The 72,089-nt window shown below is 38.6% G+C and overlaps 2 long non-coding RNA genes across 3 annotated transcripts; one reads left to right on the top strand and one right to left on the bottom strand.

The window, feature by feature from the left end:
* Positions 1-34,143: 34,143 nt before the first annotated feature.
* On the bottom strand, positions 34,144-36,249 carry LOC123328947. The gene is made up of 2 exons (XR_006543974.2): positions 36,106-36,249; positions 34,144-34,608 (listed from the first exon to the last, which is right to left on the bottom strand). It is a non-coding gene; the product is annotated as an uncharacterized LOC123328947 (long non-coding RNA).
* Positions 36,250-54,220: 17,971 nt separating this feature from the next.
* LOC123328895 lies at positions 54,221-55,847 on the top strand. Of its 2 annotated transcripts, XR_006543896.2 has the most exons (3): positions 54,254-54,405; positions 54,972-55,166; positions 55,413-55,847. It is a non-coding gene; the product is annotated as an uncharacterized LOC123328895 (long non-coding RNA). The 2 variants fall into 2 exon arrangements; XR_006543895.2 differs by having other exon boundaries at positions 54,221-54,405; positions 54,972-55,847.
* The last annotated feature ends 16,242 nt before the right edge of the window (positions 55,848-72,089 follow it).

Raw genomic sequence — 72,089 nt, 5'->3', positions numbered from 1 at the left:
GTTTAGTTAGTATATCTGTGAGAAACTAGCTTCATTAAATGTTTGTTGAAAGTTTAGTCATTGTGATTATTTTTAAAGTAGTTTTTGTGAATTGATCAATACCAAAATTCATGGGGAAAAATTAAGTTTTAAATCAATATAATTGCTAACTAGAAAATTCTGTGTATTTTTTATTCTGTATTGTGGATATTCTAACTGGGTCCACTGATTCTAAAGATAGTTATGAGTGAAGAAGAAGAATCCAAAGATAAATATGAATAATCAAGTATTATGACTATCCGTTAACTGAGATCAAAAGATTATAGCAAGATTGTGCTTCTGATACTACAGAACTTGAAACTAGGAGGAATTCTCCTCAGTGTTACATGACTTTTAACCTCTTTCTAATCCAATGTATATTGGTACTTTATTTCCTCATTCTTAATGATTACATTTTCCTTGCAGGTATTATTTTCAATTTCAGAAATCAGTGGTTTCTATTTTATCTCCTAGCAAAGAGGCTTGGGTTTGAATCCCATCAAGTTGGTAAAATCATATCCTGGGATTTTCTGAGGAAAATGTCATTCTGAAAGTTTGTGAATTTACTTTGGAGCCACCTGCTGAGTTCTCAGTGGACTATTTGATAATTCAGAAACCATTTCTCCTATTTTAAGAAGATTAGGAAGAGGAGAGAAAACTTTATTCTAAGGTCTTTTTCTCAATCTTCTTCTATAACAAATAGATCTAAAACAAATCCTAGGGGTAAATATGTGAAAGAAATTCTAGAATTTAAGGCAGTATACTAAAGACGTAAGTCTAGCACAGTTTCTTTTTCGAGTTTATCCTATAGGCTCTGAGATTAAGAAAAAAAATTAAATAAATAAAGGTATGCATCCTATTTTTGTAAGGAACATGATACCCTCAGTGGGCACATTTTGACAAATTTGTTAAAATACGTGTATTTATCCAAGATCCAGGGGCTTGTGCCTTCCCCCAACCTGAGCTCATTTCACCAATTGCAGTTGTGTTTTATTATCACAGCAATTCTCAAGATACACTAAACTGAGCTACTTGGAAAGATCAGGATGGGATGAAAATCAGTGTCTTTATGAGGCAAAAGGACAGCTCAATTATTGGCAAGGAACTCACATGTGCTTTTCATATTATGGTTTCCCTCATTCCTCATGTATCACTCCAAAAATTTTATAAGAATATTACTTATGTTATCCAAACACATCCTCTAGCCCAGATATAAATTTTCACAGGATGACTGTATATTCAGAAGTTCTTCCATTGATCCCTGAGCATGTCTCCATATGCTGAGCAGACCTGCTCCTTTACTTGGGAGAATAAATGTATCCACTGCTGGAAACTTCTGGTTCCCGATTCCATGTGTATTTGGTTTGTCTCTCTCCCCCACTGTGCGTACAGATTATTCTGCTGCTAATGCCCAACCTGCTGTCCGAGAAGTTGAAATAAGACATGATACATGAGACTGAAGAGAAGACATATCTGTGAAGGAGAGCTTCCAGGACAACTTAGAAAATAAACTCGAACTAAATCCCGCAATAATCTTGGAATCCCATGCTGTGAATGTCTGCTGAAACTATTGTGTGTTTGCTGAGTCTCCATAAATTTACTGCAAATACAGAATGTACTGGAAGCTGAGAAGCAACATGATTTTGAATTCCCCCCTTAACCTATTTCATTGTTGTTACCGTTTCAATTGTCTTATTTCACTTTTAATGTTTTCAACAGCCAACTGACACCAAATTCCTCAGGTTTACAAATTTGTTCTAGTTTCCATGCTATATGGAGATTTGGGGATTAGAGTTGAAAACTAAATAAGAAAAAAAGCATTAAAAAACTATCAAATGTATATTAACTGAATTGACTTCAAAAAGTACTTACCACGCAGACAGTTGTGAATTAAATATAATGACACAAACAAAAATTAATAAACAATTTCCTGATTTCAAGGGGCTCAGAATTCACCTGAATCAAAATGAACACAAAACATAACTGGAGTAAACAGAATATAATCCATCTTCAGCTAAGCATCAATTCTCCGAGTAAACACCTAGGTCATATACAAACATTAGCCAGTGCCTTGTTGGATCATTGTTACATTGTTGCTTTCCTCGCTTCAGTGGCCTCTTCATGCTCAAATATGATGCTCCAGAAACATCTTTGGTACGTAGCCGTAAGACATGCTGTTTCATTTATAAAATCTCACTTCAGCCAGATGTTCAACATAGGTTATTAGGAACATCCATCATATTTTTTAAAAATTCCTTGCAATGTGCTAGACAAGACATCTGTGTATTCAAAAATAATCCAAGCATGAAGGAGGACAGTCAACTTTGCTTTAACGTTCATATCTATTCAGGGTCAAAGTATGCCAACATTTGAAGAAGTTAAAAATGAGTATTTTAATAGACATGATACTTTCCATTTGCCACATCTTACAATGCTAAAATCATGCAATTAAGTGTCCATTATCTGAAGACTTTAAAAAGTATCATTTGTTAGTAATATACACACTAAGAATGTTTAAGCTTCATCTTCTTGTGAACTGGTCCTCCCCTTGACCCACGTCAACTCACCCTGTCACAATTATACTTACTGTGCAAAACTCATGGATGACCCTTCTCTGAGGAAGAGACATCTACAAGGGTTTTCTAAAGCATCCTCCCAGCTAGACTCAAACTCCATTACCTAAACTCAAACTCCCTCCTGTTTCAGGGAGACGATGACACCAGGCCAGCCTTACTCATAAAAACATGGAGCTTCTGTGGCAGATTCATTTTGATATTTGGCAAAACTAATACAATTATGTAAAGTTTAAAAATAAAATAAAAATTAAAAAAAAAAAAAAACATGGAGCTTATAGGCTGTACTGAAGGTAGAGGCAGATACTCAGCTCCTGCTAATTATTGCTGTGTAGAATTGTAGAGTGTGTTTTACCAGGTATTTGCAATTTCAAGAGATTGCAAACTTTTTCTGTTGTTATGTCACATGATTATTTGCCGGGGTGGGGGGGGAGGGGAATCAAACATTTGATGAGCCAGTTTATCTCTGGAGAAGGAAATGGGAACCCACTCTTGCCTGCAGAATTCCATGGACAGAGGTGCCTGTTGGACTAGAGTACATGGAGTGGCAAAGAGTCGGACATGACTGAGTGACTAACACTTTCATCTACCAGCTTAATCTCGAGGTCTAACTATCTCAGAGATACATCCCCCACCCTCTGTGTCTGATAGGAAAGGATGCCCAGTTGAAGCTTGCAAAGACTTCTCATTTTCCCTTGAGATCAAATCCAGCCCTGGGTCTATGACTTTCTGATAACAAAGTTATCTTCCATCCCCAGCAGTTAAGCCAAACTTCCCAATACCAGATGACTACCTCATTTTTTGTTGTTGTTTCACTTTTGCTTTCCTTATTCTTTCTATTTTTCCTATAATAACCCCTCTTCCTTTGACCTCTCTATTCAGCTGACTCTTTGCTTTTAATGTCAGCCAAGAGCTTGTCCAATACAAAATTTCTCTGGCCCATCTTACTCTCTCTTTCTGTCTCCTTCCTTGAAACCTGTTGATCTTTCTACTGTGCCATATCCACTGGCATCATTTGCAAGAATGATGGAGTAAGTAAGTTCAAGTGGAACTTGGGTAGTACATGGTGTTGTCAAACCTGTTCACTTTGCACTGGTCCAGACACAAGAACAGGCTTGTCTAATACAACAAGTTAATAAGTTAATGGTAGAGAAATGACCCCAATTCTGCTTATATTTTGTTCCATTTATTGTCTTATCGATGATATTCAAAACTCCTCCAAGACAAAACCATGCACTATCTTTCTTTTAAACCCATGTTATGACAATATGAAATGCAAATTGCTATGAAAAACTTTTAAAAACCTAAAGAGCTGAAGAATTCTCAGAACTTTGTCCCAAACGGAAACACAGACATTCGGAGACAGAATGAAGCTGTGTTCTACAGAGGAGTCAAAAAGCAACAATCTACTTGGTCATGGTGTATGTTCTTTTTAATGTGTTGTTGGATTCTGATTGCTACAATTTTGTTAAGGATTTTTGCATCTATGTTCATCAGTGATATTGGCCTGTAGTTTTCTTTTTTTGTGGGATCTTTGTCAGGTTTTGGTATTAGGGTGATGGTGGCCTCATAGAAAGAGTTTGGAAGTTTACCATCCTCTGCAATTTTCTGGAAGAGTTTGAGCAGGATAGGTGTTAGCTCTTCTCTAAATTTTTGGTAGAATTCAGCTGTGAAACCGTCTGGACCTGGGCTTTTGTTTGCTGGAAGATTTTTGATTACAGTTTCAATTTCTGTGTTTGTGATGGGTCTGTTAAGATTTTCTATTTCTTCCTGATCGAGTTTTGGAAAGTTGTACTTTTCTAAGAATTTGTCCATTTCTTCCACGTTGTCCATTTTATTGGCATATAATTGTTGATAGTACTCTCTTATGATCCTTTGTATTTCTGTGTTGTCTGTTGTGATCTCTCCATTTTCATTTCTAATTTTATTGATTTGATTTTTCTCCCTTTGTTTCTTGATGAGTCTGGCTAATGGTTTGTCAATTTTATTTATCCTTTCAAAGAAACAGCTTTTGGTTTTGTTGATTTTTGCTTTGATCTCTTTTGTTTCTTTTGCATTTATTTCTGCTCTAAGTTTTAAGATTTCTTTCCTTCTACTAACCCTAGGGTTCTTCATTTCTTCCTTTTCTAGTTGCTTTAGGTGTAGAGTTAGGTTATTTATTTGACTTTTTTCTTGTTTCGTGAGGTGTGCCTGTATTGCTATGAACTTTCCCCTTAGGACTGCTTTTACCGTGTCCCACAGGTTTTGGGTTGTTGTGTTTTCATTTTCATTTGTTTCTATGCAAATTTTGATTTCTTTTTTGATTTCTTCTGTGATTTGTTGGTTATTCAGCAGCGTGTTGTTCAGCCTCCATATTTTGGAATTTTTAATAGTTTTTCTCTTGTAATTGAGATCTAATCTTACTGCGTTGTGGTCAGAAAAGATGCTTGGAATGATTTCTATTTTTTTGAATTTACCAAGGCTAGCTTTATGGCCCAGGATGTGATCTATCCTGGAGAAGGTTCCATGTGTGCTTGAGAAAAAGGTGAAATTCATTGTTTTGGGATGAAATGTCCTATAGATATCAATTAGGTCTAACTGGTCTATTGTATCGTTTAAAGTTTGTGTTTCCTTGTTAATTTTCTGTTTAGTTGATCTATCCATAGGTGTGAGTGGGGTATTAAAGTCTCCCACTATTATTGTGTTATTGTTAATTTCTCCTTTCATACTTGTTAGCATTTGTCTTACATACTGCGGTGCTCCCGTGTTGGGTGCATATATATTTATAATTGTTATATCTTCTTCTTGGATTGATCCTTTGATCATTATGTAGTGACCTTCTTTGTCTCTTTTCACAGTCTTTGTTTTAAAGTCTATTTTATCTGATATGAGTATTGCTACTCCTGCTTTCTTTTGGTCCCTATTTGCATGGAAAATCTTTTTCCAGCCCTTCACTTTCAGTCTGTATGTGTCCTCTGTTTTGAGGTGGGTCTCTTGTAGACAACATATATCCCAGGGATGCAAGGATTCTTCAATATCCACAAATCAATCAATGTAATACACCACATTAACAAATTGAAAAATAAAAACCATATGATTATCTCAATAGATACAGAGAAAGCCTTTGACAAAATTCAACATCCATTTATGATCAAAACTCTCCAGAAAGCAGGAATAGAAGGAACATACCTCAACATAATCAAAGCTATATATGACAAACCCACAGCAAACATTATCCTCAATGATGAAAAATTGAAAGCATCTCCTCTAAAGTCAGGAACAAGACAAGGGTGCCCACTTTCACCATTACTATTCAACATAGTTTTGGAAGTTTTGGCCACAGCAATCAGAGCAGAAAAAGAAATAAAAGGAATCCAAATTGGAAAAGAAGAAGTAAAGCTCTCACTGTTTGCAGATGACATGATCCTCTACATAGAAAACCCTAAAGACTCCACCAGAAAATTACTAGAACTAATCAATGACTATAGTAAAGTTGCAGGATATAAAATCAACACACAGAAATCACTTGCATTCCTATACACTAATAATGAGAAAACAGAAAGAGAAATTAAGGAAACAATTCCATTCACCATTGCAACGGAAAGAATAAAATACTTAGGGATATATCTACCTAAAGAAACTGAAGACCTATATATAGAAAACTATAAAACACTGGTGAAAGAAATCAAAGAGGACACTAACAGATGGAGAAATATACCATGTTCATGGATTGGAAGAATCAATATAGTGAAAATGAGTCTACTACCCAAAGCAATCTATAGATTCAATGCAATCCCTATCAAGCTACCAACAGCATTCTTCACAGAGCTAGAACAAATAATTTCACAATTTGTATGGAAATACAAAAAACCTCAAATAGCCAAAGCGATCTTGAGAAAGAAGAATGGAACTGGAGGAATCAACCTACCTGACTTCAGGCTCTACTACAAAGCCACAGTTATCAAGACAGTATGGTACTGGCACAAAGACAGAAATATAGATCAATGGAACAAAATAGAAAGCCCAGAGATAAATCCACGCACATATGGACACCTTATCTTTGACAAAGGAGGCAAGAATATACAATGGATTAAAGACAATCTCTTTAACAAGTGGTGCTGGGAAATCTGGTCAACCACTTGTAAAAGAATGAAACTAGAACACTTTCTAACACCACACACAAAAATAAACTCAAAATGGATTAAAAATCTAAATGTAAGACCAGAAACTATAAAGCTCCTAGAGGAGAACATAGGCAAAACACTCTCTGACATACATCACAGCAGGATCCTCTATGACCCACCTCCCAGAATATTGGAAATAAAAGCAAAAATAAACAAATGGGACCTAATTAACCTTAAAAGCTTCTGCACATCAAAGGAAACTATTAGCAAGGTGAAAAGACAGCCTTCAGAATGGGAGAAGATAATAGCAAATGAAGCAACTGACAAACAACTAATCTTGAGAATATACAAGCAACTCCTACAGCTCAACTCCAGAAAAATAAATGACCCAATCAGAAAATGGGCCAAAGAACTAAATAGACATTTCTCCAAAGAAGACAAAACAGATGGCTAACAAACACATGAAAAGATGCTCAACATCACTCATGATCAGAGAAATGCAAATCAAAACCACTATGAGGTACCATTTCACACCAGTCAGAATGGCTGCGATCCAAAAGTCTACAAGCAATAAATGCTGGAGAGGGTGTGGAGAAAAGGGAACCCTCTTGCACTGTTGGTGGGAATGCAAACTAGTACAGCCACTATGGAGAACAGTGTGGAGATTCCTTAAAAAACTGGAAATAGAACTGCCTTATGATCCAGCAATCCCACTGCTGGGCATACACACTGAGGAAACCAGAAGGGAAAGAGACACGTGTACCCCAGTGTTCACCGCAGCACTGTTTATAATAGCCAGGATGGAAGCAACCTAGATGTCCATCAGCAGATGAATGGATAAGAAAGCTGTGGTACATATACACAATGGAGTATTACTCAGCCATTAAAAAGAATACATTTGAATCAGTTCTAATGAGGTGGATGAAACTGGAGCCTATTATACAGAGTGAAGTAAGCCAGAAAGAAAAACACCAATACAGTATACTAACGCATATATATGGAATTTAGAAAGATGGTAACAATAACCCTGTGTACGAGATAGCAAAAGAGACACTGATGTATAGAACAGTCTTATGGACTCTGTGAGAGAGGGAGAGGGTGGGAAGATTTGGGAGAATGGCATTGAAACATGTAAAACATCATGTATGAAACGAGTTGCCAGTCCAGGTTCGATGCAGGATACTGGATTCTTGGGGCTGGTGCACTGGGATGACCCAGAGGGATGGAATGGGGAGGGAGGAGGGAGGAGGGTTCAGGATGGGGAACACATGTATACCTGTGGTGGATTCATTTTGATATTTGGCAAAACTAATACAATTATGTAAAGTTTAAAAATAAAATAAAAATAAAAAAAAAAAAGGCAACAATCTGAGACAAAGTCACTGTTGGCTTGGCTCCTGTTTGGTGGGTCAGCTGGGTCCACCATGTCTCTGCATCTGCCCCCAGCACCCCACCCAGGACACAGCTGAGCCTGAAGGCTGAGCTGAAGGCTTTCCTTTGATGAAGCCCATAAAGATTGATCGTGTGGTTAAGAGAATAAGTGATGATGACGGCAATGTAACCTGAGGACCATGATGACCATGATTACGAGGGTGACTAAGGTTGGACTGAGTTATTTCCTATCACTTTATGCAGCTACAGAGGATATTTCATCTGGAACACTAACTCCTTCTGTGGTTAAATGTGGATGTGTTCATGCAAATCACAACTGTTTACTAAGTGTTCTAGTAACTTTTGTGATACATTTTGAGTATCATAAGTTTATACGCATCACATTCAGTTAGCATGCATTTGCACAAAGGGAACTGCGATGATACAATTTATTGAACTTGTGGGTTTGCTTAACCCTCCAGTTCCCTGAGCCTTTCAGATGTTGTTCCTCAGTACCACTGTGGAATTCTCATGAAGCCTGTTTTAAATATTCTCTCTCCAAGTGTCATCTAAATGCCATAATGCCTGTCTGGGTTTTATGAAACAGGATTTTCCTTCTTTATGATTTCTGGGGAACAATACAATAGAGAAAAAATGGATATAGACTTTAGGACTAGTCAGGCCTAAGTCTGAGTCTGAAGTCCACAGTTTTCCAGTCCCTACAAATTACAGTCTACCAACGTGAGTCTGAGTGAACTCCGGGAGTTGGTGATGGACAGGGAGGCCTGGCGTGCTGCGACTCATGGGGTCGCAAAGAGTTGGACACGACTGAGCGACTGAACTTAACTGAACCATGTTACAAAAAGTTGCTTCCTCAGTACACACACTGTATGAGAACGCCAGTACTAAGAGAATAACCAAAGACACGCTGGTCAGTTGCTGTCTGCTTCCAATGTTACAGCTGCACTGCCCTGCCTATAATGTGCAAATAGGCTCGATTTCTCTTTCAGAATCAAATCAGGGGAATCACAGCTAGAGTGACTTAGATTAGATAAGGGAAAGGAGTCCCTGGATGCTCACACCCATTGTTCCAAAGACTGAAGTAGGGGCTTTCACGCTCTTGAAGGGAATTAGTGAGAAAGAGACAACTAGCTTAAGGGGTCGCATTCTCTGGGGTGATTTTCACAAAATTCTGTGTCTTAGTATTTCTACATCTATGATAAGACCCAGCTATGTTTTAAGAGAGTCCTGTCATTAAATGATGACACATAACATAGTTAGAAAAAGCACAAGACTTGGGAGTAACATAGGCACACTACTAGATATGAAATAGATAGCCAATAAGGACCTACTGTATAGCACAGGGAACTATTCTCAATATTTTGTGATAACCTATAAGGGAAAAGAATCTGAAAAAGAATATATATATATATATATATATATATATATATATACACACACACACACACACACACACATACAACAGAATCACTCTGAGGTACACCCAAAGCTAACACAGCATTGTAAATCAATTATACTTCAAAAAATAAAAAGCGCAGGCTGAAATGGAAAGAAAAATATAGAAGCACAGTCTTTTGAACTTGAAGTGAGCCCTAAGAGCAACTTGTTTCCACTCAGAAAAAAAAAAAATGAAAAGAAGGACTCAGATTCTGCATCTGTGGCTCACATATCTTTCTTTCTTGCTCCCATTCTCGCAACAGGATTTCAAGTTTGAGCATCATATTGTGCTCAGCTTGTAAGGACATCCGAGAAAATGGAACTGCACAAGAAGCCTCCTGCTCCTTTTGTCCATCAGACAAGGGCCACATGTTGGAGCTAATAGGCTATTCTGTTCTTATCTTCCAGAACTCCTACGTCTCAGAAAATCAGCATGCAGCAGAAAAACAGCCTGGATGCTGGCCTCATCTCAAGAGCTGAGCCAGGCTTTCATTCCTGCCCTAGAATTTCCTGACCAGGGAGTCAAAATTCCACACTTAAGCCATGCTGTCACTTAGATGGGTTCCATTGTGATGGTCTATCTACAAACCAACATTTTCTGAATAGGTCCTTGTTCCATTTGGCCATTTCCTAAGGCAGTCTTATCAGTGCTCTGATGTATAGTAACCTGATAAGTCTTTATTTAGAACCCATATTTCACTCCTTAACCTTTGAGGCGGGCTTCAGGGAGGCTGCAAGCAGCCAAGGCTTTCCCACTCGAGCAATGATGAGGCGTTCACCACTATTTGACACGAATTAATCAGGTACCGTTTTGGCAGAGACTTAGGTCTCAAGCTTTACTAAAGTCTCTCAACAGTGACGTCAGACCGTGGAGCACTATCCCCTTATCCCTAAGAAGGTTTGAACTCCTGCGAATGTAGGTGTATATGTAAATTTATTCCTCACATACACACAAAATCAGCATCTAATACAATTATATTGGTTTAAATCAATATATCTTTTCTATTTTTTAAAAAAATTGAAATGCAGTTGATTTACAATGTTGTGTTAAATTAATATATCTTAAGAAGAAATTCTTATACCAGGACATAAAAGAAGTGAAATCTCCAAAAGTCAACCTTAACAAAAAAAAAAAAAAAAAAAAAAAACTCTTTATAATGACTTTTCCTCATACCTAAACTAATTGCATCTTAAGTGTCTATAAATGATTGATGTTCAGAAGTGCTACGGCCAACATTTTTTGCTGTTGTTTGGCAGAATAAGATCCATGTCAGAAATATATAGAGACACAGACACCTTATTATGTGAAAGTCATGGGATAAAGTAAAAAGATGTCAGGTGAACAATGAAAATAGTTTTCTGATCCAAAATTCAGTCTGAATCTGGTACCCTGATGAAGCCTACAGAAGGAAGCCTATCAGAGCTTTTCCAGGATGTTCTTAGATTACATTCTGAGACAACTCACTGTAAACACATTTTGAGAGGTGCTCATTTTCATTCCAGAGAAGGCAATGGCACCCCACTCCAGTACTCTTGCCTAGAAATTCCCATGGATGGAGGAGCCTGGTAGGCTGCTGTCCATGGGGTCGCTAAGAGTCGGACACGACTGAGCGACTTCACTTTCACTTTTCACTTTCATGCATTGGAGAAGGAAATGGCAACCCACTCCAGTGTCCTTGCCTGGAGAATCCCAGGGACGGGGGAGCCTGGTGGGCTTCCGTCTATGGGGTTGCACAGAGTCGGACACGACTGAAGCGACTTAGCAGCAGTAGCAGCATTTTCATTCATTTGAGTTTTGTAATGGGCAGCATTCTGCTTAGAAGAAATAGCCTTTGAACTTAGCCTTGAAGGATAAGTGGTCACCTTCCAGGCTGTATGTGATGGGGGAAGACCAGGTTGCTTAGCAGAGGCTGTAGAGAAACATGACTCCTCACACATGGACGAAAGCAACAGCACCATATACAAATTTGAATTCCAGGGGGACTAAAAACCCAAGTGTGAATGGCAAAACTAGATTTAAAGCCTGTTACTACTATTATTGAGTGGTAAAGAATCTGCTTGCTAATGCAGGAGATGCTGGCTTGATCCCTGGGTCTAGGCTGGGAAGATCCTCTTGAGTAAGAAATGGCAACCCCCTCCAGTATTCTTGCCCGGGGAACCCCATGAACAGAGGAGCCTAGTGGGCTACAGTCCCTGGGGCCTCAAAGAGTCAGACATGACTGAATGACTGGGCACACACAATACTACTATTAAGAATTAAAATAAGAATGATGGTTATAGTAACATAGGTTTGGAATGCCTTATCCTAAAAACACAAAGCACAAGGTAAATAAATTTTGTCAAAATTAGGAGTTTCTATTCAACAAATATCAAAATCAGCATATTTTAAAATATCTTTGCAATAGCAAACACTGACAAAGGACAGATGGAGAAAATACAGAAGGGATTCAGAAACAGGAAACTCGAAAGGCTTATAAGCACATGCAGAGACTCTCTAACTCAGAAGTAATTAGAAAACATTAAAATCAGCAGCAGTGATCTTTGACTTTAAACACATGAGATTGGAGATGAGGGAAATGACGATGCTCTGTGTTCCCTCTGTACCATATAACCAAGAAATGAGGCCGGCAGCAAGATCAAGAGCATGTAGACCGAGCAACCTTCTTTGGGATGAAATAGGAACGCTCAGACAGATAGTTTTCAAAAGGATCATTTTCACCTGGACTGTGGCCACAGGGAACTGACTACCTCCTGGGTGTGTCAGTTCAGTTCAGTTGCTCAGTCGTGTCCGACACTTTGGGACCCCATGAACTGCAGCACATCAGGCTTCCCTGTCCATCACCAACTCCTGGAGCTTGCTCAAACTCATGTCCATAGAGTTGGTGATGCCATCCAACCATCTCATCCCCTGTTGGCCCCTTCTCCTCCTTCCTTCAATCTTTCCCAGCATAGGATCTTTTCTGAGTCAGTGCTTCATATCAGGTGGCCAAAGTGTTGGAGCTTCAGCATCAGTCCTTCCAATGAATATTCAGGACTGATTTCCTTTAGGATGGACTAGGTGTCCGTCACAGTGCAAATGAAAAAGTAGTAAGCAGGCCTGTTCTCAATGGTCCTGAGCAGTTAGACATACACGTATTTAAAGTTTGGATTAAAATGTACTTGCTGTTCAGCTGCTAAGCCATGTCTGACTCTTTGCAATCCCATGAACTGCAGCACGCTAGGTCCCTCTGTCCTCCACTATCTCCCTGAGTTTGCTCAGATTCATGTCCATTAAGTCAGTGATACTATCTAACCATCTCATCCTCTGCCACCTGCATCTCTTTTTGCCTTCAATCTTTCTCAGCATCAGGGTCTTTTCCACTGAGTCATCTCTTTGCATCAGGTGACCAAAGTGTTGGAGCTTCAGCCTCAATACTAAATTCTATCAAAAGATCTGAAGGACTGACACAGTGCAGGAGGCATCCCAATTGTCATTTTTATGAAACATCTTGAGGTCTATCTGGCTCCTCTCAATGCTTTTGGTTTACTTGAAGTACATGTTTTATGCAGATTTTAAGACTGGTTCTACTCAGCCATGAAACTTGACTTCCTCTAGTTGCTAATGTCCAGGCTAGGCCATTTCTAGTGATGCATGTAGCAAGACCTCACGTTTCATTGTAATGTTCATACATGCTGTCAATCTTCCTGATTGGTTGGATGCATGCTCTTTCCTTCTTCTCTGGCCATTGCTGATGAATTCTGTTACTTCTCAGCTCATTTTCCTATTGCAGGTGAAGGATAAAATCTGCCCTGACTCTCTGGCCCTGCTGAGCACTAATGTTTACTTCTCTGATGTGTTCTAGTGACTTAAGTGCTCTAAGAGTAGAGGGTGTAAAACTTCTTCCAAATTCTATGTGATTCTCATTCATTATTTAAATATTTAACACATATTAATACATACATACAAATTATAATATCGGAGAAGGCAATGGCACCCTACTCCAGTACTCTTGTCTGGAAAATCCCATGGACGGAGGAGCCTGGTGGACTGCAGTCCATGGGGTCGCTAAGAGTCGGACACGACTGAACAACTTCACTTTCACTTTTCACTTTCATGCATTGGAGAAGGAAATAGCAGCCCACTCCAGTATTCTTGCCTGGAGAATCCCAGGGACGGGGGAGCCTGGTGGGCTTCCGTCTATGGGGTCGCAGAGAGTCGGACACGACTGAAGCAATTTAGCAGCAGCAGCAGCTTCAGTTTTTCTCAGTGCACTGGCAGCTTGGATGTTGTGAATTACCAAAAAAGTTTTTGCTGGGGGAGGGGTCTAATGTCTTACTAATATCAAAGACTGTTACAAATATTGCTGATATGAATTTAGAAATTGAAAGTCTGATTTCTCAGGTGGCTCTAGTCGTAAAGAACCTGCCTGCCAATGTAGGAGACTTGAGAAACTGGGTCAGGAAGATACTCTGGAGGGCATGGAAAACTACAACAGAATTCAAGCCTAGAGAATCCCATGGACAGAGGAGCCTGGCAGACTACAGTCCATGGGGTCACAAATAGTCAGACATGACTGAAGTGACTTAAGCTCGCAATAGAAAAGGAGGATTGCCATGGCATCCACGCCTTAGTGAATTCATCTCGGGGAGCTGACTGGAGACTAGTCAGTGTCAGGTTGAACCTGGTGAGTTGCATGTGTTACGTGCTGCAAACATGCTGTGAATGCCAGATCAAGTAGCATTATGTTGACTCAAACACAGTGGAAATGGATGCACATAGACAACCAGAGATAATCTGGGAAGGCCTGGTCATTCTATACGTGTGGTCAGGGGAAAGGCTCACAGTGCCGGAAGAAAAACCCACTTTCCCACGGGTTTGACCTTACCTATGCCTTTGGAATGTAGCTGGTTCTTAAGCCAGATGGGTTATGGATAAGATTTGAGGTTAAAAGCTTATGAAAATTAAAACCCACCTGAAAGTCAATGGACAGTCCTATTGATTTTTATAGATTTTTCAGAGAAAAGGGAACTTACCAATAAAGGAATGCAGCTCAGCACCCAATTATGAAAATAAGGTCCATTCTGGCACTAAAATTTTGTGACTTTTACGTCAAGCATAAAACATATATAAGGCTGAATGAGTATAGCAGAACGAGTTAGCATGTAAAAAGAGTGGGGCTATTTCTGCTTTTATGACTGATGTTGTAGCTGTGGAATTGAAGAGAGCGAGCTGAGACCTCCCTCTCATACTTTGTGCAACTTGTTCCAGTCACTTTCATTCCATGAGGGTTTCATCATCTACAATATGTGGGTAATGCCCTCACCCATGGATCCTGTAATGCGACCAAGCCCTTAACACGTACTCAATGAGAAGTCGTTTTGCAAGTTACGCATATTTTCATTTTTATGTAATTAATGTTTCTTTCTATCTACATTTCAACAAGGAACATTTTAAGGACAGGATGTCGAGCCTCAAATTTTTCGAGAAGCTACTTATCTTAAAAACACCCAAATATTCTGGTGTCTTAAGCTCAACTCAATCTCGAGAAAAAATTAAATCAACCCTGGCAAGTCATACCTCTTAATTATCAGCATAAAAGGAAAGAGATTTGAGAGTGAGTTGCATCGTAACAAATCTTCACATATGTTTATGTATTTGCACATTTATGTTTGAAAGCCTGTGCACATGTGGCTATGTGTGAGCGTGTCAAAATCAGAGGTGACTTCTATGTACATACATTGTTGTGAAGCTAGGAATGACAACTAAAAGAAAAATACATCCTCTTAGAAAACACTTTTGTCCACAATTCACAACCACAGCAACAATTAGGTCCTGGGCTTTTGTTTTGTCTTTGTAAATCGAAGTCTAGTCGGTTTACAATATTATGCTAGTTTCAGGTGTGTTGCAAAATTATTCAGATACCTATCTACCTATATATGTATTGTATCTATATGCTTTCTCAGATTCTTCTCCATTACAGGTTCATTACAAGATACTGAGTATAGTTTCTGGTGCTATACAGTAAAACCTTGTTGTTTCTCCATTTTATATACAGTAGCTTGTATCTGCTAATTTCATGTGTGTGTGTGTGTGTGTGTGTGTGTGTGTGTATGCATGCCTCTCAGTCATGTCTGACTCTTTGTGACCCTATGGACTGTGGTCCACCAGGCTCCTCTGTCCATGGGATTCTCCAGGCAAGCATGCTGGAGTGGGTTGCCATTCTTTCTCCAGGGGATCTTCCCAACCCAGGGATCAAATCCATGTCTCCTGCCTTGACAGGTGGTTTCTTTACCATTAGATAACTCCATATTCCTAATTTATTCTCCCCCACCCCCTTTCTCCTTCAGTCACTACATGCTTGTTCTCTCTATCTGTGAGTCTGTTCTCGTCCTGGTTTTGGCCAGAGGTTCAAACAATGTCGTTGTTTGAGTTAGAACTTTAGAATCAACACTGCGTGCACTGCAGACTGAGCAATAAACTTCCACAGAGCAATTTCTAATTTTGGTCTTTATATTAGTATCCAAGGCCTCATAAGGCTGTGAGAAAGAGGGATAATAAAAATATTGCGGAGTGTTTAAGATTATATATTTCCCAGTTCTTACATATTTATATTCTCCTAAATTTCCATCAACACACTTGACTATACACCCTTGACAATACTTTTGTAGAGATTCTGCCACAAATGAAACACAGATTCATTGAAGGAACACCGCATCTTTATCCCACGGCACCTCAGCATGAATTAGGTAGGGCAAAAATGCAGACTGGGTTCTACCAGGTAATGACTCCAATTAATAATTAATAAGAGAAGGGATTTAACAATCATAAGAGGTGAAGCTTGTCAGGCTTGTTCTTGGATAGAAAGCTTCAGGTCATTCTGAGTAAACTTGGACAAAGAAACAAATCAAATTAAACAAAGGGATCCTTTTGAGGGTTGAAATTCTGCTCCTTTTTGTGTTTACAAATTATATTGATTAATGGAGTTTCTAAGTCTCGAGTTGCTCTCTACAATCATTGACTCCAATTCCTTTAAAGGCAGAAAGCATTATTTTTCTTGTTTCACTCATTCAATACTTTACTATTTGCTTTTATTTCTCAAGAAATCTTTTACGTGTGTTTGGTTTATCTTTGTATCGCAGGAGTCTCTGGAGCCCTGGGTTCCATCCCTAGGTGGAGAAGATCCCCTGGTTGAGGAAATGGCAACCAACTCCAGTATTCTTGCCTGGAAATTCCATGGGCAGAGGAGCCTGGTGGGCTACAGTCCATAGGGTCTCAAAGAGTCAGACATGACTGAGCTACTGAAAACACACAGACTCACTGCTAATGTAATTTCTCTGTGGAAGAATGTTGGGCAAGGCTTTTGTTTCTTCCACGGAGAATATGGAGTATCTGACATGGTAGATGTACATAAAATTAATATTGTAAAGAAAAAAATATCTGTCACACTAGAATATACTCTGTATTCATTCCCAGAAGTTTGTTAATTATCACTTTGCCTGTAATATTTTTATGTATATGCATGTATAGGGTGGAGACAAAATTCCCAAGTCTTATTGGTATGTGTGTGTGTGTGTATATATATATATGTATATATGTGTGTGTGTATATATATATATATATATATATATATGTATGTATGTAAGAACCCTTGTGGCTCAGCTGGTAAAGAATCTGCCTGCAATGCAGGAGACCTGGGTTTGATCCCTGAATTGGGAAGATCCCCTGGAGAAGGGAAAGGCTACCCACTCCAATATTCTGGCCTGGAGAATTCCATGAAAGTCCATGGAGTTGCAGAGTCAGACATGACTGAGTGGCTTTCACTTCACTGGTATATAATTTGAATGTACAGATTTAACAAATGAAAACCAGTTTTACTGACTATCTTGAACTCCTGCCAAAAGCCAAACATCAACAATTTTTCATTATTACCAAAAATATACAATGTTAGTTGCATAAAACTGTTGAAGAATGATAGTCATGTGTCAGGTTTTACCACTTGGCCTAGCAAACTCCCAGCTAGTTCTAAGCAGTGACAGAACAATGCATTTTTCATTTATCTTTGAAAGATCATTTCTGATGGGATAGAGGATGGAATTAAGTCTACTGAAACTATGGAATGTTGGGAGGTATGAGGTATTATATTTGATTTTCAGATAGATTAATCTCTAATCCATCCCTACCTCCAGCTCACAGTACAGATCAAGAGACAGAATATTTCCATCTAGAAGAGTGTGGTGTTCCTGTCCAAGGCCTACTTTTTTTAAATAACAAAGTGCACACACACACACACACACAAAGAGCTTTGTTAATCTATGGGAAATGTATCTAACTATAATGTAAAAGAACATACAGACTAGTCCCCAGAATATTCAGGTGCATTTAGCATTCACTTATCCATTCAATATTAATGTATTTGGCTTCCCAGCTGTTGCTAGTGGTAAAGAATCCACCTGCCAATGCAGGAGACACAACAGACACATTCAATCCTTGGGTTGGGAAGATCCCCTGGAGTAAGAAATGGCACCCTACTCCAGTATTCTTGCTTGAAAATTTTCATGGACAGAGGCACCTGGTGGGCTATAGTCCATAGGGTTGTGAAGAGTCAGACACGACTGAGCATGTGTGCACACAAACACACACACACAACAGTGAAGAATGAAGGAGTTTGTTGTCTCAACAGTTTTGCCATCAAGTGAGGAGTAGATAAACTTTTAAAAATAACCTGGATTGCATGTGCATGCATGGAAAACAGAGCTGGTTCTCTAGTCACTGTCTCAGCTACTTAATATCAAGAGGAAAAAAAAAAAAAAACAACATTTTATCCTGCCATGTTCTAAGTCTTCCAAGAAAAACACAAGCTTTCAAATATGCCTCAAGTACAAGGTCAGTACCACACTACAGACATGGGCTCCAACATTCCCTCATTTTTAACTCCTTGAATGGGAGGGTTGGATTTGACAGGCCGTGTATTTGATCTATGTAGCCATGTGATTGAGAAAACAAACATCTAAGATACACTGAAGACTCAAACTGGGTCAAAAACTATTATTTAGCAGGATTCATCTCATCAGAAAAACTCTTTAGGGCCAAATAGCACTAACATTCAAAACAGTTGCAGTGCACTCTTGCTTTGCGTGTGTGTATGTGCATGTGTGTGCATGCTGAGTGACAAAGTCATGTCCAGTTCTTTCGAAACATGTGTACCATTGGCTGCAGACTCTTCTCTCTGGATTGCCATTGTCTCTCCATTCCTGGATTCACCTCCCTTCTCTTCCATCTCTTCCCCTAAAATGTGTCTGATGACTCACAGCTCTCTGTTCTTGTATTCTTCCCTGGCACACTTCCCTTTTATTTCAAAAAAACTTCTCTCAACCAACCATTACCAAAATCTGTATTTCCTTAATGGAAATTATATGAGATACGTGGAGAAAAGTAATCTAATTTTTGAGCCATTTCATGTCAAAATGAAGGCGACTTTTCTATAGTGCCTATGATATACCAAGGGGTCCAATGCATTTTAAAGAGGACATTTGTATATTCCAATAAATCTCTACCTGGAAGAATTTCCTAAGGGAGGTACAGCTACTCTGCTGGAGTAGAGACTTCTGGATTTCTTTCCTCTACCCCATGCAAGAGAGCACCTTTTCAGCTGTGAATCTGACCTTGCAGTTGGGTTCTAATCCATTCAGCAGATGGTGACATGGGTCTAAATGTTCATTCTAAACTTGTTATATTATTTATTCAAACTGTTTCATTCATTTGAAAAACATAAAGCACTTAGGAATTATTTTAAGGATGTCTGCATTTCTGTACATACTGATTCTGATCATATGAATGTCCCCTTCAGCTACTCTGATAGAGACTGTGTCGATATGTTGAATATCATTCATTGGGAGATGAATATCTCTCAAGATGTTCAAATGCCAACTCCTCTCACGAAATCTCTATAGATGAACTGAGCCAGAATTGATGACTGTCATGTAAGAAATGTGATGGAGAAGGCAATGGCACCCCACTCCAGTACTCTTGCCTGGAAAATCCCATGGATGGAGGAGCCTGGTGGGCTGCAGCCCATGGGGTCGCTAAGAGTTGGACACGACCGAGAGACTTCACTTTCACTTTTCACTTTCATGCACTGGAGAAGGAAATGGCAACCCACTCCAATGTTCTTGCCTGGAGAATCCCAGGGACGGGGGAGCCTGGTGAGCTGCTGTCTATGGGGTCGCACCGAGTCGGACAGGACTGAAGTGACTTAGCAGCAGCAGCAGCAAGAAATGTGAAAAGACAGCGTTCACATTTGTTATGGACTCGGTGGTAAAGAATCTGCCTGCCCATGTAGGAGACGTGGTTTCAATCCATTGGTCAGGAAGAGTCCCTGGAGAAAGAAATGGTAACCCAATCCAGTATTCTTGCCTGGAAAATTCCATGGATAGAGGAGTCTGGGGGGCTACAGTCCATGGAGTCTCAAAGAGTCAGACAGGACTGAGCTCAGCGACTGAAAAAAACAAAACCTTGTATTTATAATTTAACTAAAACTACTTAAGACCTTAAAGCTATCTTTTTAGTCAGCTATCTTCCCCTAACATTTGAAAGAATCTTAGAAACAAAAGAAAATAAAGCCTGTTCTTTTTTTGATTTTTATTAGATAACTATTTTCTGAATGTTTACAAAAGTAACCTTTTAACGTTAAAGGTTTATAAAATATATATCTACCTCACACACATTTTTAAAAAAAAAGGTAAAGCTATCACAACAAACGTTGGTCATACATTCTATGGCACACACAAGACTAGACAAGACTCCAAAGTTGTGTAGTACTTTCATTAAACTTTGCATTAAAGTTTCCAATCAAAAGTAGAATATCCTCTATCCTGTACTGTGCTAAAAACAAAAAGCAAAAATCACTGAAAATTATGATTTAGCACTTATGAAACACATTCTTTCTACTGAAATGTCTTCTGCATCCAAAATGAGGCCATTTTACCCATTAGCGGAGAAAAGTCCATTTTGCCGCCCCCACTTTCTTGTTCATTTTCATCTCAGTGAAATAATACAGATCTTGGCCCACAGCATTTCCTGTGGCTTATTAACCAGCTGGACCTCAAGCCATCATGTCCTCTCAGGCCACCATTAGTTCCCAGGAAACACTCTTTGCCTTGATCATTATTGTATAATTAAGACCATTTTGTGTTCCTTTAATGTAACATATCAATTATTGAGGAGAAATGTAATACTCAAAAAAATGATGACATTGCTTTGTACCAAAAAGAAGCAAATGAGCCATCCTAGGAGTTTTTTAATAACTGTCCTTCAAGAGAAAACTGACATCCAGAGTACATTGCTAAAGATCTTATTTCAATATTCCTACTTGTAGATAATTTGGCAAAATGGACAAATAAAGAATCCAACCAAGAAGACACTTGTGTTCAAATAAATTATATAGAAAAAGTCCAGTCCTGTGGACTGCAAACTGCAGTGTATGAAACAGGGTCTCCAAATCTAAGCAAGCAGTGAGCTGAGAGGCTCAAGATAAGTACTGAGCTCTTTGGGTTCAAAAAAAAAAGACTCCTCTCTTCTCTTATTCCTTCTCTACTATTATCGATGGACTTATTTTGCACTAAAAAGATGAGCAAAAGGGATCCTATTTACTCTCACATGGTGTGCAACAATTTCAGCCATAAATCAGAGGAAGTCAGAGATGAAGAGCCTAAAATATAGGTGATTTAATCAACTTTGATAATAGTCTGAAGGAAGTAAGGGATGGATTTCTAACACAGGAAATGCTTCTGAGAGTTCTGTTATTGTAACAGGCTCTGCTTCACCAAACAGGTCTCATATGGGCCAGAAGAGGTAGTATTGTTCACTGAATAAGGGGGAAAAAAAGTGGGGAAAGAAAGCAACTAAAATGATTCTTTTACTTACAAAGGAAGGGGAAAACTTCAAATGAAGAGTCTTGACAAATTGTTACTTGACAAGGCAGCCCAGGTGGCGCTAGTGGTAAAGAACACACCTGCCTACACAGGAGCTGTGAGAGGCCCGGATTCAATCACTGGGATAGGAAGAGCCCCTGGAGGAGGGCGTGGCAGCCCACTGCAGTGTCCTTGCCTGGAAACTCTCAGGGACAGAGGAGCCTGTCGGGCTACAGTCCATGGGGTCACACAGAGTTGGCGACGACTGCAGGACCACACGTTCGTGTTATTCCTAAGTATTTTTTTGTCAATAGCTCATCTGAAATTGTTTCAGTGTCAATAGATATGCTATGAAAAGGACCAGATAGTTATACTTTACATGTGACTTTATTCATTTACTTTGCAAATTCACAGCATGTGTCCCTCACAACTTGTGTGCCCCATGAGTCAGCAAAACCTAGTTCCAGGTGTGACAGTCATGAACCTTTCCTGCTGTGGTTCCATCAGAGCCAATCAAATCAGCATGGGTGATCATGCATTTTTGCCTTTGCCTGTTAGTCTCTTCTGAATGGGGCTCTGGGTTCAGCAGGCAATTAATTTTGTCCTCTTCAACTCTAAAATCATAACCTAAATATCCATAGCCTGACTCTTAAGACAGCAGACTAATCGTCCGCAATCATACGCCCCACATTATACCTGATTAGGTAAATCATCTTGACAATGCTTACTACCTGATTGAATCATAAATGCTTCTAATCACAATCTCTTCGTACTTTCATGCTCTAACCAGAATAGACAATGCAAGATGTAGCTGCCCTTGTCACCCTATATATTTAAGCACATAGTACATAGATAAGGTAGTAGATATAAGTAGAAACTCATAGATCAATTTTGATTTATGTCTATAAATTTAATGTAAATTACAGATACCCACATACACTGTCTAGAGGATACACTTTTTCTTTTTATCATCAGAGGCTTACTATGGCTTTTTTCAAGGTCCCAAGTTATGCCATCTTCTATACCCAGCCTTCTCCTCTGGAAACTTCTTGCTAAACTGTGTTGTCTATTCCTGGTGATTCCATAAATCCTCCTCCTCAAGTTACAACCTATTCTAGCAGGTTTCCTAGCTCAGACACACAGCTCATTGCAGCTTTCATGTTCATCTGTATTAAATAGAAAAATATAAATAGGAGAAATCACCATATTCCTGCAAAAAGACCAATCTATCATGACACCTCGATATTCCCAAATGGTTCCATCATTTTAATAGGTGAATCAGTCAGGATGTAGAAACTTAGGAATCAGTGACCCTTAAAAATGAACTGATGACCTTGAGGCTTTCAAAGTGGTATCATCTCACTTTATTCCACTGAAAAGTAGCATTAAAATATTTACATATTTAAAGCTATTTTTCTGTGGAGGATGAAGAGGCATCACTTTACCTCTTACGTCCTAAGTTGTGAGAGACTTGAAACTAAGTTCTCCATTGTCTCCTCCCAAAAGCTTACTTGTGTGAAAGCTTTTGAGCTGAGGAGTAGGGAGAGCTTTATATAAATTCCCACCAGGAAATGATTTTTAATGGAATAAAATGACATAGCATTTCCTCCCCAAATGACGCACTGATTCTATTTGAGCCCAGAGAGACAGGCCACTGTTATATATATTGATTAGACACTGCAGAAATTTTAGCAAAATTGGAGTTTATTTTAAAAAAATGTGAAATATGAGGAGTTGGAGCACACTTCAGTCAGATGTACTTTCCCTAAGATAAAAATGGCTAAGTGTTTCTTACACCCCAAACACCATTTATTTTTGTTTTAGTGGTTATTGATTTCATCATCAGTGCTGGTCAGTTACATTACAGCTACTGCTGAGTTATGATAACCCATAAAAGAGCCAGAGTGGGGAGACGGTGAGGTTTCCAGACAATCAGGGAGGAGCTTTTCACTTTAGCAAATCGGGTGGAATTTTCTGGGTTTGGTGGCAACATTCTCTTGGGTGTAAGTACTGACTTTCTGATAATCCTAACCCAGACCTGCTTATTAAGGAGGACAAGCATCATTTGTCATTTGCTTACGTGAAGAAACATAAAAGCTTCCGCTAAAAGCAGATCTCACACTACAGGGTCATGGATGCTACCAGAAGTCTAACCCTTGGACAGCCAGCAACCTACAATGATCTTTTATTTATGTATTTATGGATTATTTTTATTGGAGTATAATTGCTGTACAATGTTGTGTTCATTTCTGCTATACAAAGAAGTGAATCAGCAATATGCATACATGCATCCTTTCCCTTTTGGACCTCCCTCCATCCCACCCAATTCAGCACTGAGCAGTGAGCTTAGCTTCCTGTGCTTTATAGAAGGTTCCCACTAGCTAGCTATGTTACATATCGTAGTGTATATATACGTCAATTTGAAAGAGTGTTTCAGAGTCACATGACCATGCAGAGTTGATGTTCGTTTGCGGGTACCGCAGCAGGTTCTGATTTAGTCTCCCATGCTGGTTAGTTACTGCATTCTAGCACCAGATAATGCTTTGAAATACTGCTCTACCTGTAAAAACACAGCAGAGAAGTGACTGTCAAGCCTTACCCCACTAATGCCTGCCACTGTCCTCTCAGACTGTGTGTGTGTGTGTGTGTGTGTGTGTGTTTTAATTGAAGTATAGTTGATTTACAATGTTGTGTTAATTTCTGCTGACTCAGACATCTAAATATGCTTTTTCATATTCTTCTCCATTATGGTTTATCACAGGATACTAAATGTAGTTCCCTGTGCTACACAGCATCTTCTGGATTTTTGAAGGGACCCATTGTGCTAATGCTTCCCAGGGCTTTTTGGATCCGTTTCAGACTCCTTGCCTAATCAGGTCCCTGACTTCATCTTGAGCTGTGGTCCTTCACCCCCTGCATCCTCCTCCAGTGTGAGCTTCCTTCCACTCCCTGAGTAGGTCCCACTCCTGGTCTTTTCCTCTATGATGTCTCCTGGAATGCCCCCCAGACCCTGCCCAGCAAGCCATTTATCCTAAAGGTTTCCTTCAGCTCAATCAGCAATTCTTTGCAAAGAGGGAGACTTTCTCCCATCTCTACTTTAAGCCAGTTTCATTGACTTGGGTCTCTTTCCTTCAGAATTGTCATCAAAATTGGAATCAACAGCAATCCCACTGTTGGGCATACACACGGAGGAAACCAGAAGGGAAAGAGACACGTGTACCCCAATGTTCATCGCATCACTGTTTATAATAGCCAGGACATGGAAGCAACCTAGATGTCCATCAGCAGATGAATGGATAAGAAAGCTATGGTACATATACACAATGGAGTATTACTCAGCCATTAAAAAGAATACATTTGAATCAGTTCTAATGAGGTGGATGAAACTGGAGCCTATTATACAGAGTGAAGTAAGCCAGAAAGAAAAACATCAATACAGTATACTAATGCATATATATGGAATTTAGAAACATGGTAACAATAACCCTGTGTACAAGATAGCAAAAGAGACACTGATGTATAGAACAGTCTTATGGACTCGGTGGGAGAGGGAGAGGTTGGGAAGATTTGGGAGAATGGCATTGAAACATGTAAAATATCATGTATGAAACGAGTTGCCAGTCCAGGTTCGATGCACGATACTGGATGCTTGGGGCTGGTGCACTGGGACAACCCAGAGGGATGGAATGGGGAGGGAGGAGGGAGGAGGGTTCAGGATGGGGAACACATGTATACCTGTGGCGGATTCATTTTGATATTTGGCAAAACTAATACAATTATGTAAAATTTAAAAATAAAATAAAATTTAAAAAAAAAAAGAAAAAGAAAACATCTATTACTATGACCATTTTGTTGAGAGTCTTTTCCCAGGTAAAGGACTGTAAAGTCTCTGTGAAACCTGTTCATTTCGATCATCACTGTAAATTCAGAGTCTGGGAAAGTTATTATGTGGAATGGCTGGATATTCAATCAATACTTGTTCTGTCAAAGAACCAATGGTTGTTCTTATGAGGAAGTAGGGTTTTATACCATTTTAGTTATACATTTTTACATAGGAGCTGACTTTATCTATACAAACAAATTTTAACTTGTCACACCACGGTTGATTTGTTTCAATAAACATATTTATTCTCATATTCAGAAATACAGTGACTGAACTGATAATCAACGAGTCATAAAGATGAATAGGGCATACCTAAAGAATGTCTCTCCTGCCTCCCACCCAAGGAAAAATACATATATCAGTTTTTTTAGAAAACAGTATTTCAAATCTGATTTTAAATTATGATGATCCTGTTAAACTGCTAAAGAGAAATCCAAATATATGTGATGTTTTCAAAGCTCCCATACCACAAGCTTAATGTTGGAGAATGTTAACCATCTATTAAATGTTATTGGAATGGCACGGGGTAATAACATTATGAAAGAATAGCAGCATTCTCCCTCTAAATCCTTAATGGAGTCCTAAATAAGTCACTTATATGAATCTGCAACAATTAACTTACTTAACCATAAATGTCATATTCGATACTGAGTATATATGAAGGCCTGCAGAAGAATGTAATATATTAAAGAAACACTGGGTTTTTATTATTCAAATACTATACTATAAACAAAATTGCAAAATCACTTACTTTAGATTTTAGGACAAACCAGTAAAAGAAATGAGGAGTCTGCATGACTCTGTACAGTTTAAATTTAACCTGCTATTTTTCTATTGAAAATACAACTCTATGAGATCTGACAGGCCTGAAGACATACACATTTAAACAGACAAGATCTTGCCGTTTGTTTAATCCTTGGGAAAGTTTCAAAACTCTTGCGCTTTCAGATTACTTTTAAGTCTGAAGGGTTCTATTCAAATCTTGAAATGTCTTTTGACTTTATATTTGAAAACCTGTATGCATGTGCATTCATGAAGGGTAGAGACATGATGAATGTTCTCACCTGAGTTAGAACCAAACCCAGCATAGGCAGCTGCCCTGAGCTTTGTTATTACAATTTTGGCCTGACATGCGAGTTGGAAAATGCTGAGAGCATTAAGAGTCTATACCACCCAGCCCCCATCACAGTCAGCAATGACTTTCCCACCTACAAAAGACACGCAATAGCACATAAGATGATTCAGGCTTATGCATCGTCAGCCATTGCTTGATTACTTTCTAAAACCTCCACAGACTTCCCAGCGCCTGATACATTTTGAGAAACTATCTAACAGTTCAAAGTGGTGAAAAACCCTGTGCCCAGCATTCCTTGCTGTTTAGTTACTCTTCTTGTACTCAGATATATTTCAAAAGAATGAACAAACAGCATTTTTTTTAAAGTTCCTTTTCAATGTTGAAATTTTCTATGTCAAAATGCCTTACTGAACTTTCCTATATAAAAATCTAAAGGCATATGATTCTTTAGACTGACATTAGACACATTCTTTTTAGATAACTAAACTATACCCTAGAATCAGCATTTCACCAGGGGTTCAAATTCTGTCTTCAATAAGTTGCACCCTCCCATCAAAAGTCAATGCTTACCTCTCAAAGTCAACAGGAAGTTTTCATGTGAGCAGAACAGTGATTTTCATCCTTAAAAGTTTTCTTTCCAAAGAGGAAAAAAATGTAATTAATCAATACAAAATTCAGCATGAATGGAAGAAATGTATGCTCATAGAAAGCAGTGTTTTCAGAACCCCTGTTTAATCTACAGCAAGGAAAGAAAAGAAACTTCTCTGAGATGATCATGCAGGCTCTTTGCATTTCTAGAATGTTATGGGGGCTGTAATCTCTTTTCCATAGACCCCAGTTCCAGAAGGTTTTTATTCCTAGAATTATGTTACAGCCTCTTTAAAACCAGATTTGAAGGGATGGTATATGAAAAATTTTTTCAATGAATCCTTAGCTAGCTTTAAATTTTACAAGTATAATTTTTCCTATCTTAGATATTTTATACACAAATGGAATTTATTTCCACACATTTGGCTGCCTTATTTCTGCACAGAATTATTACTGGTGTGATTTTTAAGAGAATCATTGCATTAAAAAGGCTATTTATAAAAAATGTTCCTTTACGTGCTCAAGAAGAGAAGGGTATTAACCAACCATATTGACTTGTTACTCCAGACATTTTCCCTGTCAATCTGGCTGTTCACACAGAGAACAAAGAACAAATTTTAAGTTATTTAAAACTAGCTAAAGAACACTGAAACTTTAAATCAATGACCAAATATTAATGATAGATATACAAATTAGTACATGGAAAGCCCCAGTGCAATTTAGGGAGCCTCCATTATTGAAAAAAATTTCAAAAAAAAAAAATACCAACCGGAAACAGAGCAAATTTAATGAACTTGAGTTGGTTGATAAAATCTTGAACCATGTATACCAGTTTAATACGTGTTGTTTTTTTATACTAATGTAGTAGTATCTAATCTCTCCAGAACGTTTATACTTCAATCTAAATCCCTTTGTAATAAAGAAAACCTATTATTACACTGAAAAAGTTTGAAAAGTATGACTGAGATGAAACCAATTTTCCCATTTCAATGATCCTTTAAAGGATGATTATTATTTAATCATTTGAGTAACAATAAAATTATTTGTAAAAATTTCACAAATATCCAAAAAATCCTCATTAATATGTCTGTTCGTACTGCACTAAATGTTCAAATATTTCTTTTATCAGTCTGTTTTCTCTTGTTTATAAAAAGAGAAAAGAGCCAAGGTTTATTTTTCATTCAGCAAATATTGTTTAAGTACTAATATTAAACAAATAATGTTTAAGTACTAATTATATACCATAAAACATACTGCTGCTGCTGCTTGCTAAGTCGCTTCAGTCATGTCCGACTCTGTGCTAGGAATGCCAAATTTAAAAAAAATGCTAAGATGCTAGTTTTGACAAAAATTAGGTTAAAAAAAATACTCTGCTGTGTGCTGTTGAGTTTATGTGGTGATATTTGTAGTAAAGAAGTAACAGGACTATATACCAATGCAAATGATTTTCACAGTATTTGTATGTGTGGGTAGAGAATGTGGTAGATTGATACCTGGAACAATAAACACATATGGTTAATGCTCATTAAGGATTCCTTGTCTTGGGGGAAAAAATGTAAACATTAAATAACCACTGAGAGTAATTTAACGAGGGCAAGCAACCCACTCCAATATTCTTGCCCGGAGAATCCAATGGGCAGAGGAGCCTGGTGGGCTAGTGTCCACAGGGTCACAAAGTATACATGGAAATACTACGTAGTCATTAAAAGGAAAGAGTCTGTATATAGAGAGAGACATAAAATATATTCTCTACACAGAGAGATCCTCCTAAGTATAGATAAGCATTTAATGCAATTTGTATCACTCTTTACTTTCAGAGACCAAGATAATATTTGAATTAGTAATGTTGAATTTGTTTTTTAAAAAATACTTCTCAACTTTAGAAAAAACACAGCTTTTGAGCAGAGGCCAAGCTGACAGGGACTCAAAAAAAAAAAAAATCAGCATGACAGGTAGAAGCTAAAGGGTCCTGAGATTTTCTAACAAAGCATGACTTGAATCACTCCTAAAGCTTTTACAATCTGCAGTAAGACAATTTTTCTGACTCCTTCCCTTAAAATGAAAGAATACAAACTTGTATAATAGGAGTGAATCTACTTTTATGTATTAGGTGCTTGGCAAATAGCAGTGTTCCCAAAATACAAGTAATAAAACATATTATTATTATGGTTTTCTTCTCCCTCTAACTTCTAATCATGTTGAGGAATGTTTCCTGTTTGGCTTTGGAGTTGGTAACACAATATTAGTATTTTCTTAAATATTAAAAATATTCTTTTTAAAGTGTTCTTATGCCTTCAACATTTTAATGTTTCATATTCATTTCTCAGGATCAAATGTCTGTAGAATTTAAAAGTCAACAGCTACAGATAAATGTATGTATATATTTATAAATCTCAGTTTAAAGCATATCTTTTCACAGGTTGTTTTGGCTACTGGCATTTGTGTTTGCTTTCTGCCTGAAATAATTGTTTCTTGTTTAACACCCTTTCAATTTATAAATTGAAATACTGGATTACTGTTCACAATGACGGTTTGGAAATCTCTTCAAGAGATGCACATTTTTCTATTTTTTCCAACCTTGAAAGAAAACGAGTTCAAGCATGCCATGGTAGATATTTCTGCAATAACCAGGTTGTCTCTGGAACTGCACACTTTTAACACTGCCTTTCAAAAAGAAATGTCATTTGAGAAAGAATGGTCAAGCCCTTCTCTCCCAGACACAAACTATTTCTTCCCCAGGGCAAAACTTCCCAATTATCCTTTTCTGTCATCATCACCTCCTTCATGTCTGGGCTCATCAACATGTCAGTGAAGTCACTGTGCTTCAAAGTCCCTGGGAAAATCTGGACCCCACACAGAGGTGATTGTCTCACACACACACAACCCTATGACAAGGCAGGAGAGATCGAATATTTCAGATAGAAAAAAGGGATATTTAATCCAGATAGGTGGCCTAAATATCTGGTTAGATTAGGAAAACTCTCTTATGCACAAAATATAACTTGCCTGAATATGGCATCCAAACAAAATACAAAAATATCTGGCCAGGACCAAATGGAGTGCAGCCAATAAGACAACTTAAAGGGTCCATCATGAATACCAAATATCAGCTTTCTGTTAAACAAGTGAACTTATTCATCTACTTGATTGGCAACATTTCCATAGATTGATAACATCAGTGAAAGGAAAATGAGCTCTTGCAATGGTATTGATGGGCATAAGGATAGCTTTTTTAAAGTCAGATTAGCACTATCTGTCACAATGAAAATAGGCATCACCTTTGACCCAACAATTTCACTAGAAATTCTACTTTAAGGGGTCTGTCCTACAGAAATACTGGCTTTTTACAAACAAAGAAGCAAAAATATTTCCAGGGATGCCCAGTACAGTGTAGTTTACTTCAATCAAAAATTGAAGGAGAATTCTCAATTAACAGAAAAATGCTTAAATCAATGATAGAAAATATCTTAAAGGAAATTCATGGAGTAATTAAAAAGAAACAAATTCATATGTACTGATTTGGAAAAACATTCACTGTAAGTAAACCAAAAAAGCATATTGCAAAGTCATTTTTATTTGGGAAAAAAACACAAAAATGTATATTTCTATAAGCATAAAATAGAGTTTGGGATTAACATATACACACAATAAAAAACAAACAAGGACCTACTATACAGCACAGAGAACTATAGTCAATACTTTGTAATAACCTATAAGGAAAAACAATATACATGAAACACTGTGCTGTGTACCCCAAACTAACACATTTTAAATCAGCTATACTTCAATAAAATTAAAAAAAATAAGATCTAGAAGAATATAAAATGGTATCTTGATGGTGGCTACAACGCTGGGGTAATATAAAGGCAGAAAAGAAAAAGGAATTTCATTTATTTCACATCCATTAAAAGATAAAAGTGGGATTATGAAAAAAAATTAAACTATCAACAGATGTACTTTTTTCCTTGAAATGCACACACAAAGTTTCTATTTCACAGACCAAGGTATCACTCATACTACATTTATTTTTCAAAACACGTAAGTTTCATAAACAGCCATTCATCATGAAATGGAGCAGCAGAAATAACTTTAAATGAAAAGTGTTAGACTTCAATTTTGTTTTAGGCAACTGTGGAAGTGACTCTTTTGTATATTTGTATAACACAATAAATGTGTACCCTACAGCCAAGGAGACTGTATAAATTTTCTCCTGGCATAGCTACTATTTCCAGCAAAGTTCAAGAGGTATTTTATCTTCACTGTGTGTATATATACATCTTAAACATTCATTAACATTAGCATTTATTTTGGTCCCTGTGTGTGTGTGTATGGTGCTTTTATTTAATAATGTTAGTTAACATTTCCTTTTTTTTTTTTTGTAAATAATGACAGTATAATTTGAAAAGTTTGGCCCAGTTCCCAGACTTAGGTCGAGCTAACATGTGAATACATTTACTCCGGTGTACTTTTTAATTGGACTTTGATGTTAGATGACTTTGTTTTGGAAGAATATTCCTCATCATACAAGTTCTAAAATTGATTCTGGAAAAGACAAAAGCCTGGTTTCCTTTTCAACTTTATCTGTAATAAGAAGGTGGATCTAACTCGGAAATCCCAATTTACAGTGTATGTATTCTGGATAACACGGCAGCCTTAAAATTTTCTTGGGCATGAGTAATTTTTATCTAGCTTAGTCTTTGGCATGAAATCATGTTTTTATTTGTTACTTATGCCTCTCTTGGAACTTTAGAAAAAGGAAAAGTAAGCAACCACAACAAGAATTACAAATTTACAATGTCTGAACACCACCCCAGTCTCCTTCTCCTAATATTTATGATTTGGTTATATCTCAAAACATCATCCTCTTTATATCAGACATGAAACTGAAAATCTCAGGGTTCCTGCTGACTTTGTTTATTTTTATTTTTTCTAATTTCACAGTGGGAAAAAAAAAGTCACTATTTTTTCTGATTTCTCCTGTTCAGTCCTCTGTAACTTTTAATATGAATTAGTTTCCTAATTGTCTCTTGCAATTCACTTTCCATCCTCTCCAATCCCTTATTCATTTTGAAGCCAATATAACCTTGATCATATTTGTTTCCTTTTAATTGTTTCTCTTTTCTACTAAGTTAAGTTCAAGAGAACATTCAGGTGTATTTACTATCATTCTGCCTATGACTAAAAATTACTTCTAGTGATTTTTAAAGATACTAATCTTTGGACCACATGCAAGAAATTTCAATACAGTATGTTGGGAATGGACATGGGTCCCAAATTTCTAACACAATTTATGGTGACTTAGTGGTAGTACAAACACCCCACTGGTAATCTAGTACATTAGCTGGCTAATAACAGGGGTGCATATATTAACATGTTTATGGATTAAATGAATCATTGGTGCTTTGTGTGACTAGCTCCTTCTCAACAAAGACTTTTCTAGTCACTTGAACACCAGCCTTCCCCATTCCATCGCCTTTTAAAAATATTCATCATAGAACTTAAGAAAGTATAAAATTATCTTAATGTGCTTGATTTAGTAAAAAAAAAAAAAAAGGCATTTCCACCACATAGAATGTAATCTCCATGAGAGCAGTTCAGCTCAGTCGCTCAGTCGTGTCCGACTCTGCAACTCCATGGACTGCAGCATGTCAGGCTTCCCTGTCCATCACCAACTCCTTGCTCAAACTCACATCCATTCCATCAGTGATGCCATCCAACCATCTCATCCTCTGTCATCCCCTTCTCCTCCCACCTTCAATCTTTCCCAGCATTAAGGTCTTTCCCAATGAGTCAGTTCTTCACATCAGGTGGCCAAAATATTGGAGCTTCAGTATCAGTCCTTCCAATGAATATCCAGACTGATTTCCTTTAGAACCCCATGAATAGTATGAGAGCAGAGCACATGTTTTGTTCACCACAGAATCTTGGTGCCCGAGTCAGGTCTCAGGAAACATTTGTGAATGGAGGGGTGAGTCCCAGGACAAGTTTAAATAAAGCAGACAGATGAGGGGTCACTACAAGGATGCTCTCAAGTGTTGTGCTATCCGATCTCAAAGTCCAGTGGCATGTGTAGGCTCCAGCAGCTTTTAGGATTCTCCAGATCAATACACAAGCTGGCAGACCTTTCAACCGAAAGTGGTTGCTAGAGTATCACAGGCTAGATTTAGCATTTCCACCCTCTAGGTTCCAAAAGAGCCCAACTTGGTTCTGGAAAAGTAATATGAAGCAGAGCTTTCTGCAGTGATGGAAGTGATCCATATCTGGGCTGCCCAATATGGTACCCAGGCACTCGTGGCTAATGAGCACTACCAGTACTGCACAGGAACTGAATAATCTAATTTAAATAGCCAGGTACTGTTAGGAGCTGCCATAATGGACAGTGTAGCTCTCTTTTTCCCTCATCATAGTCATATCTTATGATACTACTAACCCAAGAGACTGGCCATGGCCCCTATTATGTTTAGGAGGCTGACTTTCTGTAAAACACATTCCATTAAACATTCCACATTCTGTGAAACTTACAACAAGATCCTCATTCTGTTGGATAAGGCTCCAGTCCACATGGACACCTGTTTTGTACCCCCCACATCTGTTAGTAAGACGCTAACTGGGATGTATGGGACCATACATAGATGTCCCCCTGCTGTGTCTGCAATTCCTACTAAACTCAAGCTGTGAACAACATAAACCCATCCAGTCAGATAACAATCTCTTGCTTACAAAAGCTGTAGACTTCATCTTTCTTGGTTTTTCCTTATTTCTCACGTAGTCTATATGTTGGCATCATGTGTGACAAGCTATCACTTAAGAAGTTTCGACACCTGGACAAGACCCATCACCACTGTCTTGAATGTAGGGACTCAATAATCAAACAGCTTTAAGTGAAAATGACTAATACTCATATACTACTTTACCATTCACAAGGGGATTGACCACAACATATTGACCTTGAGCCTATTTTCCAGTTTAAGATTTTTTGATACATCAGACACTATATTATTTTCACCAGCATGCCTAAATTCATCCTAAAATGTGTATCTGCAACTGCAAGTCACTGGCATAAAACATGAAAACAATGAACTGTGTGGCGATTCCTCAGTGAAAAGTACTTGGCTCAAAAGAGTCCAAGCATTAAGACTTGTTGACATTCGAATGAATATTAGTTTGAAAGAAGAGTCAAAAATGAAGTCATGAACAGCATTTCTTTTCCTCAAGAATGACTAGAAAAACCAGAAAGCAGGATGAATGTGTGTATGATTATCACATATAGACATAGAACAAAATAATCAACTGTTATATATCAGTGTTCTGATTGCCTTCAACTGGATAACAAACCATGCCCCAGTCAAAGGGAATTATTATAGTTCATGATTCTGAGGGTCAGGGATCTGGATGGGATTGTAGCAGGGAAAGTTCATTTCTGCTCACAGTCAGCCTCAGCTGGGAGGACAGGAAGGGCTAGAGAAGGGGATGATGGCTGGGCTTCCCCCTCCTCCATCCCACTCACATCTTCCTAAAGTCAGCTTGGGGTTCCTCACAGCATGGCAGCCTCAGCAGGGGTCCCAGCACGACTGTCCCGGAGACAAGGAGCAGCTGTCAGAGGAAGAAGCCAGGACCCAGTATCTGACATTGCCTCACGTCTGCCATATCCTATGAATCAAAACAGAAGCTGTCCAAGGGTCAGCCACAATCAAGAGGAGACCTAGCCCCTCACCTCTCCCTGGGAGGAGCATCAAAGTGTATGTGAGCACCTTTAATCCACTGCAGACTGAGTTCCATTGTGTAAGCTTCCACTCGGCTTGCCTGTACCGTTTGTTCACAGGGATTTGTTTGGCTTTGTGCAGACATGGGGGTTATCTTTGTGCTTATTTTTCAGTTAAAAGGGAGAGGCACTAGGTTGGAGATTTTTAAAAAGCAAAAGTTTCAGAGTCAGTAGAAGTTGCAGTGAATTCTCCTGCCATTTATCAGCTCCATGATTACAGCTACAACTAAAATGTGAACCTCAATATTCTCATCTGTAAAAACAGAAAAATGTAATACCTGACGGGATTTGTTTAAAAGGTTAGAATGTTACATGTGACATACCTGATATATATTATGTATGCCATTAATGTTTCAATTTTTTAAAATTTTTATTTCCTTTTGCAGGACATCAAGTAATCTGTGCAAGTATTTTCTTTAATTTTTAATTCAAATGTAAATTGAGTCAAGTACTTCACAGATTTCCAAAGCCCTGGTCTTCTGGGAAAATTTAAAATTTCTTTAAACTCCATTTTTATGTTACTTTTAACTTTCATATCTAGATTCTTGCAGATATTATAGTGTGGTAAAACTATACAATAGTTCTGACTTTTTTCCGAGAGTAGAGAGACTTCAACTATTTTGCAAGATACAGATGCTGGTTTTTCCAATTAAAACATAACTTTTGGTTGCTGGAATGTTAATTTATACTTATAACTCAGGAAAGGCACATTGTGAAACACAGAAAAGCTTTTTTAAAGTATATAAACCAATATCTCCCCATGAAAAGCCAAAATTTAAATCCTTTCTCTCAATCTCATGCTTTATTTGTGAAATATTATCTTTACATAGCAAAAGGACTTCTACAGGTGTGAATATTGTTAAGATTCTTGATGTGGAGAGAGTAACTTGGATTACCCAGGTGTGGCCAATCTAACCACATGACTCCTTAAAAGCAGAAAATTTAAGGAACCTAAGGTAGTGACTTTCCTTTCCCATGAAAACGCTGGAAAAGAACACCTGGTAAAGACCTACAAACCCAAACCCAGGCCTGTGTCTGTAGTTCCTCTTTTACTTATCTATAAATATTTAATTTGGTTAGAATTCCTACAGAGTTATTTTTTTTCCCCAAGAAGACATGAGTTAATTATGGCTGCTTCATAGAGCATTTCTAAACTCTCATGGTTAATTTAAAATACCACATGCAACTATAAAGCCTTGTGTTAATTTTCTCTCTCAGTCAAAGCAAACTACCATAAAGCTCGTAGTTAAAACAAACAAACAAAAAAAAAACAGCACACTCACTCTCTCACAATTCTGTACGTCACAAGTTCCATATAGGGCCCCAACTAAGTCAAAGGTATGGGCAGGCTTGCTCCTCCTGGAAGAGAGAGCCTGTTCACTTACTTTCCCAGCTTCTCAGGGCCACCTGCTCCCCGTGACGCCAGCCTCTTCCTCCACCTTGAAAGTCAGCGATGTTGACTCTCTCACCACCCTTCTGCCATCTTCCCTCTCTCGCCACAAGTGGGAAAGGCTCTCTGCTTTTAAGAAAGCATGTGATTAAATTGGCCCCAACTGGATAACCAGCCTGCCCCTCTCACCTCAAGGTCCTGATATTAATTGTACTTGTAAAACCCTCTATGCTAAGTGATATATCCACAGCTTACAGAGACTCACACCTGGCTGTCTTTGGGGGGCTATTATTCTGCCTACCACAGCCCTTGATAGCAAAGTCAACAGACAGATTTTTCTTTAGGATTTTCTAAATTGAATTTCATTTATTTTTTTTGAAAGGTACAGACAGTGTTTGAACGCTACCTTTTAGATATTTAGATATTTGGTTCATTGTACTTTTAATTTCTGACCAAAATGAATGGTTACTTGAATATCCTCACTCCTCCAAATAATTTTATTTACCTTTATTTAGTAGACTAATCTTATTTCAATTAATAGACTATCTTCAACAACAATAAAAAATTATAAATGTTAGCCAAAGGTAACTGAAATGAAACATATTTATAGTCCAATCAATGCCTCACGGGATGATTTGAGAAGCAAAATAATTAGACACAATTTTCTTTGTAAGGCATGCAGTATGTTAATTTCTTCCACTTAGCCTTTAACAAAGCTAAGATTGTTGGAATGAAAACAAGCTTATTGTCATCTAATGATGGCCATGCCTTGGAACACTATTTCCTCCAGAGACTTGTTCTTAGTTTGTGGCATCACAATAAAATATTATGAAAATAATTGTGAATAAACAGAGTGAAGCCAGACATGAAAGGAAGAGACATCTTAGAATAAATACCTCTGCCACACTAACATTGATCAGTGCATAAATTAATGAATAGGGAGTGTTGGGATAACAGAGAAATGTTTTCCAAATGTATTGGGGAAAAAATATATATATTCTCATCCAATCAATCCTCACATTAAAAACAAGTGTAAACTTAGGGAATGTACCAGTATTCTTGCCTGGAAAATCCCATGGATAGAGGAGCCTGGCTGTCTACAATCCACAGTATTGGAAAGAGTCAGACATGACTGAGCAACTGAGAGTGCATGCATGCACCAAAGTCATTATGCTTCAGTATCTATGGAAAGAAGTAGGTAAGACATCTCACATTTATTCAGGTTTATCACCCTGTTTAGATTTTTAAGAGTGATACCATATCGTTCAATAACATTAGTGCTAGACAGAATCCTGAAGCCAAAAATATCTGAAGGGCAAAGTTTTCTTTGAAGTTTTCTTATCATTCACCCTGTCTTAGGTGCATTGTGATGTGTGCCTTAGCTATATTTCCTATATTTTATCCCACAAACTTTCCCTGCAATATAACTAATTATTTCATATCATATTTTTATTAGGACCTTCTGGTATAATGTTGACAATGAGTGAAAAGTAACAGATTTTACAAACTGAAGGTTATAAGTTACTTCCCAATTATAATTTTGCTATGCAAAAATAGTGTAGATTTCAATAGATTTTTGGGTAACATTCCTTCTTTCTCTGTCCTAGCTTTTAAAAAAGAAACACTTAGGTTTGTAAAGAACAAAAAATAGCAAACTATGTCTTGTGATATACAGAGCAACCAATTGAAGAAAATTTTCTCTAATTACCTAATTTATTTTCATCCTATTTCTAAACACTCCCAGGTAACATTTAGTCTTCTGACAGTTGTGTTTTCCTAGTTTCTGTTAAATGCAAAGAAAACTTCTCCACATCCCCTTTATCCCACATTGAAAAGTATTTTTAAGTTTTCTATTTCCTGGATGATCTCTCATTATTTGCTTTTATTATAAATTCCAACTGCCAGATTTTCACTTGGTTAATCTGTCTAACCATAATTTGATCCATTTTCTTGTCTGCAGGCTTGACATCTTACTTTGCTGAAATAATCGTCTTGCTCATTTAGAGATGTTTATTGGGGGAGAGAGTCTGGGGTTGTCTATAAACAGAACAAACTATGGAGAGGAGAAATAATCTCTTAAGGATTATCAAAAATAATTTTTAAATACAAACCTGGTATCTTTGTGTACCATTCTGGTGTGTTATGTTGATAATGGGAGAAGACATACGTGTGTGATGGCAGGAAATACATGGGAAGCCTCTGTACCTTCCCTTTGCTCTTGCTGAGAGTCTAAAACTGATTTTTTTTTTTAAAGGACTTCCCTGATAGTACAGCAGTTTAACATACTAAGTAGACTACAGTGTTCTGAATTTCCAAGTTTTTAGGAAATTAAAGTTTCTATTTGTAGCAATTCTGGTAATTTATCTCAGGTTCCTTCTTCCTTTTGATAATCACCATGACTAACAAATAAAATATGCTTTTAATTTCATGCCTTTTTATTGTTCTCATTTCTAAATCAACCAACAAAATATCAAATGGAACATTCATTAATGTTGACTGTATTATTTATTAGATGTCCACATTTCCTGGGTAGGGAAGATCCCCTGGAGAAGGAAATAGCTACCCATTCCATCATTCTTGCCTGGTGAATTTCATGGACAGAGAAGCTGGCGGGCTACAATCCCTGTGGTCACAAAGAGTTGGACACAGCTGAGTGACTCAGCACATGAGTTATAAAGGCTAGACTCGTTAAAGCAAAGTTCATTAAGAGATACTATCTGTATGAAGATGATTAAGCCAAACAAACATGTAAAATCAGCCAGAAGTTCTTCTACTATGAAATTACTCTGAAAAGTGAATTAAAACAATTGCAGGAAGAATAATGGTGGCCTTATCAAACGTGTGGCAGGATCACTCATATTTACCAAGGTGAAGGAGGTTAGTCTGGAAGAGATGTAAAGGGTTTGGAGTAGGTGCCAGTCTTGGGGCAGCAATGATATGAGCACAGGTTTGATAGGATATTTTCAGTCAGACTTCTAGGAAGTGGTTATGCTTTATTATGAAAGACAGGTGAATGGGGTGGAACTTCAAATATTTTTTGCTACTTACTAGAACATAAAGGAGGGAGTCCTTATTGTCTAGAAGGTAAATTAATGGTAAACGAAAATATATTAAAGCATTTAATCATAAGTTCATATCTATATAAAATGAACACATAGCAAGCAATTTATATCACTAATTAGTGGGAGAAACAATATGTTACAACCATTTCAAAGGGGAATTTGAAGTTACATTTTAGGTAAAACAGGTCAGTTCATAGCAGTTGCACTTAACTGGACACAATAACTTCACAATTTTTAAAGAAACATATTTGCATTAATATGATGTTCTTATGACTTACAAAGTTATAAGATACCTTAAAAAGTTATGAAAGGCAGTGACATCTTGGAGGACTGTGTTGGACAGGTCACTTATTAATCTTTTCAGTACCTTTCAATTTATCTTTTTATATTTGTTCCTACATACATCATACCTCATTTCCTTTATGCATCAAAATTAGAAGAATTAGTTATGCCCAAATTACCTAATATCCCCTCCAAAAAGGGGATTTTAAGCAACACACTGCATTGATTGAAGTCTTTATTTGTAGAAATTTTATTCTAACAACAACTTCTGAAAAAAAAAGAATAGGTAAATTAGATAATTCCTATAATCTGTGGTCAGTCATTAAATCATGTCTTTTTTCAACACCACATCTCCAGTGCCTCCTGCCTTGGCAGGCAGATTGTTTACCGCTGTGCCACCAGGGAAGCCCAAAGGGAATATTATTCAGCGTTAAAATAAAAACAAAACAAAAACTATCAAACCGAGAAATAGAACGGAGTTAACGTCAATGTATATTACTAAGTAAAAGAAGCCCATCTGAAAAGATTACATACTGTATGAGTCCAATTAGGTGACATTCTGGAAAAGGCAGGACTATGCAGGTAATAACATGATCTGTGGTCGTCAGAGGCTGGGACCAAGGAGGGAAGAACAGGAGAGCGCAGAGCAGTCTCCAGAGTGTGAACATATCCTGTGTGCTAGTGTGATGATGGATACACGTCATGAGGCACTTGTCTACACCCATGAAATGCACATCACCACGAGTGAGCTTTAACATCAAGTATGGACTTAGGGTGATTTCGATGCATCTGTGTAGGTTCCTCTTTGGTAAAAGATGCACCATTCTGGTGTGTTATGTTAATAATGGGAGAAGACGTATATGTGTGATGGCAGGAAATACATGGGGAATGTCTGTACCTTCCCTTTGCTCTTGCTGAGAGCCTAAGACTGTTTTTCTTTTTGTTTGTTTGTTAAGAAATTCCCTGACAGTAAAGCAGTTAAGCCTCTGTCTTTCAATGCAGACGGTAAGGGTTTGATCCCTGGTCTGGGAGCTAAGATCCTGCATGTCTCACAGCCAAAAGAAAAAAAAAAAAAAAGTAAAACAGAAGCAATACTGAAACAAATTCAGTAAAATTTTAATTTAAAAAAAGGTATTCATTGATTTTTTCTTATGTCCTCATCATACATCTCCAAGTCATTGTTCTTAAATTTTCTTCCTTTGAAGAATTGCTTGGTAACTTGGTTACTTTTGCAGATTGCCAGGCCCCATGCAGCTGCAGTAAATTTGGATTGTCTATAAAGTCATTGTCTTTATCAAGCACCCAGGGTGATTTTAATGCTGGGTGACACGTTGAGAACAACAAAGCTACAGAGAAAAAGGACAGTAAGTAGGTAAGGAGCATCACAGTGATAATATGAAAATGCAAAAGCATGAAATCCAGATTGCCTACTTTGGTCCTTTTCCTGTTTTAATAGAAAATACGTAGAACACGTATTTTCAGATTCCTTTCAACACGTTGACTAACTTACATTCAAGCTCTTCCCAGCTGTAATATCTGATTTTATCTTTCCCCTCTCCTTATGGCAACTTTTTAATAATTTCTTATTTAGGTAAAAGGAACAGTTTTTTGCCTACATTTTAGAATTTTTTCTATAAGTTAGTCATAGCAGATTAAAAGTTTAAGTAATTTCATTTCATCTTTCTAACTTGTATATATAAAAAAAGGATAAGCTTAAATCAATGGCAAAATAAGATTTTTAAAAATAGTTCTGAACTTCAGGGATCCACTTTTGTTCTTCTTTTTTTACCCACTGATAACTTAGTGTTGACATTTCATGTTTTACTTGTGGCTGTTGTAATTTGTCATTAACAATATTCCTGGGGCTCTTTAGTTTGCCACAGTAAAGCATAGCCGAGCAGCTAGAATGTGGAAGAGTCACTCGGTGAAATTATATTTATAGGCACAGCAACAGAACTATTATAGAGCAATTCCACAGTGATTTTTTAGTCATACTGATGAGCTATAATCTGGCTACAAAGGAGTGAGGCTATAGTTTATTGGTCTGAAGCGAAGTTAAATTTAGATGAGTTCTATAATAGATTATTCTTCATTCTCAGTCTAGAGTTCTAATCAGAGCTACCTAATCTTTGAATTACAGGAATACAAATTAAATTCCTTTGTCTCCAAAATGAAGCTAATTTCTCCAATTTTCTCACCAAAATTTTCTCTGGAGCAGGAAAGTAGGCAAGTGCCATCTTGTAGATACAATCCTGTGAAAATCATTCATATGCTAGAAATTTACTTGACAAGAAGAGTTCAAGTTATGATTCTCAATTCTAGAACAGATAATCTAATTTTTTAAAATACTAATATTTCATTTATATGCATTGCATATTTCCATGATACCATATTTAATTCACTGTAAATAATGAAAATATTCAGAAATACTGAATAACTTTGCCATTGCCAAATATTAACCTCTGTATCTTTGATTCACTGAGAAAATAGTCTGTGTGAAGATTCACAAGAGCCCTTCCACAAATACCTAAACCACAGGATTACAGGAATTCTATAGAAAGAATCTGATTTAGTTGTCTCGACATCTTTCAGAACATGTGTACTCAGAACGCTGCTTATTGCTGGTAAAGCACATAGCAGGTGTACTTTAAGAGCACAGTCATTCTGAGTGTTAAATTAATCAGGGACAATGAAGCTGAGGTGAATTTAATACCACAATAATGAAACAATTAGACCGAGGTGGGTTTAATACCTTAGCAGTTCCATCACGCTCACGCTCAGTCGTGTCCGACTCTGTGACCCCACACACTGTAGCCCACCAGCCTCCTCTGTCCATGAGATGTCCCAGGCGAGAATACTGGAGTGGGTTGCCGTTTCCTGTTCCAGGGTATCCTCCTGACCCAGGGATTGAACCAGCATCTCTTGTGTCTCCTGCATTGGCTGGCAGGTTCTTTACCCCTGAGGCACCTGGGCAACCTTAGTAGCTCCATAAGGAAAACCAAATGTACACCTGTAAATGTCTCAAAGTTAAGAAGTCAAAACCTGAAGGACAACCAATCACAGATGGCTAGATTTTCCTAAATAGATCAGATCAGATCAGTCTCTCAGTCATCTCTGACTCTTTGTGACCCCATGAATTGCAGCACGCCAGGTCTCCCTGTCCATCACCAACTCCCGGAGTTCACTCAGACTCACGTCCATCGAGTCGGTGATGCCGTCCAGCCATCTCATCCTCTGTCGTAAGGCAACTCCTTGTGCTACAGCCAAATAAATAATTTCCTGGCTTTGCTTCCACCTCTTGACTCTAGAAGTCTCTTCCCAAGCTCCCATCTGGGGGGCTTCCCAGGTGGCTCAGATGGTAAAGAATCCATCTGCAATGCAGGAGACCCAGGTTTGATCCCTGGGTTGGGAAGACCCCCCTAGAGAAGGGAATGGCTATTCACTCCAGTCTTCTTGCCTAGAGAATCCCATGGACAGAGGAGTCTGGTGGGCTATCATAAATAATCTGCCTGCAATATGGGAGACCTGGATTCGATCCCTGGATTGGGAAGATCCCCTGCAAGAAGGCATGGCAACTCACTCCAGTATTCTTGCCTGGAGAATCCCATGGATAGAGGAGCCTGTTGGGCTACAGTCCATGAGGTAACGAAGAGTTGGACATGACTGAGCAACTAAGCACAGCACAGCAAGCTCCCACCCATGGAGTGCTCCTAACTACTTCCTGTTTGGTGCTCCCGATTTGGAATTGATTTGCCTAAAGGAACACTTAAATGTGTAACAAATCTCAGTTTTTCTTTTAACAGTTCATAAATGTCTTATAGCCACCTTTTGGCTGTCAAGATGGTCCCAGCCAATGGGAGAGAGACTAATCAATAAAAGACAATGTTCTAACCAGTCTAATTTTGTAATATAAGTTGGATACGTCTATAAATTTTAATCAATTATTTCATAGATGAATCAGTTTGAGGGATTTAGAACTGAATATCTGAATCAGTAACCACATATACAAATAAAATGTCACGAAATCTGATATGCATCCATATTAAAATGATCCATTTATAAAAATGAAAGAATCAGCCACAAGAAAATATTCCTGAATTGGAAAAGTTAACTTTGTAATTATTCTCTTCAACTTGGAATGGGGAGGTGGGGAGGAGAGGAAACTGGAAAGATGCCAGAGTCAAAACTTTCATGAGAAATAAAAAAAAAGAGTTGAAAGAGCATTCTTTTACAAGTGTCTAAAAGGCTTTGAAAATGTCATTCGTCTTCTAGAAATCTCATGACTTTTAAAAAGTAAAACTTACGATAAATCTAAAATTAAGCAGGAGATAGTATTTCCCTTTGCTAACACTCACCTCATTTTTTTCTGGACCGTTCCATTGTGAGTCTACAAGGCAATTTGCACTGTCATTTTAAAAGCATTTCTTAGATATTTGCTAGGCATTTTGTGGAAGGAGACACTGAGGCAAAGACGCTAAGCTGCACACCCACCGTTAGATAAGAAAGTAGAAGTTAAGTCAGCCTCAGAAACCAGATACTCAGGCTCCTGGGCCTTAATTCTTAAGCCACACTCCCATTTAATATATCCACTGTGGCTTTTACCAGGACAAAAAAAGTAATTGGATCCATGAATGCATAGCTTCGGAGGGTGCTATCAGCGTTACACATTATCTTTCATCTTGAAATCGCACAAAGCTTTATTAAACTGTTCAAGAAGGAAGTGTTATTGTTCCCATGTACCTCTCTCTCCCCAAAAGATAGCTCAAGTGGATTTATCAGGTGGCTAAATGTGGGTACTAAAGAGGTTAAATTTAATTCAGGGGGAGATATTTCCCTTATGAACAGAAGAGCTTTTGTTATGTTGGTGCTAAAATGGTCCCCTTGTCAGAGACTTATGTCCTATGTGGTCCTCCCAACCCAGTTTAGAAAAGGAGAGGAAATTGACCACGGAAACTGTGTTTGGTACATTTGAGAACCAAAATGTAAATTTTCATTCCATGGCATGCTCTAATGCAGGGAGGTTAAAGTGTTTCAGATTTATCAGCAGCTAAAATTATATTAATCAAAAAACCAGTATTTATGTAAGCAGAATAAAGGGAAGAATAGATTTAGAAGTAATCTGGGTAATTTAGGCTGAAAAATATTACTTCATGAACCTTTAAGATATTTTGAAATCCAAACTTTTTCCTTTTTAAAAAACTAAAAAAAATATATATATTTATAGATACTACCTCTTATGTTTAGGGCAGAAAGTAGTAGTAGTATCTGTTTTGTTTTTATTGAAATATCTACTTACAGAATATTGGTGGAAAAGTGTCTGAATAATGGGTTCAGTTATTCACACTTATTTTGTGTATCTCTCAGGAAAAAAATTAAGAGCTCTTACACTAATCTTTTAGAAAATCATACACATTTATACATACACTTTTTTAATTTTATATATATATATACATATATATATACACTTTTAAATTAAGTCAACCCTAAATAATAATCATTGGAAGTTCTCACCATTATGCCAATTTACTAAAACCTTATCTCAATAGTTCTCCACAATGATACAATCTATTACTAATTTTTTCTGGCCCTCCCAGGGATATTTTTACTCACCACTTAGAGAAACCAAGACAAGAAAAAAAAAGAAAGTTCTTATCTGAAACTTGAACTTATCAAAACTTACTTGTCTAGAAATTAGCCTGGGAATATCCAGGCACTGGAATTTCTCACTTTTTATTTTCTTTCTCAACTTTAAATACTGAAAGGATAAAGACATTTCCAAATGTCTACATTCTGAATTTTCAAAAAATTACATTTAAAGCTCTGAAAATACAATAATCAGATTGCTTTGTGATTCCTACCATGAGTGCTATCTTTTTATATTCTTAATCATTTTCATGCAGTGCTTTTTAATTTGGGGTATAGTTGATTTATAATATTGTGTTAGTTTCAGGTGTATAGCAAAGTGATTCAGTTATACATACACATACGTCTCTCTCTTTTTTTTTTTTTCCATCCAGTGGTATTTTTACAGAAAGTGAAAATGATGCCTTCTTCTCACACTGAAACATTCACCTGTCCTGAAACACATGGGTCCTTTTTAAAATTTTTACATATGAGGTATCAGAAAATAAGTGGGGGAGGTCAACAGGCTCAATTCTTTCCTTGGGTGATTTATGATGTGGGTGTGAAAAAGGAAGTGGGTATATAAAAAAAGAGGCCTTTCTTTTTCTCTAAGTCTGGTGAGTGGCTGTGGACGGAGAATGAACTCTTTGGCCAGATACAGTCTCGATCACTCCCAATTTCCTTCCTCTCAATTCACTCTATTCGGCTACATTACCTGGTGAGGCCAAAGGCATTTGAGCCTTGACACCGCTTGAGTCATCACCGCCTCGCTACATCAGGGGCCTGCTGATCGGTGCCTGATGCCCCGTCTCCCTGCATAGCTCAGGCATCCCCAAGCGGCTGTGAACTCAGGGTAGCACCACTGAATGTTTTAACATCCCTCTACGACTCAGGATGCTTTCTATGAATTCTTCTGAGAAACCACCAGCAATATCTGCATGAAATGTGCGTTCCTATTCCCAGGTTCAGCTGAAGAACTACGCAGACCTTCCAAACTTCCTTGTTGTCCACCTCCTCCAATTCTTCTCCCATCCAATCAGGCCCACTTGGTATAAAGCACCCATCTACATCAGAAGCTCTGACCTCCATCTGACGGGACATAACATCACGCTCCTCCCAGACCTGGAAACTGTGAGGCTTATTCCTTCAAAAACACAGTCATCCATCCAAACAGAGATACGCAGTTTGGGCGTAGTCTGTCAGCTGTAATTTCTACTACTTTCCTAACTTACATTTCCTCCAGTCCATGGAGATATGTGACTTAATTCTGAGTTACATACTTAAAATGTGGTGGTTATAATTGTTCTCAGATGAATACAAAAATTTTTTTAAGTTCAAATAAAAATAAACTAATATAAACATAAAAATCATAAATTAAAACAACTTTTATTTTACTCATAAGGTATATTAAGAAAAAATGTGTTGCTGTTTAGTTGCTAAGTCATGTCCAACTCTTTTGTGGTCCCATGGACTGTAGCCTGCCATCCCCCTCTATCCATGAAATTCTCCAGGCAAAAAATACTGGAATGGGTTACCATTTCCTCTTCCAGGGAATGTTCCCAACCCAGGGATCGAACCTATATCTCCTGCACTACAGGCAGATTCTTTACTGCTGAGTCACCAGTGAAGGCCCTAAGGGGAACTACTATTTTTAAGAAAAGATTAGTTAATATTTTAATAGCAAATTAAATATGACAGAAAAATACCTTTTGAGATAGATACCTGGTAACATCAGAACAATTTTAATTCCTAAAATAGGCACATGGAATTTACAATAATAGAGGGCTTTGAGAATCATTTCAGAATTAATTCTGTGCCTCGGACATTAATTCCTTTGCCTGTCAAAATTCATTAAAAATCAATTTAGCTGCTTATGTTTCAGCCTTGCTCCAAACCGAAATAGAATCTATCATTCAAAGTAATTTTCACAAGTTTTATACTGATCAGTATTATTTAACAGTCCGTGATCGTAGTTCAGACCAGGAAACACAATTGGTTTCCTGGTCACCTCTGAAGAACTAGTTAGGCAAAGATAATACACCAGAAGCAGCTGATTAGAAACTCTAAGTTGATCTTAGGCTGAAAAATGTTATAACAAAACAGCAGCACATCTATTTGAAAAGACTATCTTTTTTTTTTTTAATGCAAATGTATACAAGTGCATTTTTTTCCAATAGATCTTTCCTTCAGATTCAGTGGGAAGCCACAGTGTGTTACTTTCATTACAGAATTTCTATGGGGTTTCCCCATCATGTAGCCGCATCCCTGCATAGAGTTTGAAAGCATCAATTCTTTGGCACCCAACCTTCATTATGGTCCAACTCTCACATCTCTACGTGACTACTGGAAAAACCACAACCTTGATTATGCAGAACTTTTGGAGGCTAAAAGTTGAAAATTAAGATGTCAGTAGATCGGTTCCCACTGGAAGCTCTGAAGGAGAATCTGACTTGTATCTCTCTACTGGTTTCTGGTAAGGGCTTTGATACCTGGCTTTCCTTGGTGAGACCCAACCAGTCCATCCTAAAGGAGATCAGTCCTAGGTGTTCATTGGAAGGACTGATGTTGAAGCTGAAACTCCAATACTTTGGCCACCTGATGCAAAGAGCTGACTCATTTGAAAAGACCCTGATGCTGGGAGGGATTGGGGGCAGGAGGAGAAGGGGACGACAGAGGATGAGGTGGTTGAATGGCATCACCGACTCGATGGACATGAGTTTGAGTGAACTCCGGGAGTTGGTGATGGACAGGGAGGCCTGACATGCTGCGTGTTCATGGGATTGCAAAGAGTCGGACACGACTGAGCGGCTGAACTGAACTGAACTAAACTGGCTGGTTATCTGCATCGCTCCAAACTCTGCCTGTGTCTTCACGCGAGTTTCCTCACTCTGAGTCTCTCTGTCTTTTCTCCCTTCCTATAAGGACAGTAGTCACATTGGATCTAGGACCCACCTTACTCCAGTATGATCTGATCTTAACAAATTACATATGCAAGACTCTATTTCCAAACAAACCACATTCTGAGGTTCTGGAAAAGCAAAATTATGCAACCCAGTACAGACCACTCTCCAGAACTTTAAACAATCCATAAAAACTGTTCCTCTAATCTCCCTCTTTTTCCAGTTGTCTTATTTAGCGAAAGTCTTTATGAACTCATTCTTCCAGAAGTAGTTGTGAAAATAAAGCAGGTTGGAATAATAAAAAGCCTTGCAAGTATAAAAAGTATTCCATAACACATATTTATCATTTTAGCAAATGAGAATTCTTAGTAAGTGACATTTTACAAATTAACATCACAAAATTAAAATTGCCTGTCATTAAAATTTTATCTTTTTTATCTAAATGAAAATTAATGATTTTAGCCTTTTGGGGGACTTTCTTTTTTTTGTCAATATTTGAAAAATTGTGGTAGTGAGCTAACCTGTATGAACTGGCACATATAATGTTGCTTGTTATTTCTGGCTTGGGTATTATGTAAAACTTGACATTTAATTTCGGTTCCTAAGTGTCACTAGTAAAGAAGGAAGGTATGTCAATGGTAGGTATTTGCTATTTGTTTTTGACTTGTTAACATCTCAACCAGCTTCCTTTTTGAAGGGGGATCTCTACAGGTTAATTCGATGAGGCTGACCTTCATTGCTAGGGAGACTCTTCTAGGGGAACTTCTTGGTATTGAAAATTTGAGATGATTCTTGGTGAGGAGTAAAGGTGCATGTTAATATGACAACTGTCTTCCTCTTGTCTCCTTCAAGAATAGTAATGATCATCAGTTCAGTTCAGTTGCTCAGTCGTGTCCGACTCTTTGCAACCCCATGAATCACAGCACGCCAGGCCTCCCTGTCCATCACCAACTCCCGGAGTTCACTCAGACTCATGTCCATCGAGTCAGTGATGTCGTCCAGCCATCTCATCCTCTGTCGTCCCCTTCTCCTCCTGCCCCCAATCCCTCCCAGCATCAAAGTCTTTTCCAATGAGTCAACTGTTCGCACGAGGTGGCCAAAGTATTGGAGTTTCAGCTTTAGCATCATTCCTTCCAAAGAACACCCAGGGCTGATCTCCTTCAGAATGGACTGGTTGGATCTCCTTGTAATCCAAGGGACTCTCAAGAGCCTTCTCCAACACCACAGTTCAAAAGCATCAATTCTTTGGCATTCAGCTTTCTTCACAGTCCAACTCTCACATCCACACATGACCACAGGAAAAACCATAGCCTTAACTAGACGGACCTTTGTTGGCAAAGTAAAGTCTCTGCTTTTCAATATGCTATCTAGGTTGGTCATAACTTTCCTTCCAAGGAGTAAGCATCTTTTAATTTCATGGCTGCAGTCACCATCTGCAACCCCATGTCCAAGGAGTGGTGGCTGCATGGGCACAGAAGGGCCTAGAGGAGCTATTCCATGTTCAAGGTCAGGAGGGGTGGCGGTGAGGAGATACCCCTGGTCCAAGGTAAGAAGCAGTGGCTGCGCTTTGCTGGAGCAGCTGTGAAGAGCTACCCCACGTCCAAAGTAAGAGAAACCCAAGTAAGATGGTAGGTGTTGCAAGAGGGCATCAGAGGGCAGGTACACTAAAACCATAATCACAGTAATGATCATAGGCAGGGTTTGTTTAGGACTCCCTAAGAATCAAGCCCTGTGGAGATAGAAATCAACTGAAGCACTTCATCTAATTCTCCCAAGAAGCCTATGAAGCAAATGCCATTATCATTTAGTCATGAAGATGAAGACATAAAGGTTTGGCTTGGCCTTCCTACTACTAGCTCAGCATCGTAGGATTAGAGTTCAGATCCCTTACCTCCAGAGACCCAGGTCTACACCACCACACATACTGCTTGCCCCACCCTCTGAGGGGACTATTCAAAATATTCTGTGCTCATTAAAACTCTGACTCCTCATTCAGTTCCTCAACTCTTGGCAGATATTCACTACTCCTAAGTATATCCTGTTTTAAAGGTATCTAGTGTATATTTCTTGTCTCCAGGCAAGTTCATGTTTGTTCTTTTACTTATGCTCAAGTTGTAGACTGTTAGGCCCATTTTATAAATAAAATTGTCATTTGTTAGGTCAGCAGCCGGAGAAGGCAATGGCACCCCACTCCAGTACTCTTGCCTGGAAAATCCCATGGACGGAGGGGCCTGGTGGGCTGCAGTCCATGAGATCGCCAGGAGTAGGACATGACTGAGTGACTTCACTTTAAGTAATAAAAAATAAGAACCATAGAAAGATTCCCTTAATATCCTATCATTGTTGCTCAGTCAGTAAGTTGTGTCCAACTCTTTGTGACCCTATGGACTGCAGTACACCAGGCTTCCCTGACCTTCACTGTCTCCCAGAGTTTGCTCAAACTCACATCCATTGAGTCAGTCAATGATGCCATCCAACCAACTCATTCTCTGTCTCCCCCCTTCTCCTTTTGCCCTTAATCTTTCCCAGCATCAGTGTCTTTTCCAGTGACTCAGCTCTTCCCATCAGGTGGCCAAAGTACTGGAGCTTCAGCTTCAGCATCAACCTTCCCAATAAATATTCAGAGTTGATTTCCTTTAGGATTGACTGGTTTAATCTCCTTGCTGTCCAAAATATTCTCAAGAGTTTTCTCCAGTACCACAGTTCAAAAGCATCAGTTCTTCAGCTGCACTCAGCCTTCTTTATGGTCCAGTTCTTACATCCCTACATTACTACTTAAAAAACCATAACTTTGACTATATGGACTTTTGTGGGCAAAATAATGTTTCTGCTTTTCAATACACTGTCTAGGTTTGTCACAGGTTTTCTTCCAAGGAGCAAGCATCTCTTAATTCAATGGCTGTAGTCACTGTTTGTAGTGATTTTGGAGCCCAAGAAAATAAAATCTACCACTGTTTCTACTTTTTCCCCATACTTGCCATGAAGTGATGGGGCCAGATGCCATGATCTTAGTTTCTGAAAGTTGAATTTTAAGCCAACTTTTCCTCTATCCTCTGTCACCTTCATCAAGAGGCTCTTTAGTTCCACCATTAGAACCCAGTATTCAGACCTCCCTGCTCCATCTCTTCCCTATAGGCAACACACACCTCCACCAAATTTCTGACCCCACCCTTTTCTGCGCTCATGGAAATAACTACTGATTCAATTACTCCTGTTCATGGATTCTCACCATCAATATTTAATGTGCTAGGACTTGAGCCAACTTCATGACAAGAAACCTTTACCCTTCAGCTAACAACCTCTTTCCCTCTCTTTCTGTCTTGTTCTCACTCTTGTTCTCTCTCCCATTCTATCTCTTTTTCTCTTTCTGTGGATGAAAACATGATTTTAGTTGAGCATGGCAACCCACTCCAGTGTTCTTGCCTGGAGAATCCCAGGGACAGCAGAGCCTGGTGGGCTGCCGTCTATGGGGTCACACCGAGTCGGACACGACTGACGTGACTTAGCCGCAGTAATCACATCAAATCACTCAGGAAAGAGGCACTAAAAGAAAGATGCGGACATAGAAATGTTCATTCACATAAGAAAGTAATGATTAATGTAAAAAGCAGACAAAAGAGTAAGTGAAATATTTGCTGAACGCAAAAGGAATCATTGTCTTTCTCCTTCTTGGAAAAGACAAACCTGTAAAATGCCCTTGCTATCTCTATTTTATTATTGCTCTATCAATTTTTCTCATCTGTCTCATGCCTAATCATTCAACTAAATCATTTTACCTTAGTCTGTAATGTAAATTTGGAATCCAACGTACAGCTTTAAGTTCTAAAGGTCCTACTGAATAGCGTTAGAAAGTTTCCTGGTCCTTACTTTTGGCTCCTGTTATAATTCACACTCCTTGTGCTAATCCACACTGCCCTTTTTCTTAATCTTCATTGCCAGCACCTTCATTTTTACTTTGATGTGATTTTGTTTTTTTAGAATGTGTAATCATATAATAGGTTTATGCTTAGATTTTAAGGAAACTGCCCCACTGTTTTCTAAAGTGATTGAACTATTTTGTGTTATTGTCAGGAGGCTATAGGAGGTCCAGTTCCTCCATATTCTCATGAGTACTTGGTAGCTTTGACTTAGTCAGTTAATAGAATGTGGTGCTGCTGCTGTACTTCGGTTGGCATTTCTCTAGTGACTAATAACTTGAACATTTTTCATTGCATAGTGGCCAAGCATATGTCTTTGGTGAAGTGCCTTTTAAAGTCTGGATCATTTTTTATTGGATTGGTTGCTTTGTTCTTATTGAATTTTGATATTTCTTTATACATTCCAGGTAGAGATCCTACATTAGATACATCATTTGCAAGTATTTTCTTGTAGGCTATGATTTGTCTTTTAATTCTATTACAATGAATTTTGAAGAGTCAAAAGTTGTGTTTTATTTGGTTTAGATTTAAAGACCAATTTGTCAATCTATTTTTGCATGAATTATGCTTTCAGTGTCTCATTTGAGAAATCTTTACTTAACTCAAATTCATAAATATAGTACCCTATTATTTCTTCCAGTAGGTTTATAGCTTAAGGTTTCATATTTTGGTCAATAATTCACCTTGAATTACTTTTTATATATAGTGATGGATATAGATAAACATTAATTATTTTGTAATGAATACCAATTGTTTTAGCACCATCTGGTGAAAAGATGACACTTTCCCTTCAAATCCTCTTTATGTCTTTGTCCAAAATCAATTATCCATAGATACATAAGTCAATTTTGCTACTCTGTATATTGTTCTACTGATCTATTTGTCTGCCTTAATGCCAATATCTAATAAAATCATTCTTATTCCCAAATTTGTTCTTCTTTTTTCAAAAAATTATTACCACTATACTATATCCTTTGCATTTCCATAGAATTTTAAATTAAGCTGGTCAATTTCTACACATAGTTTACTAGGTTACACTGAATTTATAGTTCAATTTGGGGGAAACTGGTATCTTAAAAATATTGTCTTCTGACCCATGGAAATATATCTTTCTGCAATTTTTAAGATAAAATTTAATTTTTCCATAATGTTTTATATTTTTAACTGTATAAGCCTTTCACATATTTTGTCAGGTTTATTAAGTATTTGCTTCATGCTGTTATAAGCAGCATTTTTATTTTACATTTCAGACTGCTCAGTACTGTTATTTATAAATATAATTGATTTTTGTATATTGAGCTTGTATCCTGCAACCTTGCTAAAATTACATATCTGTTCTAGTAGATATGTACAGATTCCTTTAAGTTGTTTATGTAGTTCATTATATTATCTGCAGCTAAAAATCAATTTACTTCTTCCTTTCCAATCTGCATTGTTTTTCTTTATTTTTCTTACCTTGCTGCTGTGGTTGGACTCTCGAGCAATATGTTAGCTAGAAGTTCTGAGTGCAGTTATCTTTTTCTTGCCCCTGAATTTAAGTAAGCAATTATAGGGCTCAATTTGCTTGCTTTTTTTCCTGGGCTTTCAAAAATTCTCTTCTAGGTTGACTGACATCCCATGTCTTACAAACTATTGTTTCAAATATTTTGTCTATTTTTGTTTGTTATATGTCAGAGTAAATCTAGCTCCTATTTGTCCATCTTGGCCAGAAATGTAAGTCCATTTTGGCTTTTTAAATGTTTAATGTTGATATTAGAATTTCTTCTCTCATAAATATTACATTGCTGGGGATGTTATCTACTTTCAGAACTCTGATTGTCATTTATACACAAATGCCTCTTACATTCATATCTCTAGCCCAGGTCTCTCATTTTGAATTTCAAGGGTATTTTTCAATCACCAAGTCAACATACAGTTTCACATGAAAATTCACAGGCCAGTCAGATGTGGCATGTCAGGAATGAACCCATGCTTACCCCGCCACTTACTTGATCTATTGAATTTCCTGTCTCAGCAAATGGCATCATCATCTATTATTCATGTCAGAAACTTGGAAGTCAACCGTAACTCTACCCCATTGCTCAAATCCCACTCAATCACCAAGTCCTGTTGAGTCTACCACCATAAATATATTTTAAAAACTTTCTGTGGTTTCTTTCAGCTACCCATCATGTCATTTCCTTTCAAAGCCCTCTCTTATGGGTTAAGTTATGTCTCCCCAAAAGATGTGTTAAAGTCTTAACCCCTGATGCCTGTGAATGTGACCTCCTTTGGAACAGGATCTTTGCAGATGTAACTAGTTAAGAGGAGGTGATCTGGGTCAACCTGATTCCAATAGGGCTGCCGTCCTTATCAGAAGAGGCGGAGAGACACAGAGGCAGGTCCACGTGAGGAAGACCATGGAAGATGCACAAGTAAAACATCATGTGCTGATGGAGACAGAGAATGGAGTAAGGTGTCTACAAGTGAAGGGATGTGGTGATTATCAGCACGCCTAGAAGCCAAGAGAAAGGTATGGAACAGATTCTCCTCTAAAGCCTTCAGAGGTGCCTGATGACACCTTGACTTCAGACTTCCAGTCTCCTGAATGTTATGTTGTTCTAAGCCACTCAGTCTGTGGTACCCTGCTATGGCAGCCCTAGGAAACCAATAAACTCTGTTAAACTCATTTCAACAATGGGTGCTCAAACAATCTCCTTATGTGTCACCTGGAATCATTCTTGGCCTCTCTATATGCCACCCACCATGCAGAAGTCAGAGTGGGCTTTAAAAAGGCAGATTTGATCACATTGTTGCTCTTGTTAAAAACTTTTAGTGCCTCCTTCATATTTCAGGATGAAGTTGGGTTTTTTTTTAATACAGTCTAAATGGAGCCAAAGCATCACCTCCCCAGCCTCCTCTCTGCAATGCCTTCTTCTCTGAGAGTGAAAGTCACTCAGTCATGTCTGACTCTTTGTGGCCCCATGGACTATACAGTCTATGGAATTCTCTAGGCCAGAATACTGGAGTAGGTAGCTGTTCCCTTCTCCAGGGGATTATCCCAACCCAAGGATTGAACCCAGGTCTCCCTCATTGCAGGCGGATTCTTTACCAGCTGAACCACAAGGGAGACCTTCAGTGTTTTTGCTCCTTCAACAAGCCGTGCTCACTGTGCTCCTGAGATGTCACACACTGCTGTTCCCTCTGCTGGGAATACCCTGGTCCCTTGGTTGACTTCCATCCATTCCTTAGAGACCTACTGAGAAACCACTTCCTCAGAGAAATCTCTTCAAGGTACCTGATAGTAATGTCATACCTTTATTCTCCTCCATGCTCTTTCTTCACGGACTAATACAAGGGCACACCTTCAGAATATAAAGTGCTTGCTTTTTTAAAATTCATATAATGGATTCGATGTAAGTGCTAAGTACCCGTGGGACTCACCATCCATGGATATGTCTGTGCCCTCAGCCCCAGCATCCTCAGTATCAATTATTTTCACATACCTTCTTTTCCTAACCATCTCTCCTCTCAACCCAGCTCTACATTTCCAATCGATTCTAAGGTAAAATGAATCACCCAAGCCCAAAAGATCTGAAAGAACTGAGAACTGGGGAAGGAATCAAGGTATGAAAAGACAAGGAAAGAGAGACATGGAAGCAGAAAAACCATGATAGACAGCGGCATATTGGGAATGACACCACTTGCCAGCTGGCTTAGAAAATGCTACTCTTACATTTATTCAATTATTCATCAATCATTTACCACATTTAACAAATCAATGAATGGATTGGTTCCTCTTATGTATATTTGTATTTGTAGTCCTTGCGGACACCTCTCTTCTCTCCAGGGGCTTCTGTTGTCGTTGTTTTTATTCAGGCCATCTTTGGAGGGGGTTGTTTGTTTGATAAACCTGATTTAATTTGTACTATAATATTCTGATGGAGCCAAGGAATAAAGTGATCTGTTCTATTATTTTTATAGTAAGAACTTCTGAGTTCTGCACCCTATAAGAGAAATACTGGTAAGCATTTCTAATTATTTGGTATTTTTGGAAATATACATTTTAGAAATTGTTTGCTGCTGCTGCTAAATTGCTTCAGTCATGTCCGACTCTGTGTGACCCCACAGATGGCAGCCCACCAGGCTCCGCCATCCCTGGGATTCTCCAGGCAAGAACACTGGAGTGGGTTGGCATTTCCTTCTCCAATGCATGAAAGTGAAAAATGAAAGTGAAGTCACTCAGTAAGTGTCTGACTCTTTATGACCCCATGGACTACAGCCTACCAGGCTCCTCCGTCCATGGGATTTTCCAGGCAAGAGTACTGGAGTGGGGTGCCATTGTCTTCTCCAAGAAATTGTTTACCCCCCACCCCGAAACTTCTCCCTTTTATTCATACAGAATACATCTTTAAGTCTGGTAAAGAGGAAACTGTGAAACTATTACAGGGGGAAAAAAAAATCAGTCTGCAAGATGATAATCAAATACCAGAGGGAACGGGAATGTAATCATCAGTAAATTTGAAGTAAAAACCAGAAAGCGATTTAACCAATTTTAAAAATGTGGCTATGTACTATTTTTGAATAAAAGCCTATGTAAAATGCAGTGAATTTCAAATATATACTTTTGTTTGGTCTACAATGAAATATTTAGAGGAAATTGATCATCAAAGCCCTGTTAAACACAATCCCTATAATTGCCTGCTATCTATTTCGGCATTTCCGATGAAGTAAATGGAGTGACCAATGTCAACGGGCAACATTTAAAAAGCCATTTCTTTGCGATTTAGAATACTTTGCCACCCCTGGGGACATGCTTTGAATCTGGCAAGAACATTAGCTGATCATGCTACTTCAACCTGACAGCTTCAGATTTTTAACAGGGGAAAAAGGCAGAACTAATGGATGTGAATAAGCTTAAAAGCAAGGGAACTTATCAATCACGGTAAACAGCTGTATTTTTGGAAGTTAATAGAGGTACTTCTAAAAACACAAAAAGTCAATAGATATTTTTCTTGCAACCAATAATTTAAATCAGGTCTTCTTCATTTGTCTCTCCCCCAGCCCCAAACCTGCCTCCTTTCTACTCTTATTCACTATAATATCCTTGTCAACATTGATTAACAGGAAGATGTTCTCTTTAGTCGTACCATTTCACTTTCCAGAAAGGAATAACACGGCATCTAATCTTATGAAAAGATAACTCCAAAGATGAATGAAGCAAATCAAATTATTAAAATGATTATAATCCTTTCTCTTCCCTTTCTGATTGCATAATAGAGACCATATACACACAATGCTGTCTGAAACTGGTACATTACTGAGTAATGACTATAACTATTTATCTTTTGATTCAACCTCAGGCACATAACGTTTTACATATATATTTCAAAGAGCTTGAAAACCCGATTATCTGTTTTGCTTTACAATCATTTCAAAATATTCTACTATTGTATTCTTCCACAGAGGCCTCCGACCCATTCTTTTCCAGAACAAATTCATTTTAGCACGGATTCCTAGTGTGACAGTGATTAAGGAAGCACAATAAGACTCTGCTTACTCCACCGGAAAAGTGGAAAACATTTAATTCCATTCTCTAAAGGATTAGGATCAGACCAAGCCGTTGGTCCTTAGAGTATGATGAAATAAATATTCTCAGTATGGAACCCCAAGGCTACGAGCCTGTTTCAGATGCTATGATGGTCCTTTCTCAAAGTGAAAGCCCACTTTTCTATTAGCATAGCTTGACTATTTGGGATAGAATTTAAAATGCATCAGGATTAATTTCCTCCTTTGCAGGTTGCCTGACATCATTTGTAAGGGATAGTGAAACACTTAAGAGGCAGCTACGCTCCAATACATTAACTCTTTACCAGGAGAGATGGAGGGTATAAACACACACATTGCATTAGAATATGGCAGTGCTCAGGAACTATGGGCAGTACCCAGAGGACCATGGTCTCTGGGTGTGTCTAGGACTTATTTGATGGAAGTAAACATTTCTTGAAAATGGATTTTTTCCAGATAAACATTTACATGTAAATGCATAAAATTTAATGTCAGGCTTAATAGCGTAAGCTTTAAAGTCAGATGCCTGGATTTGAATCTTTGCTCCAACATTTTCACTGTGACCTTGGGAGAGATACTTAACTCCAAAACCTCAGTTTTCTCATCTGAAAAAATAAGGCTTAATAATGTATTTTAATTGTTTTGGAGTACTCAGTGTTTGCATCAGGTTTGAATTAGATCTGCTGAGATTTTTCCTTTGGGTTATATACTAACATGGGCTTCCCTGGTGGCTCAGTGGTAAAGAATCTACCTGCAATGCAGGAAATTTGGGTTTGATCCCTGGGTCAGGAAGATCCCCTGGAGAAGGGATTAGCAATTCACTCCAGTATTCTTGCCTGGAGAATTCCAAGGACAGGGGAGCTAAAACCCACGGGGTTACAAAGAGTCAGACATCACTTAGTGACTAAACAACAACATAAATATATATATTTTTATCCCAACCAAACTTCCCAGTTTTCATTCCAAATCCCAAAGAAAGGCAATGCCAAAGAATGCTCAAACTACCACACAATTGCACTCATCTCGCACGCTAGTAAAGTAACGCTCAAAATTCTCCAAGCCAGGCTTCAGCAATACATGAACCGTGAACTTCCTAATGTTCAAGCTGGTTTTAGAAAAGGCAGAGGAACCAGAGACCAAATTGCCAACATCCGCTGGATCATGGAAAAAGCAAGAGAGTTCCATAAAAACATCTATTTCTGCTTTATTGACTATGCCAAAGACTTTGACTGTGTGGATCACAATAAACTGTGGAAAATTCTGAAAGAGATGGGAATACCAAACCACCTGATCTGCCTCTTGAGAAATTTGTATGCAGGTCAGGAAGCAAGAGTTAGAACTGGACATGGAACAACAGACTGGTTCCAAATAGGAAAAGGAGTATGTCAAGGCTGTATACTGTCACCCTGCTTATTTAACTTATATGCAGAGTACATCATGAGAAATGCTGGACTGGTAGAAGCACAACCTGGAATCAAGATTGCCGGGAGAAATATCAATAACCTCAGATATGCAGATGACACCACCCTTATGGCAGAAAGTGAAGAGGAACTCAAAAGCCTCTTGATGAAAGTGAAAGTGGAGAGTGAAAAAGTTGGCTTAAAGCTCAACATTCAGAAAACGAAGATCATGGCATCCGGTCCCATCACTTCATGGGAAATAGATGGGGAAACAGTGGAAACAGTGTCAGACTTTATTTTTGGGAGCTCCAAAATCACTGCAGATGGTGACTGCAGCCATGAAATTAAAAGACGCTTACTCCTTGGAAGGAAAGTTATGACCAACCAAGATAGCATATTCAAAAACAGAGACAATACTTTGCCTGCAAAGGTCCGTCTAGTCAAGGCTATGGTTTTTCCTGTGGTCATGTATGGATGTGAGAGTTGGACTGTGAAGAAGGCTGAGCACCGAAGAATTGATGCTTTTGAACTGTGGTGTTGGAGAAGACTCTTGAGAGTCCCTTGGACTGCAAGGAGATCCAACCAGTCCATTCTGAAGGAGATCAGCCCTGGGATTTCTTTGGAAGGAATGATGCTCAAGCTGAAAGTCCAGTACTTTGGCCACCTCCCTCGAAGAGTTGACTCATTGGAAAAGACTCTGATGCTGGGAGGGATTGGGGGCAGGAGGAGAAGGGGACGACAGAGGATAAGATGGCTGGATGGCATCACTGACTCGATGGATGTGAGTCTGAGTGAACTCCGGGAGTTGGTGATGGACAGGGAGGCCTGGCGTGCTGCGATTCATGGGGTCGCAAAGAGTCAGACATGACTGAGCGACTGAACTGAACTGAAACTTCCCAATGAAAAGAGTCACGTTAGCATCTTGAATTCGGCTAAGTCACAGTCAAGACTCCTCACCCACCAATGTGAGAGGATGTTCTTTTAAGTCTTTAAGTTTCATGGTGATTTGTTACTCAGCAATAAATATTAATATAATAACTAATCAGAATTCTGTGTTTGGCTTAATACTATTTCATCTCTAAATTATTAGTGAAAGTTATATGGTCACAAACATACTACTTTATGAGCTATTTTCATCAGTAAAACAAACAAATACTAGAACGCCAAGAATCCTGTGGAATGTTTTGAATTGTTAGTGAACTTATGCAGACAAGTATTTGAAGATTAGTTTCTCTCAAATAGGGATGAATGGCTCCCATCACCATGGTTACAGATCTATAATATGCTGCATGGAACACTATATTTTCAATTGAAACTGCTGATCGACGCTTCCCTACTTTTCCTAATTCAAGTTACTGTTTCAGGGAGATGGCTGATGATTAAAATGTTGCTTATTAATTTTTGTGCATTACTCTGGAAATACTCTGTACTATGTGGTTTTCTAAGACTATTAATAAAAAGAGAGACTGTAGACAATGTGACATCCCATCCTTGGAGTGAGATCTACAATTGAGGGTGTGGGTTTCCCAGGTGGTGCTAGTGGTAAAGAGCCCACCTGCCAATTCAGGTTAAGAGACAACAGGTTCTTGATCCCCTTTCTGACTTGATCCCCTTTTCTTCTAAAGAATAGTAACTCAGCATTTGACAAGGTAAACCAAACAAGTGGACAGAATTCATTTGTTTAGGTGCAAAGCTGAACTATTTTTTTAAAGCCCTTTTTTTTTTTTAAGGTGATAGAATTGTAGTTGCAACTGTATGGTCAGCAAATGATAAAACGCTACATCTATGCACCCAGTGGCCTGTGGATTTTCTTTCCTTTTTTTTCTTTTCTAATGCACCTCAAGGTTAACAACTGACTTTTTGTTGATGATACGATTGAGCCTCCTGCGAGTGTGCATGGCACAGACAATTTGCTTATCTCACCTTGGCAAAGCTGCTTCAGCTCGGGTAGATTTTTATTAAATACAATTTTCCTAAGGGGGAAAAAAAATAGAAAGAAAAAGGTGATGTGTCTAGTAAATAGCTGTAAAGGAAGTCTTCTGTCCTCGTGTGATCATATCTTTGTAGATATTGTACTTGGTCCTTAAGTGTGTGCTAAGTGGCTTCAGTCATGTCCAGCTCTTTGCAACCCCATGGACTGTAGCCCGCCAGGCTCCTCAGTCCATGGGATTCTCCAGGCAAGGATACTGGAGTGGGTTGCCATGCCCTCTTCCAGGGGATCTTCCCAACCCAGAGATTAAACCCATGGCTCTTATGTCTCCCATATTGGCAGGTGAGTTCCTAACAAAGAGCACCATCTGGAAAGCCTGACACAATCAAGTATAAACTGCACTCCAAGGATGGGATGTGATACTGTCCACAATTTTCAAACATATACCAATTTTTATTGAAATTCATATATATATAATTTTAATATATGTAATATGATTATATATATGAATATTGTATCAACATTGGACTCTAGAATCTTTTAGGAGTCACAGATATAGGAATGAAGATAAATAAAAAACTAACAAAAACTTATTACACCACGAATATACTATAAGAGCCTGTCTTTCTGCTGCTGCATTTCGGTCTAGCTACTAAACTTCCCTATGCCACGATTTACTCAGTTATGAAATAGAGATAGTAAAATGATTTATCTCATAAGTCTGTAAATGAGTTAAAACCTGAGGAATCTTTCAGTCCAGCCTAGTTCCCCTGAAAGACCTCACTAACTGTTAGCGGCTGTGGCAGGCTTGCTGTATGCTATATATTATGAGTTAAGAGACGCTGTGCTTAATAGATTGGATATGCTCTTTTGCGTCATGCTTAGAAGGTTGGATTGTCCTGTGCAAAGATTTATACAAATGTAAACCAGGTGTCTCACACGTATTCCGCCTTCAGGGTTGGGTCATGCTTCCCTTTAATGCCTAAATAGTAATAGCCCGTGTCCCTTTGTGTATTATGGCAGAAAATCGAGTCTTTTATGGGGTTTCTCTCCTCACATCTTCCTGGGAATCTCTAGAAAATGCTTACATATCCCACAACTTTGTATGTCGTTGTTGCCCGCTGCCCTTCAGCAAAGCATCTGCCTCTAGACGCCCACTGGGCACTTCTCAATGCTCGTCCTTTCTTTTTGTTGTGGCTTCCTCGGATGGATCCTCCCACCCCACGCACCACCCCCCACACACACTGCACTGTGCGGCATCACTTCAAGGTTGGATCTGCCCCATGGTCCCCAGCAACACAGTTGAAATCAGGCTCTCACTAGGCACAAGTTTCACTGAAGCCTGCAGAACCCAAAAGACATAGCCAAGTTGGGGGGGGAATCCCACTTGACTAGTAGTCAACTGTCTACTGCGTGATGTTGCTCAATCCGGAAAGCTCGGGAGCTGGCCACGGTGACTACTCAGTTCTTGTTCAGGGTCTTGCTGGTCCGAGGCGGCTCGCGCAGTGGCTGCTGGGATTTGGTTCTGAGCTGTGATTTAGATCTAACTCACTCACATGCAGAACCCACCTGCCAATGCAGGAGACAGAAGAGAGACAGGGTGAATCCCTGGGTTGGGAAGATCCCCTAAAGGAGGGTTTGGCAGTCCGCTACAGTATACTTGCCTGGAGAATCCCAAGGACAGAGGAGCCAGAGGGGCTACAGCCTATGGGGTCACAAAGAGTCGGACATGACTGAAGTGACTTAGCACACACAGACTCACACCTGCATGCTTCTCTTCCTGCTAGGACCCCGGGTGACATAGGGCATGTTCCTCTTGTGATGTATGGCAGAGACACTGGAGGCCAAGACATACCACAGAAGTTCACTTAAAGCGTCTGTCACATCATATTTGCTAATAGCGATTGGCAGAAGCATGTTTCAATCAACAAGTCCAGAGGCAACAGTTGGTCAAAGGATGTGCAATTAACCTGCCCTCCTGGAGGGTCTGTGAAGTCACGGAGCAAAGGAGCCAGGCGTCATCCTATCACCATAGAGAATGAAGACTCCAGAACAGTAAAGTGAGTACCACCTCTGACCACTCCAAGACTTACCAGGCTAAGCCCCTTTCACAGAGGTTTTAATAATGGTCCTATCCCCCCTGACCCCAATTTTTTGGCAAACTGTAAGGCCTAAATCACCAGTGGAAGTGTCTTTAATAGATTTATTGATGGGAAGCTATTTGTAGTATCCAGAGAAGACTAAAGTGTGTTGGTTGCTCAGTCATGCCCAACTCTTTTGTGACCCCCATGGACTATAGTTGGCCAAACCCCGTTGTCCATGGGATTCTTTAGCGAAGAATACTGGAGTGGGTTCCCATGCCTTCCTCTAGGGGATCTTCCCAACCCAGGGACTGAACCCAAATCTCCTGCATTACAAGCAGATTCTTTACCATCTAAGCCACCAGGGAAGCTCCTGGAGAAGGGTAAATGTTTTCCTAAAAGAAGCATCCCATGATGGAACCCATGATGGAGCATGAAGAAAGTCTTTTACAATGTTTAACAGACCATGTTGCATATTTCATGCCTGATTTTTCCAAACTGACTTGTTTCTGGGAAAAAAAAATGTTTGTTTTGTGCAATCATATAACTTGTTGTTTTGTTTTGTTTTTTTCCTTTATTTCTGAAACAAAGGAAGGGTGACTGCACACTACTGAATTCAAGCTACTTCAAGGAAAGATACCTTGTTGGCTGGTTGCATTGGCTGTCTTTCTTTTTATTTTTATTTTTTAATTCTGGTCTTTGATATGTCCAAGAAATATTGAAACACCTAGCTTCAGCCGGGATTTCCCATTGCAAAATGTTTCAAGTAACAGATCTGCAAAAGAGTTTGGCTAATTTAAGAAACCTCAAGAGGCATATGGGCTTCCCTGGTGGCTCAGACGGTAAAGAATCTGCCTGCAATGCGCGAGACCTGCCTTTGATACCTAGGTTGGGAAGATCCCCTGGAGAAGGAAACAGCAACCTGCTCCAGTATTCCTGCCTGGAGAATCCCCATGGACAGAGGAGATTGGCAGGCTGCAGTCTATGGGATTGCAAAGAGCTGGACACAGACTGAGCGACTAAGCAGAAGCAGCAGCAAGACGCATATAGGCTAATGGAGGCCAGCAAAGGTAGGTGAGAACAAATGCTACATCAATGATACTGCAAACTCTCCAGGGCTGGGGGAATTTTTGCTTCTCTGGATCCATTAGGAAATGAACCCATCTGTAGTCAGGTCACTTTTATGGGCAGATTGTCTGCATGAAACACATGTGAACAGAGAAAGGTGGCTGTGAGAGTGATAGGCACTTTCAGTAAAGCATAGAAATAACCTATTGTTGCTGTTGTTTAGTCACTAAGTCCTGCCTTAGTCTTTGCCACCCCATGGACTGCCGCATGCCAGGCTTCCCTGTCCTTCACTATTTCCTGGAGTTTGCTAGATGGTAGATGGAGTTTGACACCATCTACCATCTCATGCTCTGTCGTCCCCTTCTCCTCCTGCCCTCAGTCTTTCCCAGCATCAAGGTCTTTTCCAATGAGTTGGCCCTTCGCATCAGGTGGTGAACGTATTGAAGCTTCATCTTCAGCATCAGTCCCTGCTAAGACGAGGTTATCTCCGGAGAACATGTTCAAAGGTATTCAGTGATGACCTTGGTAGTTTATGGGTTTCCAGGCTAGTCAATTCCTGTTACCATGGGTTTGTTCTTCCTCAAACTTGCTGTGCTACCCAAATACCTTAGATAATCATTGCGGAGCCTTGAGCTGTATCACATTGAGTCACAGTCAAATTTACAATAAAACACAATGGTTGTATCATATATTTAAAGACAAACCAGCCAAATGGAAAAAAAAAGAAAATGGGAAATACATAAAATTCAGAACCAAATAAAACAATTTTATTTTTATTTTGTCATATAGGTAAGGGTGAAAAGATTTGTGTTAGTGAACAAGGGAGATGTTTATGAACACAAAACCAGGGCTGAATACTAGCAATATTTAAGATTTTAAAATATCATTGGACTAAAAGCAATAAATATATAACATAAAGTTTAAATATTTCATACAAATGAAATTATTAAAAATTACTTTTAGGAAAGTTTAAATTACTTTCAGAAAAATATTTGCATTATCCACATGGTTATATTTATATTTTATTATCCCATCAGCAATAATTTCTGCTTTTGTTAAAACATAAAAACAGATAATTCTGAGACCATTCAGTGTTGGCACACTCACAGGTGGTTTTCCTAGTGATCAGATATACTCCTTGGAAAATAAGCAAATATATTTTGGCTCCAAAACATAGTAAGTTTTTTGAAAATTGTTATTACAACCATCTTCATGTGTGGTTGCAATCTACTGAAAACTGTTTCTCAGGAACAGGGCTGGAGGTTGAGAGGTTCAGCAAAATAGACAAGGCTGGTCTCTGAAGGGTCCCTAAGTGGTACCAAGGATTGAGACATTGGAGGAATTAAAGCATAAAAAAGTAACCTCAGATTATATTTCACAAAAGGAGCACAGAGCAGAGATGTATAAACTGCAGTTGAGGGAAAATGATATCTTAAGTAGAAAAAAAATTGAGAATGGAAATGAAGGAAATTGAGTTACCAAACAGGAAAAAAAAAAAAGATCCATGCTTTGCTTTGTTTTCTCCAAAACCACATTTTCTTCAAAACTAAGACTCCTTCATGCAACAGACCAGATGCTCTCCTTCAGCAACATCAGTGGACGGCTCACGGCTTGAAGAGAGGCAGGTATCTGACAGCCATGCCCATGCCAAGGAGAGAGGCATGATTTCCTAAAATGAGTGAATCTTGATTTTTCCTTCCTGTCTGCTGGGGAAACCTTTAAAGGCTGCCTGCTTGGAGGCGCTGGCCGGTGGATGATGGTGGTAATTTGGTGAAAATCAACAATTAGTCATGCCTGGCGTAGTGAAAAAAATAAAGTTGGACAGAAAAGTGAAAAGACACGAAGTATGAATTGCAAAATGCAGAAGCAAAGAGGCTGTTTTCCTGTGAATTCACCCAGGGGATAAGCAAAGAGCATTTCCATATGCCAGCCTCCTAAACACAGCCCCACGTCTAGGAAGCTGAGGGGACTATTCCAGTCACCTGCAGAGAACGTGCGACTTTCCTCTCCTTGTGTGAGCTGACATTTTACAGAAATGCACATATAATTGTGTTATGTAGGGTGCCTAAAGATATCACTTAATCTGCAAGAACAGACTCTTCTAAATTGTGACACTCTCAATTCCTATTCTTCCTTGTTTGCCAAAAAGTCCATGTTTGACATTTCTCTCCCCATACTCTTCTTTCTCCTGATTGTTCTCTCTTTCTCTTTTATTAAACTTCTTCAAGTAGGCATTAAGGGACTTACAAAGATATTTTAGAAATCATTTTTCCCCATTCTAACAGAATTTCACATTCAAGTTGGTCTCCCAAGTGATCGTCCTTTTTTGGAGACAGGTGGCTTTTCTCTCCTACTCTGGCTAACATTCCAGATGGAGCCTGTGGGTTCTGCAGCTGATCAGCCTTGACCATGAAGGACCTTGACCGTGAACTGAAGGGTCCTTGCATTATTCATCGGCATATTCTTGGGCATATTTGAAACAGATCGTTTTATTCAAGGCCATGATCATAACGTTGTGTGTATAAAACGTCATCAATGTAAGTGATGATATATTTCACAGTCTTTCTTCCTGGTTCTCTGGGTGCTTTTTCATAGGTGGAAAATGGTAAAACATTTCTGCAGTGATTCGTTTCTTGTATTTACAATGACAGAAAATATTCTTTGTACAGATCACCAGATCCAAAGAAACTCTCAAGTGTGACATCTACGACCCACAGTGTGTGGGCACACCCAACAGGGTTCCCCCAGTTTTCATAGAGTGCCTTAATGTCATCATATTGAAATTTTTTCTCATATGAATGTCTAAATAAAATGTATATGCAGTCGAACTCAATTATGAAAAGAGAATATGTTGAATTGATATTTGAAATTAGAACTTATAGTTTTAAAAGTTACTGAATTGTTTCAGTCAGGCATCTATGCCCTCATCTTTTGGTTAGTAAATCTCAATTTTACTCTGCTGCTACTGCTAAGTCACTTCAGTCATGTCCGACTCTGCGCAACCCCAGAGACGGCAGCCCACCAAGCTCCCCCGTCCCTAGGATTCTCCAGGCAAGAACACTGGAGTGGGTTGCCATTTCCTTCTCCAATTTCCTTTTCCTTCTCCAATTTTACTCTAGAGGAAAAATTAACAAAATCAAATATATGTAGTATACTAATGATATATATATGTATACATAATTATATATATATATATATTTATATATATGGCTTCCCAGGTGGCATTAGTAGTAAAGAACCCCCCTGCTAATGCAGGAGACTTAAGAGACATAAGTTTGTTCTCTGGATTGGAAAGATCCCCTGGAGGAGGGCATGGCAACCCACTCCAGTATTCTCGCCTGCAGAATCCCATGGACAGAAGCTACAGACCATGTGGCCATACAGAGTTGGACATGACTGAAGTGACTTAGCACAGACGCACATATGTGTGTGTGTATGTTTACATGTATATATCCAAATACTTAATATTAGTCCTTCTAAATAAGAAGTTATTTGCTCTAAAGAATATTGAAGGTCTACAAAATTTCTTTCAAACTGTAAAATGTCATAATTTATACTTAAATGTCTTGAATATTTCAAGACAAATGTTGTCACCTAAGCCTATGCTCTAAAAATGTCTATAAAAAGAGCTTAGTACCTCTCGTGTAATACTGTATGCATTGCATTTCGTTACACTTATTATACAAATTGAAATGAATAATAATTTGCAGTTTTGCATCCCATGAATACTTTTTAGTATTCTCCAGCAGTAGTTAATATGCTAACCAACTTTACTGAAAGGCATGCAGATGTAGAAGAAATCTATCTGGGGACTTTAATTATCACCTTGTCAAATCCAAATTATTATCTTGTGAGTTCATTTCCATAAAGTATCCCCTTTGCTGTGCCATGAGTTAACATGTGTCTACTTCCTCTTATCTTTTTTGTATCTATCTAGAGTCTCTAATCCTTTCAAAGGAGATACTTCTCATCAGATTGTGATCTTTACCATAAAAGATTTGGTCAGAAAAAAAAAGTTATAAACACTTCATATTGGCAGAAGAAAGATCTGTACAATGTATGAAATAGACTTACTATCAATAATGCCCACGAATCAGATGGAAAACTATTTTTTTATGGGAAGTATCAATTTAAGGCAAATATTGAAAAGAAGACACTATGATTTACTAGACATTGGAGAGAACATGAATGTTGCAATGCTGCAGGTTATTTCGAGAGCTAGAAGATTTGCAGTAGCTACAAGATTAAGAAAATGCATGGGCTTTGTAACTTTTGCTGAGACATATCTTTTGGTGGAAAGTGGGAAGAGAGGCAAGAGAAATGATGTTTATGTTTCTCTTCCCAGGTCAAGATCAAGTTTTTCTAGACAGGCGGTGAAGATGAAGGGGGAGGAGAAGGGAAAATAAAAGTATGTAGGACAAAGGAGACTTCTGTTCATCCCCTTAATCATTGGTAAAGGGGCAGAACTCAGCATTCAGATTTACTCAATTCATTACATCCTAAAATGTTTATCTTGAATTAAAACTGAAAGTTAGTACCTGTTTGAACACACCAGGCAGCTTTGATGATACAATGGATGGTAAACAAGACCTTGTTTTGACTTTCCTATAATTTCAAGAGCTTTCATTGAAAAGATTTTAGTGTTATTTAGGGGGACCCCCAATAATTATTAAAATGTGTTAAAGTATAGCTTCACATATTTCAATAAGCATTGCAGCTAAGAATCTCTATTATCACCTGTCATGCACCTACCCCACCCCCACCCCTCAAGTTTACAAATGAAGAATTAAAACAGTGTACTTTAACTGATGAAGTGGTGGCAAAGAATTAGTGACTAAGCTAATGATCCCACTGCCAGCAGATCCAAATCCAGAAATCTATCTCACCTCCAGGGGGTTATCACAAAGGCTGATTTGCTGAGTTAAGTACCTGAAGCAGGACGAGGGTTTAATATCATTTATTTAAGGAGAGTGAATGTCAGGCAAAGTCTATTGTGCTGAGGAAAATCACAAGTCTTTCTGAAGAGAGTCCCTTTAAATGAATGGGGGGGAGGGGGGAAAGGCCAAAAAAAAATTTGCTTTAGAAAAAATGCAAGGCAGTCAAACGGTAACCAGGACCTTAAGCCAGACAAAATCAATCTGACGGTCTTTCTCAAAAAGGACTTGGCTTCCATCCACTCAGAATTCTTCAATGTTCATTATTAGATATCCACTTCAGAGAGACATTTGGAGAGGATCCCTTTGATTTAAAGTGATAAATCAAAGTAATAGAAATACTTTTTAAATAAACAGCACAACCTGTAAAGAAGAAATCTAGTACTATACGACTCTCTTCTGTTGAAACTAACATACTTCTCTTGCCGTGGTTTTATCGGGCAAAAACATGTAAATTTCCACCCTGCATCACCTGCTTACCTATTCAATATTTCTTCATTGTATAAGTATGTTGACTGACATTTTCTCTCATTCATTCTTGACAGGCTTTCTAATTCTCCCAAATATTGTTGGAGGAATTGCTATGCAGCTGCTCCTTCCAGGCAGCCAGGTCATTAATGAACATACTCAGATCTCAAGAGGAGCAGAAGTTAGTGCTGACACCAGGGTTGCAAAGGCCACCATTCTTACTCATAAGCCAGTCAACTCCTCAACAGAGGTGCACATCACGTCTTGTTTCAAGTTTTAAAATAAGTAAATAAAACTCTGTCTTCCCATCTGAAAACAAGTCAACCGAGTGCCACTACTGCAAACAGATTCGCTATTTTTCCTAAAGGAACGTGTATAAGCATTTGGGAGGCAAATACCATATCTTCTTGACATTTTCATGGGCAAACTTCTGTGCGGCTTGCCAAGCAAACTCCTTTTAAAAAATTCTGCAACTTCATCTTCTTAATCTGCCTTCTCATTTTATTATGTCTCCTTCCCCTTTCCCAAACTTCCAGACTCTCTCTTATTTTCCCCATGCTGACTCTGACATTACGTGAACCCCTCGCCCTGTTGTTTTACACACTGCTCATGGTGAATAAACCACAAGTGAACGGTAAACAAACAAACACCGAACCTAGGTCTGCAATCCCAAACTGAAGGACAAACTGGGAGAAGAATTAAAACGGGTCAAGCCACACTTCTTGGGCACACAACACTCTTTCACATTCCCAGCGGTCAAAACGCATTTAAAAGCATTTTATGAGCAGGTAAGAAGCTCTGAAACAAATCGTTCTTGCTGTGTTGAATATAGAGGGAACAATGCCGTTATGGAGCGTATTGAGTTGGAAGAGATAGGAAACCCAGGACTTCTTTGGAAGCATTTCTGATGGGGGAGATGAAATGAGGCACAAACTTTTAAATCGTTGCTATTATCCACAGCGGAGCAGGGCCAAAGGGGGTGCAGGTGAAAAGTGTGATTTCCTTAATTTAATTTAGCCGGATAGGCATTTGAGATATTTATCTTTAACTACATCCGAGACTAATAATTACAACAAATACGGGCATATACGGCTGAGATAAATAAAAACAGCTGCGGATGCATCTGAACGTGCAAAAATAATAGACCTGTCACCTGTGTCTCTTTTAAATTAAAGCTTTGCTAAACTCAGTCCTTTGTAATTCTGAACCAAGTGGTGCTTTCAGGGCACATGTTGCAGAGGCAGCCGTGAAATGTTTAATCCACATTCAGGGTGCTGATAACTTGTAGTCTGCCCTATTCCTCAGCTGCTCTGTGGTGTAAAGAGAACCATTGATTTCTGCCAACTGACAAGCCATCGAGCATAAAAAACTAGTAGCAGACGTACCCATGGAGTAATTCCCACTAATTCTTGCTCCAGGCTCCTTTCTGTAAGGAAACCATTGATTTCAACTTGTGTAGGTGGATTTTCCAAAGTGATCTCTTTAAGAGAAAGTTTATATTCTAGACTGTCTCGAAAAAGGAACCCAAATTAAATTGCATGAAACTGGTGAAACGAATCAAACGTCTCAAGTTTTCCAGGTGGAGATTTTGCCTTGGGTTTTGTTTAGGTTAAGGAGGGTTTAAAGCAAATAGAGGACAAAAAAGGTACCAAAAAAGTTTTTTTTTTGACATTTAATGGATGACCTCAGAATGATTTTAAATTAAGTGTATGATGAAAAGGAGAATGCTGATGAAAATAATTTTAAGTAGTAAGGATAACTAAGACTATTTTTACATTTGATGCTTTAAAGAAAAAAAAAAAGCCTAAGAAAAAAATATTTATGAACATTCAGTATTTGGACAACTCCAGAGAAGCACTCTTAGGAATATTCAAAAGGAAAACATCAAGACTCCAGTAAAAAAGCAAATGTTAAAAAACATTCACTGAAGTGTGTGTGTGGTGGGGGTGGGGGGGTGGGGTGCACCATATTTATCCGTAGGTACCTCTGGGATATAAATGAATGTTCTACTTTTTAAAATTTAAGGAGATGAGTTGTGTAGATTTTCATAAATTCTTGATTTTCATCCCCTTCACACCTACATGAGAAGTGCCAGAAAAGAGCTGTAGGCCATCAGGAAGATACGGCTGGGTGTGCTCAGGACCAGATTGGATGCTGGTGGAAGCTGATCAGTAACAAGTGGGGGCTCACGGCATCAAAACATTATAAAGGGAGGGGGACAAACTGGGAGACTAGCACTGACAAATACACGCAGCCCTGTGTCAATGCTCAAGGCACTCACCCCTGAATATTCACAGGAAGGACGGATGCTGAACCTGAAGCTCCAAATACTCTGACCACCCGATGTGACGATCCAACTCATTGGAAAAGACCCTGATGCTGGGAAAGATTGAAGACGGGAGGAGAAGGGGACGAGAGAGGATGAGATGGTTGGGTGGCATCACCACCGCAGTGGACAGAAGTTTGAGCAAGCTCTGGGAAATAGTGAAGGACAAGGGAGCCTGGTGTGTTGCAGTCCATGGGGTCACAAAGAGCCGGACACGACTAAGTGACTAAAAAACAACAGCAATGTGTAAAACAGATCACTAGTGGGGAGCTACTGCATAGTGCAGGGAGCTCAGCTCGGGGCTCTGTGACGATCTAGAGCGGTGGAGTGGGGAGGCCCAGGAGGAATGGCATACTTGTGTACATACAGCTGATCCACTTAGCTGTACAGCAGAAACCAATACATTGGAAAGCAACTACCATAAGCCGAAAAAAAAAAAAAA

This window comes from Bubalus bubalis, chromosome 13 (assembly GCF_019923935.1).
Source record: "Bubalus bubalis isolate 160015118507 breed Murrah chromosome 13, NDDB_SH_1, whole genome shotgun sequence".
Taxonomy (NCBI): Eukaryota; Metazoa; Chordata; class Mammalia; order Artiodactyla; family Bovidae; genus Bubalus; species Bubalus bubalis.
Note: the sequence above shows the minus strand (reverse complement) of the source record. Positions and strands in the feature narration are given on the sequence as shown.